Genomic DNA, 72,089 nt, shown 5'->3' on the forward strand with positions numbered 1-72,089 from the left:
GGATCTTAGGTTGATTGGCACCTTGATTGACAGCCAAATTTGACATAATTTCTTCTCTACTGCCCATGCATAAGTTTCTTCCCTGACTACCTTCCAACCCTGCCTCCAGAAAATGCAGACAGCGGAAACAACTGGCGATACTAATGACAGGACAACAGGACACATGTTAAATTTAGGTTAGTCCCTTGGACTATTAAGCATGCTCCAGATTGGGGATTTCCCTTCAGGGTCTCTAATTCCTCTTGTTGTCTACTTTCCTCTTTTGAATGGCAAGGTGGCTCAGTTTTTCCTCACAGGCAGGGTCTTCGGGTAGAACATTGGGTGGGTGTTGAGAGCCCTGGGTGGAGCTGAGAGCCCTAAGATGTGGTCTCTTCCCCATATATCATCTTCTACCTAACATAATGGACTTCAGTGTTAGATGACAATAGCCAATTATATCAATAATTCTAGCCCAGGAATATGGATATCTTGGCATTTTTTAATTGCTTTATTTTTTAAATACATGACAGCAGAATGCATTACAATTCTTATTGCACATATAGAACAGAATTTTTCATATCTTTGTTTGTATATAAACTATGTTCACACCAATTCATGTCTTCATACCTGTACTTTGGATAATGATGTCCATCACATTCCACCATCATTGCTAACCCCCTGCCCCCTCCATTTTCCTCCCACCCCTCTGCCCTATCTAGAGTTAGTCTCCCATGCTCCCTCTCCCTACTCCACCTTATATCACAGAAAACAACCGCCATTTGTTTTTGGGGGGATTGGCTAACTCCACTTAGCATTATCTTCTCCAACACCATCCATTTACCTGCAAATGCCATGATTTTATTCTCTTTTATTGCTGAGTAATATTCCATTGTGTTTATATGCCACATTTTAAAAATCCGTTCATCTACTGAAGGGCATCTAAGTTGGTTCCACAGTTTAGCTATTGTGAATTGTGCTTCTATAAACACTGATGTGGCTGTGTCCCTGTAGTATGTTGTTTTTAAATCCTTTGGATATAGACCGAGGAGAGGGATAGCTGGGTCAAATGGTGGTTCCATTCCAAGTTTTCCAAGGAATCTCCATACTGCTTTCCATATTGGCTGCACCAATTTGCAGTCCCACCAGCAATGTATGAGTGTGCCTTTTTCCCCACATCCTCGCCAACACTTATTGTTGTTTGTCTTCATAATAGCTGCCATTCTGACTGGAGTGAGATGGTGTCTTAGAGTAGTTTTGATTTGCATTTCTCTAATTGTAGAGATGATGAACATTTTTTCATATATTTGTTGAATGATTGAATATCCTCTTCTGAGAATTATCTGTTCATGTCCTTGGCCCATTTATTGATTGGGTTATTTGGTTTTTTGGTGCTTAGCTTTTTGAGTTCTTTATATACTCTAGAGATTAGTTCTCTATCTGATGTGTGATTTGCTCCCAAGATGTAGGCTCTCTATTGACCTCACAGACTGTTTCTTTTGCTGAGAAAATAGATAGCTTTTACCATTGTCTCTAAAATAATTTTGAAAACCTTTTAAAATGCTTTACACACCAATTAATAATTTATGTGCTGGAGATGTAGCCCTGTTGTAGAGTATATGCTTAGCACATACAAAGCCCTGAGTTCAATTTCTAGCATACCCTCCCAAAATAAGTAATAATTATGTACATGATTTTTATAAATACCCCAAACATAATAGAAGTAAAATCAGAGGAAGATTATGGAGAAACTCATTCCAGTATCAATCTTTTTCCCATCTCTTTGCTTTCATGATTAATGGGGTTCGGGAACTCATACTGCTTTTAAGTCTACCAAAGCAAGCCAAAAAGCCAAGAAAACAAGGGTATCAGCTGCCATAAGCCAGAGAAATGCCCCCTACTGGTTATGCCCCTTTCCTGTTTCTAAAAAGAGAAACATGTTGCCATTGTAATGTCCTACTATGTCAAATCTTACTAAAATAAACCAAACTTCAAATCATCCTTTAGAAAGAAAACAAAATCCTCCATATGCAACAACCATGGATAAACCTGAAGGATATTATGCTAGGTGAAATAAGCCAGTCACAAAAGCAAACACCATATGATTTCATTTATATGAGACACTTAAAATAAACTCGTTGAAAAAAAGAGTAAAATAATTGTTGCCAGGAGGTAAAGGAAAGTTTTGCTAATCAATGAGCCAATGAAGTTCTAGAGAACTGTTGTACAATGTGTCTCTGTGGTTAATAATGCATATTGTGCATTTAAAATTTTGTTTAGAGAATATTCCATGTTCTTCCCACAGCAAAAAAAAAAAAAAAAAAAAAAAGGAAGGAAAATAGCACCAGGTTAAATCAAAAAATTAAATTGGGTATGGTGCATGCCTGTAATCTCAGCAGCTAAGGAGGCTAAGGTAGGAGGATCCCAAATTCAAAGCCAGCTTCAGCAACTTAGTAAGACCCTGTCTTTAAATAAGATATAAAAAAAAGGGCTGGGGATGTGGCTCAGTGGTAGAGACCAGACCACTTATTATTAAATGTGACAAAAAGGAGAAATTCATTTAACCTTTATGATCTTCACTACCTTCTATTGTAGGAACAAAAATGACTATAACCTTTCTGTCCAACACATTCAACTACCTCAGTGATTCATTAAATATGTAATGAACACTAAAACAAATCACAAAAGCATCAGGGGAGCTCTCACATACATATTAATCTATAGAAGACCTTCTTTCTGTCTTTTTAGAAAGCTAGCTCCTGGTGCATGGGCCTCTTTATGCTGGTTCATATACATACCCCATCACCTAGAGAGCTCACATAATTATTATTTTTTAAAAAATAATTGTTTTTAATTTGCAAATTCAAACTTCAGAAACTAATGTTAACTTTGGTTTCCAAAGACTGTACACTGTAAAAATGTCTAATGGGAATATGAGATAGACAGAAGGCCTTGTAATCACAGCATAATCAAGGTCAGCCTTCAACCCAACCCCTGCCTTATCTGTTGTTAACAGATTCAAACTTTATTTGCCCTTTGCAGAACATATATTAGCTATATTATACCTTCAGAAAATGAATCCAGTATTTAAGATTATGTCATTTCATTCTCTGTAATCATGCCTTTATCTGAGTATTTAAAGATACCTCAAGTGTCCAGAGTAAACTCTAACTAGGAGGGTCAGCTTCTCCACCTGATTTAAACTGAAATCCCTGCCCTCTCCTGCATTTCTGATCCCCTTAGTCAGTTCTATTTTTTAAGGCATTTTCACCTTCTAATTTACCACCCTTCTTATTTATGATGATGATGGTGATGATTTTCTCACCTTGCTTGCTCTCAACTAGAGTGTAAATGTCACAGAGGTATCAAACCAGCATGTGTGCTCCAGAGTTCATATGTTAGAAACTAATCTCTAAATTCATATTTTGATAGTATTTAGAGATATGGCCCTTAGGAGGTAATTAGGGTTATGTGAGGTCATGAAGGTGGTGGGGCCACCATGATGGAATTGGTGGCTCTATAAAAAGAGGAAAAGAGACCTGAGTTTGCATGCTTCCTCTCTATTTCTACATGATGATGCAGCAAGAAGGCCCTCACCAGATGCAACCCTTCAATCTTGAACTTTGCAGCATCCAGAACAGTAAGAAATAAATTTTCTTTATATATTACCTATTCTGTGGTATTATGTTTCAGCACTGTAAAGTTAACCAAAACAAACATTGTGAGTTTGTGTGTATGTGCTCATGCAAGTGTATATGTTGGGACTTTGTACATAACACACACTCTACCGCCGATTTCCACCTCCCACCCGCTAAGATGGGCATTTGAAAGGACAGAAAATTTTGTTCACATTCAGTAGACATTTATCAAACACCTATTAGGTAATAGGCACTGGTGAGAGAGAGAGAGAGAGAGAGAGAGAGAGAGAGAGAGAGAGAGAGAGAGAGCTAATAAGTTCCATAGCTTGGAGTCTAGTACGGAAGACAAATATGCAAAAAAAAAAAAAAAATCAAAACCCAATAAGTCAGGAGGAGGAATGTGAGATTTATTTGGTGGTGCAGCATTTCAGTGTTGCAAAATGAAAATTTCTAGAGATATTATACGGCAGTGTGAATGTAGTTAACTACTGAAATATGCACTTAAAAGTGATTAGGATAATAAATTTTATGTTGCATGTTTTTGAACCACAGTACAAAACAATAACAACAACAAAACCGTAAGTTGTTAATTCCTAATACAGGAATAAGACTGAAGAGCTTACAAAAAAAAAAAAACAGGATATTTTTCATTTATCAAAATCTTTGGAAGCAGATTATTGCCCAGCTTTTCAACAACAATCTGTCTTTGCTCTATAATTTAACTCTTTGTGCCTGCTCTGGGAACACTAACTTTCCTTAGAATATGATAAACAAATGGTAAATAAGCATCTATTACACTCTGGGACATCCAGAAATCACCTTAGTGGGAAAGAATCAACAGTCTAGGGGGCCAGAACATCAGACTGTGGTATTTAGAAGTCTCAAAAGGCTTAGAGGATTTGAGCCTGTCTTTTTCATTCCCTTTATAAATAGGTCAGTATTCTACCAATGATCCTATTCATTAATAAGAAAATATTTAAGACTCTTCTTAGCTTCCATTTCAACAAGCTAAATAATTTCAATTCCTTTAACCATTCACATAAAATTTACTTTTCTTAGTTATTTTTATTCTTTTCCCTAAACTTCTCAACTTACCCATCCATGTCAAAAAGAAAATTGTTATAATAAATGTCAGAAAAATATACAGTTAATAAATACACTATTTGTGGTCCACTTTTAAGTAATTAGGCTTATAACAGATAATTTGGATTAATCTTATGCCTTACCAATCTTTCCCCATATTTTCCCTTGTATTTATCAGATTTATTTTATTATTGAGAATTTTTTTCTCCAGTTTTTTAGTATCACTTCAACAGTATCTGCGTAGGAAGCCAACTATAACTTGAAGAAGAGCAAGGAATTTCCAAATCAAGTTATCATCAAAGCAGTTTTCAAAAAAAATATATAAATAGGAATTTTTAAAGTATATATGTACCCAATTTGAAATAGTAGATGCCATAAATGAAATAGTAAATACCATAATTTAAACATCTGAGTGTCACATATGTGAAAGCTAAAAAATTCAAACTGATTTTGTAATGGTGATTACTAGCAGCTGGGAAGGGGATAGGGCCAGAGAAACTAGAGGAGTCAGGAGAATGGAGACCATTGCATAGTTACATAGAAGGACTAGCGTTCACAGTGACCTATTATGTGTTTTATGAAGAACTAAAGGAGAGGAGCTCAAAGGCTCTAAACATGAAGCAGAAGATCCATACAAAGTTGATCTGAGTGAAAGGACAATAAAGCAAACATATTTGTGATTTAGAAGCTCAACTAGTATCCAGTAATTTTATGTATTATGTCCTATTCTAAAGGTATTTTTTGGAAGAACCAAATGATTGCCTATACTTATGCTGCATGCTTTTATTTTGTAACCAAATTGTTTTTTTCTGCCTAGCCAAGTAATTCATATTTATAATACAAAATTACAGTATTAAGTATAAATACAAATATTATAATTATTAAATTTCAAATTTTAAAAAGATTGTGAGAAGATAACCATGACTATGTGTGAATGTGCATCAGATAACTTTCCAGTGGTGCCAAAACCTATTTTTCAAAACACCACAAATGTCTGTGGGTAGCAAGGAATTATATACCTTAAACAAAAAGAAAAACAGAAAAAGATGAATAACTACATAATGAGCATGTTTGCTTGTTCCATATTCTTCATTCAGCTCTTAACGCCAGCCATGGGAAAACTTTGGCTCGATTAAATCTGTGTTCTAAGAAATTGTTCCTATTCTATTCTGCCAAACACCATTCACATAAAAATGAAAATTATTTATTTTTAAGAAAATAAAACTCACATTTGGTTGTTTTGTTTATATGCAGATGACATATGCTTGAGTTTTAAGGTGAATATTTTTCAATTACCATTAAGAAAACCTGCAAAATAAATTTCCATCTATTAGGAAGGAGTACGAATTTCAGGAAAATGAAAGGAGGAAATATCGAAATATGGATATCCTTGCTAGTTTTGAATATTCTGTCACTGTCACTGAACTAAGGAAAAGAGAAAAAGAGTTCCATTCAATGATGAGTGCCTTTAGTTCCAGCTACTCAGGACGCTGACGCAGTAGGATCACTGGAGCATATGTAATATTCAAATAGCAAATTGCAGATGGATATATTAAATTCATCTATAGGAATCAATGGTTCTTTTTCAGTAGAGACATTTTGCTAATGAGAAGAAGAAATGACGGAGGAAGGAGTAATAGGATAGAGAATTCCAGGCAACTCTCCTTCCAGAAAACTAATTATTTTCTTCCAGAAGAGGCAGAACCCCACCTATTCCAACTCATTGCAAGCATTATGTGAAAGGTACTGGTGGATGTGACAAGCTGCTGCAGGGTCCAGAGGAGAACAAATGCACATGAAAACGACTGAAACAAAAGTAACCCCTGACCTTGCTGACCCGAGGCTACTGGAGGGAGAAAGATATCAAAAGGAGGCGGAAGAAGGGAATGTGAAGTGAGGGTTGACTCTGTGAGACTGCAGCCTTCACTCAGCTGCAGTCCCATCCAGTAACAGAAGCTGCTGACCAGTGCTGGGCTGGACAGTCATTCTTTGAATGGCTTTGGGTGGTACTTACATAACCTGGCCCATCCTTACCTGTGTTAGCTTTCTGTCACTGTGATGAAGTACCTGAGATAAACAATTTAACCAGAGGAAAGATTTATTTTGGCTCCTGGTTTCAGAGGCTTCAGTCTATGGCCAGTTGACCCTGTCACTTTAGGTCCTTTGGTGAGACAAAGCATTATAGCTGGGAACACATGATGGAGTTGAGGTGCTTACCTCATGGAGGATGGAAAGCAAAAAGAGAGAGAGATTGAAGAAGGGGACACGTTTCCAGGACATGTCCCCCTATTTCCTCCAACTAGGCCCCACCTCCTTAATTTTCTACCACCTTCCAATAGTGCCACCAACTGATGGCCAAGTTTTCAATGCACAAGCCTTTGGTGGTCATTCCTGATCCAAACTCCCAGCCCTCTGCCTTTACTCTTCAATTCATCTAACTGATTCTCTAACACCTCCTAAGAGCTCTCAGCCTTTCAGCCCCACCCCACTCTACCTCAGACATCTGCACATGCTGCTCCCTCTCCCAAGTCCTCCAAGTTGAACTCACCAGTGATCTTCTTTAGGAAGATCTCCCTGTCTCCTCTTCGTCAGTGCCGCCATAGCTTTCCTGGATGAATCAATGGTCAGTCAGTGAACTTCACCATCTTCTAAGCCTCTGACGGTCCAGACCCTTCCTTGCTCATTTCTGAATCCCCAGGTCAGCCAGGTGAATGGCAGAGAATAGCTGCTCAGGATTTATTGAACAGAACAGGATGCATTTTATCTGTGTGCTTAACCTCTTAGCTATAGGATGTTGGGAGTAATAAAGAGATTTTATAAGCCAGATGTGATGGTGTCCCCTCTAATCCCAGTAGCTTGGGAGGCTGAGGCAGAAGGATGGTGAGTTCAAAGCCAGCCTCAGCAACTTAGCCAGGTCCTAAGCAACTCAGTGAGACATTGTCTCTAAATAAAATACAAAAACAGGCTGGGGTGTGGCTTAGTGGATGAGTGATCCCGGGTTCAATCCCTGGTAACAAAAAAAAAAAAAAAGAAAAGAAAAGAAAACAAGAGGTTTTATGATACTCCCAAGACAGACTTGAGAGTCAGTACCCAAAAGGAGAACAGTTTGGGGGAGAAAATAATTCATCAAAATGGAACTCTGAAAGGTCTTAGGATTGAATCTATGAAAAGCCCATATCTCAAGACCCCATGAAGAATTTTTACAATTCTGCTCTCCATTTGGTGTCCCATTGTGAAGCACATGGGAGGCACTTGCAAAATAAACAGATTTAACAATTTCTGTGTATCTGATTCAATATGTAGTTATAGATTTAATTTAAAGCTGTCCATTTTGTGATATGGATTCTATTCTTCGAAAATAGGATTCTCATTGTCATTTTACAATTCAGAGGTTGTTATTTGTTTTAAATAACTTTCAAATACCGTAATGAGCTGCTCAAATCAGATGGCTCAAACTGGATGAGAAATTTGTTCGTTACCAGGATGGTTAACTAAGTAGTGCAAGAAATGTGGTGTGTTTCAGGAATATAAAGGCATTGTGTTAGAGCACATGAATTTCTGCTCTTGGGGCCCAGGATTGGCAGATTTGGACGGAGTCTTGGTGGACACAACGGGCCTCCTTCTTTGAGGTTAGTGAGAAGGAAGGGGTGAAGGAAAGAGAGAAAGGAGGTGGAAGGAACGGAAGAAAATCCATTATACTAGATATTGAGAAACTTAGGTTCCAGGCTCAGCTATGCTGTCCCTTGACCTCTCTGGGCATCAGTTCTCTCAATTTGAAAAATAAAGCAAGTGGCTTAAGTGATTAATGACAGTCCTCTCACCCGGAATTCTAAACTCAATGCGGTTCCGTGCAGTTAACTAAGGAGAGCCACAGGGGCCGCTCCCGCAGACCCTCGGGTCTTGGGCTCCAGCTCCCGCCCAGGCCCAGGCCTAGGCCCAGGCCAAAGCCGTCTCGGCGCGCGCCTCCGAGAGCGCGGGATCGCGCCGCTCGCGTCCCAGGCCACGTGACGAAGCCGCGGGGCCGCTCCCGGGCCGTCATGGCGGCTGCGCGCCAAGAGCCGGGGTCCGGGCCTGATGGGGGCGTCCGCTTCTTCTGCACCGCGGGCCGCGGCCTGGAGCCGTTCCTGATGCAGGAGGTGCGCGCGCGGCTGGCGGCCACGCAGGTGAGTCAGCCTCGCTGTGCGCCAGGAGGGCAGGCGGCCGTACCCGGTCCCGGTCCCCACTCCCCGCCAGCGCAGTCTTAGAAGAGAGCTCGGGTTCCCAGACCCTAGAGTGACCGAGGCTAAGGTCCCTGACCGCGTAACTTGACTGGCCGGTCCTTTAATTACTGCTGGGAGGAACCGGCGGTTGTTTCTTTTCCTAAATACCCAGTCCGCTTCCCGCACCTCCGACCTCTGCCGTGGCTAAAGTTTTTAAAAGAGAGGTGTTGAGCCAAGTTCCTGGATTCTTTCAAAGGAAGTACTACATAGGACCAAGAACTAGATTGAGACCTGTCAGTATCGTTTCTTCCTCCTCTAAATGCAAACATAATCTTCAGGTTCAGCTATTTGAAATTTGCTTGGTGACAATAATTGGTTTTACCTCTTAAAATTATTGTGAGGATCAAACGATATAGGGTATTTAAAGTACACCTTAAACATTCAACAACAATAGCTGGAAAAATAATATGCTCTTGCAGGCCTCATACTTAGCTGTTTTTAACTTCAATGAAATGAACAAGGTTTTAAACACCTTTTTTTTTTTTTTTTTTGGTCTAGAACTGCTGAGCTGGTTCTTGAAACCAGAAGGTAAAGATGAAAAGATGTAATTAGAAAAGGCATCTTGATGGGGTGTATAGGACATTGTGAATAATGTGGTCTTGGAAAAGGAAAGCTTGCAAACCAAGTAGACCACTTCCCTCAGGGAGCTCCTACAGTGTTGGAGGCCCACAAAAGAGTTTCTGCAGTGGAGGTTTAAAGTGTGGGTGGACAGTCACAAAAATGTCATCAGCCCTATTAGACCACCTGCCATTGGTGGCTTGGGTCACAGAATTTAATAAAGTATTGAATGTAGCTAATCTAAAATAGTCACTCTGTAATAATAATTGCTGGCATTTTTCAAGCATTTAATGTGTCAGGCACATGCTCTTAGGTCCTTACCCTCAATTTAATTGCTTAATTTTCATGACCCTAAGAAGTAAGTGTTCCACGTTTAACAGATGAAGAAAATAAAGCTCTGGTAGATTTAATAATCTGTTCAAGTCTTGTGCCAGAAAATGGCAAAGGTGAGATTCATACCCAAGCTGCCTGTGAAATCAAGCATGAGTATATAATCATATTCAACCCAGGCCAATTATGTAGCCATATGTAATCCTGCACTGGTTTGTTTTATTCTAATGTTAACCAGGAATGCTTGGTATGAAAAATAGAAGGCTTGATCCAATCTAGTTACATAGGCTTATTAGGAAAAGACCCTCACTGCTTATTTGTCTTCTTTAGAGACAAAATGAGATGGGGAAGTTAGAAAATTCAATTAGTATAGGGAAAACTTTTTGACAATGAGAGTAGTTAAATGCCAAGATAATTTCCATATTCTGCTCTTGTATGTTTTAGGGACGTGTTAGTCAACTTTGTTGCTGTGGCCAAAATACCTGACACAAAGTAGAAAATTTTTTATTTTGGCTCACAATTTTCAGAAATTTCAGTCCATGGTCCGCCAGCTCCATTGCTTTGGACCTAAGTTGAGACAGAACATTTTGACTGAAGGGCATGATGGAGGAAAGATACTCAGTTCATGGCAGCGAGAAAACTAGTCCAAAATAGTGGAATAGGGACTTGTATCAGAATCTCTCTAGCTTTGTAACCCATATGGTAGCTCAATTGCTGTTGTCCCTTAGTATCTGAGAGAGGATGGGTGCCAGGACCACCCCTGCTCAGACACCAAAATCCACGGTTGCCAAAATTCATTATGTAAAATGGTGTAATATTTGCATCTAACCTACACATATCCCCCGCATGCTTTAAATCATCTCTAGGTTACTTATAACATCTAATGCAATGCTAATGCTCTACAAATACTAATCATACTATATTGTTTAGGGTATCATGATGAGAAGGAATTCTATAGATGTATGTTCAAACATAGGCTTTTATTCCAAATATTTTTCATCTGAGATTAGTTGAATCGGCAGATAGGAAACCTGCATTACAGAGCTCCAACTGTCATGCGAGAAATTGCCCTGTAACATTGGGTATAGGTTATTTCCATAACACCTTGGCAAACAGCATATGTGGGCTTTAGAATCAAAGACATGTATTCATACCTTACATCTTCCTGTAATAGATTTGTATCTTTGCACAATGCCGCAGTCTGGCTGGGCACAATCAGGAGCCACTTGTCAAAAGAAACTAACTTTATTTTTAGAACCACACACGCCAAACAAAATAGCCTCTCAGGAAAACCTTCAGAGCCTCAACTGGTACCACCGGCTTTCCACAAGCCTCTCTCTCCCACACAAGCTTCTCTTGTGTAGCTGGAAGTTTGTTGGGGCCCCTTTGGCTGTGGCTCTCAACAGCACAAATTACTCAAATTGCTAAGCTTGTTTTCTTGGAGGTGAAAAAAGGTGATAGTACCCACTTTTTATTTTTTGTAGTACCTACAGGATTAATTCAGTCATTCAAATGAGGATAGATTGGTAACACAGTGCATGACAAACAGTTAGTGCTCAGTGAATGTTAGGTCCCACAGGAGTTGCACAGGAATACTTAAGACCATTCCTGTAGTGACGAGAGTCTGTCAGAAACTTTGGTTTGCTTTAAGAAAAATTAATATTCAAAACCAGGAATTTATAAAACAAATTAACTCAGAAGTGATTGTTTACTTTTAGAAAGTAATCATTCAATTTTAATCAGTGTTTTTTCAATTTTAGTGAACATAAGAATTACCGAGGGAGCTTGCTGAAAATGCCATATCCCCGGGTGCGCACCTCAAAAGGTTTTCTTTCAGTAGAGCTGCTGATAAGCACAGGTGTTCACATTTGAACATGAAACACTCTCCCTTCCCAGGTGACTCCGCCAACAAACTGCTCAGTGCACAGTAGAAAATTTTCCTGTGTATTCCTTTTAGCTTTGTTTATGGAGAATTTTGTGCAGATATAAAAGTAAATAGAATAGTATAAAGAATTCTACATACTTACCGACCAACTGTGAAAAGATCAACCCATGGTGAATTCTGCCCCATTCACACCTCCTGCCACTCTTTATCCCCATGTTATTTTGAATTAAACTCCAGGAATCATTTCATCTGTAAATATTTATTTATCTTTAAATAATAAGGACTCTTTTAAAATACTATACATAATATAATACAATATAGTATATTGGCTCTAAAAAATGTAAGCCACATTATTATTGTCACAGATAAAAATAATTCCTTATCAAATATCTAGTCAAGTGTTCAAATTGTCTCTTAAATATCACTTTTGTTTTTTAAGTTTGATATTTGAATCAGGATTCAAATACTTTCCATACCTTGGCCAGTATACTTCTAAGCAATTTAATCTACAGATTTACCCCCGTTCCCATCTCTCACTTTTCTCCCCCTTGCAAACTGTGTCTTAAAGAAGTTGGATTGCCAGAGCCAGAAAACTTTTTCCTATAAAGGGCCAGATAGTAATAATCATAGGTTTTATAAATCAGATGTGGCTTCTTTACATGTATTCTTCTTTGTTTTATATTTACATCCTTTTAAAAGTATAAAAGTCATTCTTAGCCTTTAGGCCTAGTTTTCTGACAAGGCTGTGCTGTCCAATAAGGTTGCCACTAACCAAATTTAAATTCAAAATAAATGACTATTTGAATTAAAAATAAAGTTGGATAAGATAAGAATTCACTATTTCAGCTGCATTAATCACACTTTAGGTGCTCAGAAACCACACTGTTGGTGGCTACCGTATTGGACAGCAGGAGTTATATAGTATTTCCATTGCTGCAGAAAGCTATTGGACAGCACTGATAGTTTCCCCAGGTCTAGATTTTGCAATCCCATTTCCGTGGTGTAGTTTAGCATGTTCCTCTCTTTGTCCTTTTTGTATTGCTCTAATAGAATACTACAGACTGAGTATAAAGAAAAGACTCTTTACAGTCCTGGAAGACTGTATTACCTCCCTGTAATATCATATGATTTTACCTAGATCTAAACATTTAATCTTTGGATTAGACTTGAATCCATGAATTTTAAAAGGAAGAAAAAATGCTGATTAATAATATTCTAGCAGATAATAGAGCTGTTATTTAATTTCAGAAATGTTAGGCATAAACCAGTGTTTAGACACTTAGATATAGTTTAATTCCAAGGAGAAAAAAATATATAAATTTTCAAGTAACAAATATTAGGTTGAAATATTCTAAAATTTTACATTTATCTCTACTGTAAGTGAATATGATCAATTCTCAGCAATAAACTGAAGAAAAAGAGAAGTGCTGGCTTTAGCAGTTGATGAAATTATAAGCACCAAAATTCAGTCTCCCTCTTGCTTTAAGATGAAATCCAGTTTTCAAGAAGCGTAAACTGTGTGTCCACAAATATGATTATTTTATTCTCACAGAGACTATCTCATAATTTAGTAAACTACTTCTGATTACATGCTTATTACTCATAAAAACAATGCAGGCTTTATGTTAATTCTTAAAAAGACTAACATTGCTTTTTTTTGGTTCTGAGAATGTATTTGGCAATTTAGTGCATCAACATACACTATCCTTGTGATTTAAAACCCTAAATAAATTAAAGTCTTTCGGTTTTCTTAATCAATACTGAGTCATGTTCTTTTTAGGAGATATTTTTAAAGAAAGCTCACTGTTTAAAATGTTTCCTTTAATTTTCAAATAAGAAAAGATAACATCTTTGTATAGTTAAGGAACCAAAATATCCAGATCACTGACTATGAAGGTCTAGTCCCTGATCTAAGGGTTTGTATTCATTTTCTTGCTTTTAGGACTTAATTCTTAAAACCATACATTTTCAGTAAAATATTTAGTTCAGTTTCCCCAGAATCTTAGCAAGGTCTGTGAAATTGTCTTGGGAGGGCTTTGATATCATATATATTCTTACACTGGGTAACAAATCTTACTTCAAAAAGTTTACTTTTTAAAACTCTCTTTTCAAGGTCTAAGCATTTTGAGGTAAATATTTAGTTTTGGAAAATGTCACCTATGTAATGAGAAAGGAGTTAAATCTTGTTTGGGTTACTTCACCATCCCCCTAAATATTGATTCGTAAACATTCTTCTCATTCTTTGTTTTCTTCCCATAATGTCATCATATGTTCCTCCATCTGCTTTGATCAACTACATTGCTGATACCTAAGCTATTTGAGTTTTAGTTGGTACCAACCTCGGGCTTCCTGGGCAGAGAATCCTCTTTTTTTCTTTTTTTTTTTAATATTTTATTCACATTTTAGTTTTCGGCAGACACAACATCTTTGTATGTGGTGCTGAGGATCGAACCCGGGTCGCACCCATGCCAGAAGAGCGCGCTACTGCTTGAGCCACATCCCCAGCCCCAGAGAATCCTCTTTCATCAACCTGGAATAGTAACTCTAGAAATTGCCATTGCAAATGTTCAATCAGAGCCAAAACAAAACAAATCTTTGGTTTCATGTTCCTATGAATAGTAGCTGCCTAAACACATAGTCTCTTAAGTCTGTTTTGCATTGCTATTACAGAATACCCGATACTGGATAGTATATACATAAAAGAGCTTATTTAGCTCACCATTCTGGTGGATGGAAAGTCCAGCAGCATGGTACCAGTGTCTGACAAGGGTCACCCCTGTCCAAATCACAACATGGCAGAGAAACAGAAAGAGAACCAGCTGCACATAGAAGGAGCAGGTATGCGAGCAAGGAAGCAGGAGAGCAGGGAGGGGCCAAGCTTGCTGTTTTATAATGTCCAGCTTGCAAGACACTCCCCACTCAGCAAGAGCAGCATGAATCGCTTTTGAGGCTGTCATGACCCAGTCTCCTCTCACTAGGCCTTGAAGATTCCACCACCCTTCAGAATCACCACATTACAGACCAAGCTTTCTGCACATGGACCCTTGAAGAACAGGCTCAAACCCTAGCGTGTGGGTACCTTTCTTTTCCTGGTTCCTTAGTTCTCTGAAATAACTTAGAACTCTGTTAGCCCATGGCCACTGCTGAAGGAGAATTCCAACACAGTCCACATCCTTCTTAAACTTAAGAGAGCTGGGTTGGCCCTATTAGGTTTAGGGTTCCACTGGTATTGAGCCCCATTTGCCACATCAGGCTCCTACAAGTCAGAGCTCTTTTCATTTCCTTTCTTCCCTACTTTTACCACATACCCTGTCTTCAAAGCCTGTTTCTGTTTGAAACAGTATATATCTTGCTTCTGTCCATTTTCCAATGTCTCATCATTTCTATCTCAGTTATCTACCTCTCCCTCCAGCATCACATTCTATACTCAGTCCTTTATGTCTCTTCCAAAGTAATTTTTTCTGCCAGCTAATTCAGTGCTGTCACAGTTTTCATCAAAATTCTATATCGGCTGACCATTACCATCCGTGGTACTCAAAATTTGTGACCGTACATCAAGCTGGCCTAGGCCACACCATCTATCCACTCGACAGTATCAGTCAGCATAATGCAATGAAAGTTGCCAAGGCAACTTACAGTTGACCTCAGCCAGGTTTTCTCTCTGCTTCTGCATCTGCTCCTTGTTCTTTTGTTACTAGCCTTCTTCCCAAATCTTGAAGAATTCTTACCCAGTGCTTTAAGTGACATTGGCCTTCAGTGCTACTTATTGTATAGATAGCTTATCAGTGCTTTATAATATTAGACTTGTTCTTTTTTTTTTTTTTTCTAGTTCTTGGGTTATACAGTTTACCTTTTAATTTTCATGCCAGTGTTTTAATCAACTTTTTCATCCCTGTGGCCAAAAGATCTGGCAAGAGCAACTTAGAAAATAGAAAGTTTATTTGGGGCTCATGGTTTCAGAAGTCTCAGTCTGTAAATGGTCAGGTCCATAGCTGTGGACCTGAGGTGAAGCAGAAAATCAGGGTGGAAGGGACATGGTAGAGGAAAGCAGTTCAGGACATGGCACTAAGGAAACACAGCTCCACTCACCAGAGACAAAACAGGCAAGCCCCCAGTGACCTATTCCTCCAGCTACACCCTATCTTCTTATAGTTACTGTCCAGTTAATCCATATCAGTAGTTTAATCTGCTGATTAGATTAAGGCTTTCATAAACCAATCATTTTACCTCTGAAAATGCTTGCATTGTCTCACACATGAGCTTCTGGGGACACCTCATTTTTAAACCATAACAGCCAGTATATGTCTATCATATTATTAATGATAATATCTACTATAATATTATTCAGGATTTATGGCATATGCTTCCTGGTGGACCACAGGCAGGTGTTTTATAAATATCCACTTTAACTTTTCCCCCCCCACTTTTAAATAGTGTTTAAGGTTTATGTATTTACTAAGTATTTTATGTTCTGTTTTTCTAGTAGTATGTGCATGTGTATGTGTTAAAACGTAACATGAAAGGACTATGATCTTGATCACTGACTGTGTAACCTTATAGATAACTACTTAACATGTTATTTAACCTATTCTAAACCTCAGTTTCTGATTTGTAAATTAAGCATGATAAAATCTACCTTAGAGGGGGGTGTTAGAAAGATAAAGGGAAAAAAATATGTATTCAGAGTTCTTAGTGTAATGCTTAACAAATAAAAGATGCTTTGGAAATGGACATTTTTAATTATTAGTCTAGAGGCTATGGTCTTAATTAAGTGGGAAAAGGATAGTTCTTACCACATTAATATCTTTCTGTCTCTAGGTTGAATATATTTCAGGAAAGGTTTTTTTCACCACCTCTTCTGATTTGAATATGCTAAAGAAATTAAAATCTGCAGAAAGATTATTTTTGCTGATTAAAAAGCAGTCTCCATTTACTGTTTCTTCTCCACGTAAAGGTACAGTGTATGCCTATTTGCTTTTTATCCACTTAATACATTGAACTCCAAAGTTTTCTATGTAATAATTAATATGTAACAACTTCACATTCATAAGTCATTCATACAAATGGCATCATTAGTTATGTTTTTTTTTCCTGACATTATCACATAATGATAGTGATATCTATTTTTTTCCTTTTTCCAATCTGTTGTCTGTCTCCTGAGATTTTTATGTCCAAAGTCATATTTTTTTCTTTGGGAATTATGGTCAGGCAACTTCTCTAGATGTAAATTTGGTCATTTGCATTTATCTGCATTTAGAAGCATGTAATAACTCCAAATGTATTATTTTAATAATAAGTTGGTGAAAACTGTCACCTTATAAATTTTAATTGAGTAATAGGACCTTAAATTTATTTCAATAAATTTCTACCCATTTATATTTTATAAATATGCTGTGAAAATAAATTAAGAATCTTGATCAAAGCAGCAAAAAGGGCCAGACACTGCAGGATTAAACACTGCCTTATACTTCATTTTGGTTGCTGATGTGCACAAGAGATCATGTAATTATATATTCTCTAATAAACTACTTCAAGAAGGATACAAATGACAAGAAATCAAGACTGGGCAGGAAAAAATATTTTAAAGTAAATCCCAAGGTATTATCTTGTGGGGTTAATATAATTTCATCCCAGTTTGCCACCTACCTTCATCTTTAGGGAAGTGCAGTAATTACTTTTGGGTCATCTTGATGACCCTTATTCATCAAGAAAAGATTAAATTTTACTGAACATGTTGGCAGTCCTTAAGTTTTGAATGGATCGTGTATATGAAGTTTCACTTATGAAAACTCATTTTAAGATACATGCTAATGTTGTATAACCCCAAGATTTAGCTGCTCCAGTTTCTGAACTCTGTATTTTACAATTTATTCTTTTTTTTTAAACCTTAATTTTTATAGGCAAGATCACCATTATTTAAAAGACTCTAGTCTGTGTATTTATTCATGAGATACATATATTTATTATCATAGGATAAATGAATTTGTTAAAGTAGTACATGGTAATTATATGAGAATTTTAATGCAATATTGATGCTGTGTATATAAGAATTAACTTAATCTGCATAATATTCTTATGACAAATTATATAAGTTCCATATGAAAGTGAAATTTTATTCATGTAACAATTCAATAAACTTATTTTAAAGAAAGTAATGAGATTTGGGAGTAATGAGTGTATAAATGGTCTTTAAAGGGATATGGGTTAAAGTGAGATTTTATTTATTTAGGAAAAATACTTAATGAAATACAAAAACTTATAAATGATGATCCAGGAAGTTGGTTGGATACCATTTCAATTTGGAAAAATCTTCTTGAACTTGATACAAAAAAGGAAACACTTTCTCAAAGGGCTTCTAACCCACTAAAAAGAAAAATGGGAGAAAATGAAATTATTGCTAAGAAATTAAAAGTAGAAGAAATGCAAAAGATTGAAACAACTCATAAGGAATGCCAGCTGGAAAAACAAATAGAAGAAAATGCACTCGAGCAAAGAGATTCTGTCACTGGCCAAGAAACACTTCAAGAAGAAGAATGTCAGAATGATGTAGGGAAAGCAGTTGATGCTCATAACCAGGACGACTTGACTTTCCGGGTTTCTTGTCGCTGTAGTGGAACTATCGGAAAAGCCTTTACTGCACAGGTATGCTTACCTCCTGATGCGGTGGTCCCATTTTCTAAAAGAATGAATTGATCACTCCTGAGATTTACAATGAGAGGCAGCCCTCCCATAGGACAGATAAATAAGCCCAGGATATAATTAGGTTTAATCTTACTTGACTCAATACCTTCAAGATTGCATTTCCCCTTTTAACTTACCCCTAGGTATCTAAAAGGAGTGGCATACCATTCCATGTAATGACCTCCTTTTATTTTATGCCTAAAGGTTTTCTTAAATTCATAGATGTCCTTTGCATTTGGAAACCCTGATGCCATGGTCTTCAGCTTTGTAGGGGCTCTCTTTTATACTTTTTTTTTCTTATTGGGTGGCTACTTTGCACTAGGTACTATAGTGGGATTTTCCTTAGGACCTACAACCACAAATACACAGGAGGACTCCACACTTCAGGGAAGAGTGGACACCACAGTTTCCACAGAACCTTATTGGTTGACCCTTACAGAGTTCAGTGATACAAAGGGCATTGGTCTGAGTTCTTTAGTGAACTTTAGAATCAAATCCTAAAAGTGGGGTTTAATGATACTGTTCTGGTAATTTGTAAACAGGATGATAATATCTGAAATGGTTAATCTTTCATCTTGCTTTTGTTTCGTACAACTTAGAATGACCGTATTCATCAGATCATGATCTTGTGATTTTGTATACATAAAATTGCAAGAATAGATGTTATTCATGTGTAGACATTAATGCTATAGGTATATTGAGGAGTAAGGGAGATAAAATATAGCCTTATTGCCTTGAATAGAAAATGCTTCAGAGTAACATTTTAATATTGGGATCCTAAATTATCATCAGATAATCTGACTTGATTTTTCTATAATACTTGATTTTCTATAAATTTTTGCTTCTCTTTAAATTTCAGATTTTCATTTTTAATATATTCTTTTCTATAACTTGCTACTTTGCAGGAGATAGGAAGAGTAATTGGAATTGCTCTTATGAAGCAGTTTGGATGGAAAACAGATTTGAGGACTCCAAATTTAGAGGTAATGAATATTCTTTTTAATTTATATACATATAACCTATTCTTATCATACTTTTCAGTTGTTAAAATCCATGTCTGTACGGATTCAGTAGTCTAGTTTGTCTTTAACAGTAGAAGAGTGCAAACAGTTTTTCTAGTAGTTTCACTGTGAAAATGCTTTATCCAAATTTAAAAAGAAAAGACACTTAGAAGGAAGGAAGTTGTTTGTTCACAGCTGAAGAATAAAGTACCCATTGCGAGGTTGCAGAGATGCTCTCTTCAGTTTCTATAATACATAACAAGTCTCTGATAAGAAATTCTAGCTGTTGTTTAAAGTCAATAGCAACAAGAAGGCCTGCATAAAATTTAATAGTATTGTTACATGGAGTAGCAGAAATTATTCTTCTCTTTGTTTTGAAAACCATCTCATGAATTTGACAGATAGTTAGTCATTTTCATGATTTATTAATTCATAAATTAATTGCTTGTTATATTGCTCTAAATGGAGTAATAACTAGCCAACTCAAAACACTTTATGGTTTTTTTTTTCAGTTTTATAGTTCTATAGTTTTAGTTTTAGTTGATATTTTTCAATTTTTAAAAAATAACACCTGGTATATGTCCATCTTTTCATGAAAAATATTTTGATGCCCCTGAATAAGGTGTCTTATACCCATCCCGCCTTTTCAGTTCTCTTTCCTTCTTCTTCCCACTTTCCTTTTTTGTCTCCCCATCTTACTGTCAGAATTACTGTTTTCTCATAGCTGAGCTTATAAAAATAGCAAATTTAATTTCTACAAGCCTTAATGAAATCAATAATAGCTATAACTGTAAAAAACAATCATACAAAATAAAAAATTGACAACACTGAAATCACATGTAATAAAATTTGTGACTGAAAATTGACAGGAGAATCAAATCTTAACAAATTTTGTTTGGCAAGTTGATAGAAAAAAATTTTATAATGGAGAAGCTGTTTTTAATATTTGATATGTAAAAAGAAGATCAATCAAAAATATATCATATCTTTGGTATAAATTATAAATAGAAAAGAATTTTAATAAATAATGTTGCTACAGTGAATTCTGTGTAAAAATTGGGAAGTTTAACTGTGATGTTTCAGTTGATCAAAGAATTAAGTTTCTAAAATGAGTCACTTTAGATAATTATTTTTTAGGAAAATATATCAATATTGGAACAATTCTGACTAAACTGCTTATGTTAAAAATAACTTTGAGGGGCCGGAGGGTATAGCTTAGTGATAGAACACTTGTTTGGCATACTGCCCTGAGTTTGGGATGGCAGTACCAGGGATCAAATGTTCTTAAGGTTCAAAGTGGCAGTTAAATATTCCTTAAACCTTATCAGACTACAAAAGTGATATTCTAACTTTTTTAATTCATGTGGGTTACTAGTATCTGAAGCATTTACATTTTCTGCATGGCCTAACAGAAGAAAGGAAATAAAAGAGGCAAAAACTCACCTAGAGATAGTAGATAGAAAGGACACTCTTGCTACCATACATTTGGCCTGAAGAAAGTTTTCTATCACACTGCAGGTATTTGTAGCTCATGATAACCTTGTGTGGGCTCAAGTCTTACTTGAGGTTAGAATTGTGGTATATTTAGGAAGTCTTTTCTAACCCAAAAAGCTGAAAAGTCTAATTCCGTTGTGATAAAATAATCTCTGAGGAAAAAGATCTTGAGTTCTTTGTAACATGATTCTCCATATAATGTATGTACCAAATTGACCTCAGAATTTTTCTATGTAATGTTCTTAAAATTTCGTTTTCCTCTTTTAGAAAAAAAAAGATTATGAAACATTTTTCCAGATATGGCAAATAAGCCTTGGAATTTCATATTAAAATATCTGTTACATAAATTCAAAATAGAAGTTTCATATTGTCAGTAATTTGGTCATGTATTTTCTTGTTCCATATGAACTCCTGTGTTTGCTCTTTCAGATCTTTGTACATCTAAATGACATTTACTTTGTGGTGGGGATTCCTGTGTTCAGGTAACTATTATATTCTAAGCTTCAGGTTTGTCCCTGAAGAGTTTGTGAAATTAAAAACTGTGTGCTTTTTTTTTAATAATATGAAATAATGATAAAACAGAGGAGGCAAAAGGTAAAGCATTTTGAGTTCTTTGCTTAATCCAGGAAAATGTTTTCATGGAGCTTAGTGGATGTGACTTGATCTGACCACTTAGAGCTGTGAAAAATTTTGTCACAATCATCCATTGATTACATGATTAATACTGAAAATTACATCTAATTATTTCTGGTTTTTAAGTGATTTTTTTCAAACCGATGTTTAAGCTAAAATTTTTAGTCTGTTGGCATATTAGAAATATATAGAAAATATAATGTAGTTCTTTAAATTCATATTGAATATTCTCCAGATTTTATTGTCATTATTCTTTTATTGTAACAGGTTATTGCTAGTTTTTAAATTTTTCAGGGGTCTCCCTAGTCATGTAGAGTACTAAATAATAATAAATACCAATGATTTGTTTCTTTTATGAAATACCTAATGAACTCTTCCTGTGTGACAGGTACTTTGTTTAGGTGTTCTGGGGAGAAAGACCTGGTTGAATAAAACCATTGATTTCCAGTTTCTTGGAAGAATGTAAATATTAATAGCAAATATTAATAAAACTTCATTTTATATGCATAACTCCTTATATAAGTGACTTAAATACCCTTTTCCTAGGTGATTTTAGGCAGTAGGATGTTTTAAAGATCTGGAAAATCCTGTGAGAATAATGTATTTACCTTAAGCTCATATTTATGCATCTGAAATCTTAAATCAGGATATATTTTTAAATGTTTAAGATTATTAAGTTTTATGTTAAGATTAAAAACTTTTATTTAAGGGTGAGCTTTAGTATTTGACCAGCACAATGCTCAGAACATTGTAGATATCTAAGAATGGTGAATGGTTGAGTACCTTGCTATGTGCCAGCCGTATGGTAGGCTCTACCAGCATTTCCATCACCAACAAAGATCACATTACATGCTAAGTAAAATTTCTTGGCACCATAAGTCCTGAGAGGTCATCACATGTCAATGCCCTATTCGTTTCTCTTGGACCCCACCTACCCCAATACCTTACAAGTTTTTGCAGATCAAACCTATCCTGCTTTCCTACACCTACACCTAAACCATTTCTAGGGTGCCCTATTGCAGTACCTTTTGTAACTCCAGGCCCTAATCACTGTAAAATATTTATAAAACTGATTGACTTTAATTTCAATACTTTTGCCTATCTTGCATTTTAAGATTTCATAACTGACATGAAGGATGGGAAGACTGAAGAAATGATCACATTTGTCAGAATAATATTGATGATCACCAAAACAAAGATAGGAAGGGTTAACAAAACAAGCAAGATATGAAATGTTTTTAATAGAATTTATAATGTAGTTAAAAATTATTTTAATTAATTAATTTATGTGTGTGCATATATAAACATTTTTTTATTTTTTATTTTTTTGATTTTTCTTAGTTATACATGATGGTAGAATCCATTTTGATAAAATTATACAAGCATGGGATATATCTTACTCTAATTAGGACCCCATTCTTATGGATGGGCATTTTCATATGTGTACATAGGAAAATTATGTTAGATTTATTCTACTGTCTTTTAATTTAAAAAATTTTTAATTATATACAGAAGTGTTAAATACTCTTATGTAACAAACATATATAGCTTTATATAGCATTTAAAGACATTATATTTTATTATTTCAAATTATTTTTATGTTCATAGAAACACTCAAGGAGTCAGGCTTATGGCATTTTAAGTATTAATTGGTGATACACTTAAAAATTTACAGACACAAGGTATGTACCTGAAAATTAAGACTCAGATCTTGAGTGTAGATAAGATTTTAATAGATGCTTTGTGATAAGTCAGTTTTACTAGCTAGTGAAGGAAGAAATGGTCTTGATGATGTGTTGGCTAAAAAGAACAATTTACTGGGTATGAGCAAAAAAGTGACATGAAGACATGAAGAGCAGATAGCATTTGACAAAAGAAGGGACAAGCTGGTGACCCTGAAAACAGAAAAAAAAAAAAGTGAGAAGTGATGAAACAGTATAGAACAGACAGGATATTTGAAGATTACATCAAAATGTATATATTGTTCATAATAGAGCCTTACTTTCTTTAAAGAAAAGAACTATTGGGGTATTAGTTAGCCCCATAGGCCATTAACTGTACATCTAACCTAGTAGTGATGGCATAATGGATAAGAACTATGGACTTGAATTCTCCCTTCTCTTCCATTTAACTGCAAGTTTGGGCAGTTTATCATTTCTCTGTTTTTTATAAAATCAGGAAAATAATATTACCTACTTTATAGCTTTGTGGTTGGAATTGAATGAGATAAATGAGATACTCCATGTGAAAATGCTTGGTACTATTTCTAGGATAAGGAAGTGTTGAATAAATTTCAACTTTTTTTTTTTTTTAAGTCAGCAGCTAGTCAGAGGAGAAGCATTTACTAGAGTGAGATTAATTCACCCCGTTAATTTCCTTTGAAACATCAATTGTGTACCAGACACCCAAAGTTCAAGGAATTTGGTCTAGTGGTAAAACAGACATATGATAAATGATTGCCCAACTAAAAAAGGATTTAGCTAAAGTAGGACATGAGGAAAAGAACATGGAGCAGTGTCACTTAAGCAGAGTCCTGAAGGGAATAAGTAAGGGCTCGTTAGTAGACACAAGAAGGAAAAACTCTTACAGACAAGGAGTAGTGTGTGCAGGGGCACAGAGATGTAAGGAAGCTTGAGTTATGAGGGGATGACATGTAGTCCCAGTACAGATGGGACCGAGTGTACGTACAAGAGAGTGGTCAAAAATTAGACTGAACAATTAAGGAAAAGGCACAAAGTGTCTTGTAAGCCATGTTAAACAACTTGGATTTCATTCTAAAAGCCATAAGAATTTGAAATGCAAGGGTAATGTGATCATATTTGTGATTTTAAATAATTACTAAGGAAATTATATTTTAAAATGGAAAAGAGAGAGGATTTAAACTCTGTCCAGGCAATAAATGATGAAGAACTGAACCAAAGCAAAAATTGGGGGTAACAGAAGGACTGAATTCATGGAAAAGTTAAGGAGTCTTGGGAAAACCTTCATATTTCTGATTTAGGCAACTAGAGGATGTTAGTGTAAGTCACTGAGATACAAAATATAGGGAAAGGAAACTGTATTCAGTGACAAACATCCAAGTAGATATTGCCACCTGAAGTTCAGGTGGCAAGTCTAGACTGAAGATATACATTAGGGTGTCCAATATATGGATAGCAAATGGAATAAGAAAACAGTAACGTATATGCAAGAAAGAGGGAGAGGAGAGTGTGTTCACTTTACAGCTATTGAACATGCACTACTTCACCTCCAGGTAAAAATGCCCAAGCAGGTATTTGAAGATAAAAATCTGGGGCTCAAATCCAGGCTAGAGATGTAGGTAAGAGTATATTTGTCGTGATGTGCAAGAGAATAAAAAAGAAATATATCTATGTGGAAAGGGGGGCAAAAAAACACATTTACTTTGAACTACATAAAAACCAGCTACAATCTGATTTAAAACATCAGTCAGACACTATGAAAGTAGAGCATTGTTTTTATTTGCAAGGAGTTGTGAATACTGTCTTCCCCTGAATAATTTTATTATACTGATTTTAACAGGGACCATTTATTGGAATAATAGCAGATCACTTTCACCTAGCTTTCAGCAAAGTAAAAACATATTCACATTTATGACATTTTAGTAGAGTTAGCTCCACAAAATAAAAGCTGTGTTGGTAAAAATGTATACATAATTGTCAAAAATTTGAAGGTTCCACATAAATCCCTGCTACTTAGAAGTTGGTAATATAAACTTTGTAATACATATACATGAAAATAGTCTTCCAGAAAAGGGAGAGTGAATTTCATCAAAATAGAGGAAAGCTCAGTAGAGTAGAGAGGGGATTGAGAGGGAGGAAGGAGGGTCTGAAAGAGGGAAGAACAGTGGAGTGAAGGTGACTACACTTCCGTTTGCACTACATGGATACCCCACAGTGGATCGCAACATCAGCTATACCCACAAGACACTAATGTTTAAAAAAACTATAAATAAATTGCATAAAATTGGCAGAGTAAAGGGAGAGGAGCAGGGGAGGGAGTGGAGGAAGTGGGGAGTGCTGGGGACTCAATTAGAGCAAATTATATTTCATGCTTTTGTGATTATATCAGAATATATCCTAGTGTTTTATGTAACTAAAAAGAATCAATAAAAAATAAAATAAAATTTAGAGACCAAAAAGATGGTCTTCCATACTGTGTCATTTTTATTTTATTTTATTTTTATTTAATTATTATTTTATTTATTTATTCATGTATTTTTGGTGTAAAATATTTTGTAACAAGACAGTTGCCTGTAGAATTACCAGTAGAACTTACCCTGTAGAAGTGATTAATTGATTGAAATATTTTATAGCCTTTTCACCTGCCAGTTTACATTCTTGATTTCGAATGTATAGATACAGTATTACTTATAATATGAATTAGTGTTTCCTGAAAAAAAAAAAAACTTAATTAAAAAGCAAAGCTCCCATGGGTTTGCCATGCAGAACTTTCTCATTATAGTGGCATACTACTACACTGTTCTATTTGAAAGGGGTATATCATCTTATTTCTAAGCACTAAAGGGCTTGCAGTTAGTATAAACCAGGACAGGATAATTTAAAATCAAAAAAGATGAGGAAATATATCATGGAAGAAATCAATATTTAATAAATTTATATACATGGAATTCTGTTGAAAGTCTTTAAGAAGAGTGGAGAACACTGTGTGTTTGGGTAATGTTATAGAAGAGCCCTCTTAGTAGTTTCAGAATAAGCCTACCCCAGAACAAACCATCACAAATTCTTGAAATCATAACTACTTTAATTTCCAAGATGTTGTTTGCTTATAGCATTAGAAAGTTTGAAATAATATATTTGACAATATCTTAACATTTTATGAAAATTTCTATCAATTCTGGAAACACCAATAGTAACGATGGTGATTAGTAACAATATAGTGATATAGAACAGAGACCAGTAAACTGAATTGGAAGATGTCTGCTTCATCCCTTTATTCAGTAATTTATTTTAGACAGTGGATTGTCATGCTTCATTTCATCTTTTGAGAAAGATGCAAATGAGCAAAAAGCAAACTTACAAAAGGGATTTTTTGGTAGAAAACAGGTTTGAAGGTTAATATCCATTCATCCAACTACACCTACATCAAAAAACTGTGTTCCTCTTGACTCCAGAGAGAAAGGAACGGTCTGTTGTATATGGGAAGATAAGGAAATACTAAATGAGAAAGATTTCCCTCATGTGTGATTAAATTTTTATAAATTAAACGTGAGAGTTTAAATTTCAGTTTCCAAAGAATTTAAGTACCACAGTGGCTGGTTAGACAAAGTGTCCATTAGAGAATTATTTTGAATAAGGTTAAAATTTTTCTAATTTAGATAATTCTTGAGATATGTTAGATGAATGTACTAAAGTGGTTCTAGATACAGACAGATTCATCATTTTTATTTATATCCTGTTCTTTAATATATAGTAATATTTGGTATGTAAACAGCTTCTTTTCTTTGTAGAATCCCCTTAGCCAGCAGAACTTACATCAAGACTGCTGGACTTCGATCCACCATTGCGTGGGCAATGGCATCTCTTGCAGAAATTAAGGTAATGAAAATGTTTTTATTTTTGCTATTAGCACAGTCTCTTCCGTAGTTAACTTATATAGTCTCTTGTTGGTGGACAATAAGAGATTGCTTGCTTTCTTTTTCTCATATTTATTTATTCATTCACTTTGGCTATGAAGAAGCTGAGTGAAAAGTTAATCACATTTTATTATTTCTAATTGTTTGTGTGATAGTCCAAAGGTGTGGTCTGTCTCTACATCTTAAAATTTTTCTCTATAACTAAGATCTTGATCAATTTTTGTAAATGTTCTATGAACATAAAAAAAATTTTCTTTTTCTTTCTTTGTTTTTAGCTATAGATGGACACAATACCTTTATTTTATTTGTTTATTGTTTTTTTTTTGGTGCTGATGATCGAGCCCAATGCCTCACATGTGCTAGGACAGCACTCTACCACTGAGCTATAGCCCCAGCCTGATAATTTTATTTTCTGATTAAGAAATGTTCTCTATGACCTTTACTTACTGTGTTACTATCTGGTCCTTTCTGAAAGAGCTATTTTGAAATCTCATATTATTGTATTTATATTGTTTTTGCATTTTTATTAGTTATTGCATTATTTAGCTTCTATGTGGTTTGGTACATATACATTATTGTTTCATTACAAAATTGTGCCTTTTTATTGTACATAAAATCCTCTTGATCTTGATGAGTAAGTTTAAACTTAACTTTCACTATTCTTTATTAATATTTTTTACTCCTTTCTTTTTGTGTTTGCCTAAAATGTCTTTCCTACTACTTTATTTTCAAGTTTAAGTATTTTTTTACCAACACACAACTGCTTTGATCTTTTCTGTCCCACTCTGATGGTCTCTGTCTTTCAGACTTGACTATATTCTGGGTTTTTTTCCATTCAAAACTTCTTAATTCATCTGGTTACTTTTGTTTGTTTGTTCCATTTTGTTTTGTTTACTGGGGATTGAACTAAAGAGGCACTTAACCACTCAGCCACATCCCCAGCCCCTTTTTTATATATATTATATTATTATTTTGTATATTATTTTTGTATTTTTGTATGTATCTCAGGGTCTCATCAAGAGTTGCTTAGGGCCTCACTAAGTTGCTGAGGCTGGCTTTGAACCCCAAGATCCTCCTGCCTTATCCTCCCAAGCTGCTGTGAGGATGTGCACACCACCATGCCCAGCTATGTTTACTTTTTTTTGTTTGTTTTAACCTGGTGGAGCTGGGGATCGAACCCAGGGTCTTGTGCATAGGAGGCAAGCACTCTACCAACTGCTCTGTATCTCCAGCCCCCTATGTTTACTTTTCGTGTTTGCTGTTTTGAAGTTACCTGCTAATCCATTGTTGTCCCACACTTGGAAATTTTATTGTGCTAGTCTACGAAGTTCCTTTTCCTAGCTCTCTCAGTTAAACACATAGAGCTCTACTGGTACTTTAAAGAAATATATCAACTGGCTTCAGCTGCTAAGACACATGGTTTTTTACTCCCTAGACAGTTGATAAAAATTATCATTTTTACCAACTTCTCCTTCTCCCCCATGGTGAGGTGAGACCTTTAGAGGATTCTTTTCTCTATACTCCTGCCTACAATGAGACCTTTGAAACATTATTACCCCCTTTCTCTACCAACCACAGCAACTAGATTAAATTAAATTATTTATTGTATATAGGAACTTCTCTTAATATTGCCCTTTCTGTTTCAAAATTTCCTAGAACTTAAATATCATAGTCTATGCCTGAGCATTCACAGAGAAGTTCTAACACACAAGGATGTACTGCAGATGTATTGCTCCTTCCTGTTTTTGTTCTCTTTGCCTCTCTCAGTTCCAGGCCTCTGCTCTGGTTTTATTTGTTCCTTGGCTAGTGTTTTCTTGGGTGTTTTCCTCACACATAGTGTTTGACTAAGATACAGCCTGCATTCCTTTCTCCTCAAGTGTCTCCCTCTCATCCTGGTTCACCCATTTCAGCAGGGCCCAGGGTTGTTGAGTTGTGGTGCTTCCCTCCAAGGTCCTTGGGTACTATTTCGTTTTCCATAGATGATCCCGCCATGCCACTATGGTTTTTCTTACCTTTATAGACAATTTGTTCTTTACACATAGAAGCTTATAAGACTTTTCTCTTTAATCTTAGAGTTCAGGAATCTTACCAGAATTTCCTTTTATATGTATCTTTTCTATTCAGCCCAGAGTTGCCTTCTAGAGTCTTACTGCCTGGGTTCTAATTCCAGCTCTGGCACTTACTAGCTGTGAAGTTTAAGGCAAACTTGACCATTCTGTGCTTCAGTCTCTTATTTGCAAGATGAAAATGATATATAGGATCTTTTCAAGACTAAATGAATTAGTATTAATAAAAGCAATTAGAACAGTGCCTGACATATAGAAAATGTATAATTCTTCATTACTGCTATGGCAACAATATGGAGTATATAATTATTTATTATCATTTATTATTTCTCCACCCCAGGTACTCTTTCTGCCATTATTTATTTAATTATTATTGCTTCAGCTATTTAGTGAATTTAACCTTGAACTCTTCTCTTTTTTCCTACTTCTGAAATTCCTGTTATGAATATGTTAAGCTTCTTGACCATCCTCCAAGTCACTTATCCTTTTTTACATGATTTCCATCTCTTTTTATTTTGGCTCCGCTTTTCAAGTTATTCTTGAACATTATAATCCAAGTTATAATAAAAATTACAGAGATATATTCTACTTTAATTCACTTAATAATATTTTTAGTTTAAAAATCATAATATTTTAGCTTTAGAAGAATATGTGTGTCACATTTCACTCTCTTACTTTCTTTTTTTTTTTTTTTTTTTGTACTCATCTTGTCTGTGTTTCCCCCCAGCAAAAATGTGGGGAGAAGTCCTCATACAATTTCTTTTTTTTTTTTTTTAATTTTTTTATTGTTGGCTGTTCAAAACATTACATAGTTCTTGATATATCATATTTCACAATTTGATTCAAGTGGGTTATGAGCTCCCATTTTTACCCCATATACAGATTACAGAATCACATCAGTTACACATCCATTGATTTACATATTGCCATACTAGTGTCTGTTGTATTCTGCTGCCTTTCCTATCCTCTACTATCCCCCCTCCCCTCCCCTCCCCTCTTCTCTCTCTGCTCCCTCTACTGACATTCGTTTGTCCCCCTTATATTATTTTTCCCCTTCCCCTCACTTCCTCTTGTATGTACTTTTGTATAACTCTGAGGGTCTCCTTCCATTTCCATGCATTTTCCCTTCTCTCTCCCTTTCCCTCCCACCTGTCATCCCTGTTTAATGTTAATCTTCTTCTCATGCTCTTCGACCCTACTCTGTTCCTAGTTACTCTCCTTATATCAAAGAAGACATTTGGCATTTGTTTTTTAGGGATTGGCTAGCTTCACTTAGCATAATCTGCTCTAATGCCATCCATTTCCCTGTAAATTCTATGATTTTGTCATTTTTTAATGCAGAGTAATACTCCATTGTGTATAAATGCCACATTTTTTTTATCCATTCATCCATTGAAGGGCATCTAGGTTGGTTCCACAGTCTAGCTATTGTGAATTGTGCTGCTATGAACATCGATGTAGCAGTGTCCCTGTAGCATGCTCTTTTTAGGTCTTTAGGGAATAGACCGAGAAGGGGAATAGCTGGGTCAAATGGTGGCTCCATTCCCAGCTTTCCAAGAAATCTCCATACTGCTTTCCAAATTGGCTGCACCAATTTGCAGTCCCACCAGCAATGTACAAGTGTACCCTTTTCCCCACATCCTCGCCAGCACTTGTTGTTGTTTGACATCATAATGGCTGCCAATCTAACTGGAGTGAGATGGTATCTTAGGGTGGTTTTGATTTGCATTTCTCTGACTGCTAGAGATGGTGAGCATTTTTTCATGTACTTGTTGATTGATTGTATGTCCTCCTCTGAGAAGTGTCTGTTCAGGTCCTTGGCCCATTTGTTGATTGGGTTGTTTGTTCTCTTATTGTCTAATTTTTTGAGTTCTTTGTATACTCTGGATATTAGGGCTCTATCTGAAGTGTGAGGAGTAAAGATTTGTTCCCAGGATGTAGGCTCTCTATTTACCTCTCTTATTGTATCTTTTGCTGAGAAAAAACTTTTTAGTTTGAGTAAGTCCCATTTGTTGATTCTAGTTATTAACTTTTGTGCTATGGGTGTCCTATTGAGGAATTTGGAGCCTGACCCCACAGTATGTAGATCGTAGCCAACTTTTTCTTCTATCAGACGGCGTGTCTCTGATTTGATATCAAGCTCCTTGATCCATTTTGAATTAACTTTTGTGCATGGCGAGAGAAAGTGATTCAGTTTCATTTTGTTGCATATGGATTTCCAGTTTTCCCAGCACCATTTGTTGAAGATGCTATCCTTCCTCCATTGCATGCTTTTAGCCCCTTTATCAAATATAAGGTAGTTGTAGTTTTGTGGATTGGTTTCTGTGTCCTCTATTCTGTACCATTGGTCCACCCGCCTGTTTTGGTACCAGTACCATGCTGTTTTTGTTACTATTGCTCTGTAGTATAGTTTGAAGTCTGGTATCCCTATACCGCCTGATTCACACTTCCTGCTTAGCATTGTTTTTGCTATTCTGGGTCTTTTGTTTTTCCATATGAATTTCATGATTGCTTTCTCTATTTCTACAAGAAATGCCGTTGGGATTTTGATTGGCATTGCATTAAACCTATAGAGAACTTTTGGTAATATCGCCATTTTGATGATGTTAGTTCTGCCTATCCATGAACAGGGTATATTTTTCCATCTTCTAAGATCTTCTTCTATTTCTCTCTTTAGGGTTCTGTAGTTTTCATTGTATAAGTCTTTCACCTCTTTTGTTAGGTTGATTCCCAAGTATTTTATTTTTTTTGAAGATATTGTGAATGGAGTGGTTGTCCTCATTTCCATTTCAGAGGATTTGTCGCTGATATACAGGAATGCCTTTGATTTATGCGTGTTGATTTTATATCCTGCCACTTTGCTGAATTCATTTATTAGCTCTAATAGTTTCTTTGTAGACCCTTTTGGGTCTGCTAGGTATAGAATCATGTCATCTGCAAATAGTGATAATTTAAGTTCTTCTTTTCCTATTTTGATGCCTTTAATTTCTTTCGTCTGTCTAATTGCTCTGGACAGTGTTTTGAGAACTATGTTGAACAGAAGTGGTGAGAGAGGGCATCCCTGTCTTGTTCCAGATTTTAGAGGGAATGCCTTCAATTTTTCTCCATTCAGAATGATGCTAGCCTGAGGCTTAGCATAGATTGGTTTTACAATATTGAGGTATGTTCCTGTTATCCCTAGTTTTTCTAGAGTTTTGAACATAAAGGGATGCTGTACTTTGTCGAATGCTTTTTCAGCATCTATCGAGATGATCATATGATTCTTATTTTTAAGTCTATTGATGTGGTGAATAACATTTATTGATTTCCGTATATTGAACCAGCCTTGCATCCCAGGGATGAATCCTACTTGATCATGGTGCACAATTTTTTTGATAAGTTTTTGTATCCGAGTGGCCAGAATTTTATTGAGGATTTTTGCATCTAGGTTCATTAGAGATATTGGTCTGTAGTTTTCTTTCTTTGAAGTGTCTTTGTCTGGTTTAGGTATCAGGGTGATGTTGGCCTCATAGAATGAATTTGGAAGTTCTCCCTCTTTTTCTATTTCCCGAAGTAGCTTGAAAAGTATTGGTATTAGTTCCTCTTTAAAGGTTTTGTAAAACTCTGCTGTATACCCATCCGGTCCTGGGCTTTTCTTAGTTGGTAGTCTTTTGATGGTTTCTTCTATTTCCTCAATTGATATTGGTCTGTTTAGGTTGTCTATATCCTCCTGACTCAATCTGGGCAGATCATATGACTTAAGAAATTTATCTATGCCTGCACTATCTTCTAATTTATTGGAGTATAAGGATTCAAAATAATTTTTGATTATCTTCTGTATTTCTGAAGTGTCTGTTGTGATATTGCCTCTTTCATCCCGTATGTTAGTAATTTGAGTTCTCTCTCTTCTTCTCTTCGCTAGCATGGCTAAGGGTCTGTCGATTTTGTTTATTTTTTCAAAGAACCAACTTTTAGTTTTGTCAATTTTTTCAATTGTTTCTTTTGTTTCAATTTCATTAATTTCAGCTCTGATTTTAATTATTTCTTGCCTTCTACTTCTTTTGCTGTTGTTTTGCTCTTCTTTTTCTAGGATTTTGAGATGAAGTATGAGATCATTTATTTGTTGGTTTTTTCTTTTTTTAAGGAATGAACTCCAAGCAATGAATTTTCCTCTTAGAACTGCTTTCAGTGTGTCCCATAGATTCCGATATGTTGTGTCTGTGTTTTCATTAATCTCTAAGAATTTTTTAATTTCTTCCTTGATGTCTTCTATAACCCATTGATCATTCAGTAACCTATTGTTCATTCTCCAAGTGATGTATTCTTTTCCCTTCCTTCTTTTATCCTTGATTTTCAGTTCCATTCCATTATGATCAGATAGGATGCATGGTATTATCTCTACTCCTTTATATTGTCTAAGAGTTTCCCTGTGACATAATATATGATCTATTTTTGAGAAGGATCCATGTGCTGCTGAGAAAAAAGTGTAACTGCTTGATGTTGGGTGGTATATTCTATATATGTCAATTAAGTCTAGGTTATTAATTGTGTTACTGAGTTCTATAGTTTCCTTATTCAACTTTTGTTTGGAAGATCTGTCCAGTGGCGATAGAGGTGTGTTGAAGTCTCCCATGATTATTGTATGGTGGTCTATTAGACTCTTGAACTTGAGAAGAGTTTGTTTGATGAACATAGCTGCACCATTGTTTGGGGCATATATATTTATGATTGTTATGTCTTGTTGGTGTATGGTTCCCTTGAGCAGTATGTAGTGTCCCTCTTTATCCCTTTTGATTAACTTTGGCTTGAAATCTATTTTATTTGATATGAGTATGGATACTCCTGCTTGTTTCCGAAGTCCATATGAGTGATATGATTTTTCCCAACCTTTCACCTTCAGCCTATGTATGTCTTTTCCTATCAAATGCGTCTCCTGTAGGCAGCATATTGTTGGGTCTTGTTTTGTGATCCATTCTACTAGCCTGTGTCTCTTGATTGGTGAGTTTAAGCCATTAACATTTAGGGTTATTATTGAGATATGGGTTGTTCTTCCAGCCATATTTGTTTATTTATGTTACTAAACATGGTTTGTTTTCCTCTTTGATTATTTTCCCCCCTTTAGTGTCCTACCTCCCACTGTTGGTTTTCATTGTTATTTTCCATTTCCTCTTCCTGTAATGTTTTGCCAAGGATGTTTTGAAGAGCTGGTTTTCTAGCTGCAAATTCTTTTAACTTTTGTTTATCGTGGAAGGTTTTAATTTCATCTTCCATCCTGAAGCTTAATTTCGCTGGAAACACAATTCTTGGTTGGAACCCATTTTCTTTCAGTGTTTGAAATATGTTATTCCAGGATCTTCTAGCTTTCAGAGTCTGTGTTGAAAGATCAGCTGTTATCCTGATTGGCTTACCCCTAAATGTGATCTGCTTCCTTTCTCTTGTAGCTTTTAAAATTCTCTCCTTATTCTGTATGTTGGGCATCTTCATTATAATGTGTCTAGGTGTGGGTCTCTTATGATTTTGCACATTCGGCGTCCTGTAGGCTTCTAGGATTTGGGGTTCTGTCTCATTCTTCAAGTCTGGGAAGTTTTCTCGTATTATTTCATTGAATAGATTGCTCATTCCTTTGGTTTGAAACTCTGTCCCTTCCTGTATCCCAATGACTCTTAAATTTGGTCTCTTGATGTTATCCCATATTTCTTGGATGTTCTGCTCATGGTTTCTTAACAGTCTTGCTGAGCTGTCTATGTTCTTTTCAAGTTGAAATACTTTATCTTCATTGTCTGATGTTCTGTCTTCTAAGTGTTCTACTCTGCTGGTAGTATTCTCAATTGAGTTTTTAAATTGGCTTATTGCTTCCTGCATTTCTAGGATTTCTGTTTGTTTGTTTTTTATAACCTCTATTTCCCTGTATAGTTGATCTTTTGCTTCTTGGATTTGTTTATGTTAAATTCATTGTTGAAGTGATCTTTCATTGTCTGATTTTGCTGTCTGATGTCTTCCTTGAGACTCCAGATCATCTGAAGCATGTATATCCTGAATTCTTTATCTGACATTCCATCTGCTGCAGCTATTACCTCTTCTAACGTTGAGTTGACCTGCAATGCTTGTGGTCCTTTCTTTCCTTGTCTCTTCATACTGTTCGCGTTCCTTTCTACTTGGTGAAACTGTTGTGCTATTGAATTTTCCCCCTATATATTTATATTGGTCTTGTATAGTTGCAAAGTCTCCCTCGAAGGCGCGGGCGGCGGCTCTGTCCCTCTGCGGGCCGCTAGGCTTGTTCTGTCGGTGGTCACAGTTCTGTCTACTTTGTAGGCGCAGGCAGCGGCACTGCCCCTCTGCAGGCGCCTGTGGCTGTACTGCCAGTGGGTCGCAGGTGCGCCTACCTTGCAGGCGCGGGGGGGGTGCGGCTCTACCCTTCCTCAGGCCACTGGGCCTGTTCTGTCTCTTGGTTGCAGGTCTGGCCTGTTCTAATGGTGGTCACAGTTCCCTCTACCTTGCCGGTGCAGGGGGAGGGGGCGGCTCTGCCTCTCAGCAGGTCACTGCTCCTCTTCTGCCGGTGGGTCGCAGGCCCGCCTACCTTGCAGGAGTGATTGGAAGCTCTGTCCCGCCGCGGGCCACTGGGCCTTTTCTGTCCGTGGTCACCGTTCCACCTACCTGGCAGGCGCGGGGGGTGGGGGGGCAGCTCTGCCCCTCAGCAGGCCGCTGGGCCTGCTCCGTGCGTGGTCACAGTTCCCTCTACTTTGCCGGCACAGTGGGAGGGGGCGGCTCAGCCTCTCAGCAGGCCACTGCTCCTCTTCTGCCGGTGGGTCGCAGGCCCGCCTACCTTGCAGGAGTGATTGGAAGCTCTGTCCCGCCGCGGGCCACTGGGCCTTTTCTGTCCGTGGTCACAGTTCCCCTACCTGGCAGGCGCGGGGGCTGGGGGGCGGCTCTGCCCCTCAGCAGGCCGCTGGGCCTGCTCTGTGCGTGGTTACAGTTCCCTCTACCTTGCCGGTGCAGGGGGAGGGGGCGGCTCTGCCCCTCAGCAGGCCGCTGGGCCTGCTCTGTGCGTGGTCACAGTTCCCTCTACTTTGCCGGAGCAGGGGGAGGGGGCGGCTCAGCCTCTCAGCAGGCTGCTGCTCCTCTTCTGCTGGTGGGTCGCAGGCCCGCCTACCTTGCAGGAGTGATTGGAAGCTCTGTGCCACCGCGGGCCACTGGGCCTTTTCTGTCGGTGGTCACCTGGCAGGCGCGGGGGGGTGGGGGGTGGCTCTGCCCCTCAGCAGGCCGCTGGGCCTGCTCTGTGCGTGGTCACAGTTCCCTCTACTTTGCCGGAGCAGGGGGAGGGGGCGGCTCAGCCTCTCAGCAGGCCGCTGCTCCTCTTCTGCTGGTGGGTCGCAGGCCCGCCTACCTTGCAGGAGTGATTGGAAGCTCTGTCCCGCCGCGGGCCACTGGGCCTTTTCTGTCCGTGGTCACAGTTCCACCTACCTGGCAGGTGCGGGGGGTGGGGGGCGGCTCTGCCCCTCAGCAGGCCGCTGGGCCTGCTCTGTGCGTGGTCACAGTTCCCTCTACCTTGCCGGTGCAGGGGGAGGGGGCGGCTCTGCCTCTCAGCAGGCCGCTGCTCCTCTTCTGCCGGTGGGTCGCAGGCCCGCCTACCTTGCAGGAGTGATTGGAAGCTCTGTCCCGCCGCGGGCCACTGGGCCTTTTCTGTCCGTGGTCACAGTTCCCCTACCTGGCAGGCGCGGGGGCTGGGGGGCGGCCTCTCTTACTTTCTTTATTCAAATCTTATGTGGTTCCTCTAGCTCTATTGCATTAAGAAGGGAACCACAGCCCCTTAGATCTCCTATTATTTTTCTTTGTTGACTTACTAGGGCCAAAGTATGTTTGCTAAAGTATTTTCAGTGGTTGGAATCCTGTAAATGGTATCACTGAGCATCTCTTGGTTCAGTAGATATGGAGTTAGAAGTAGAAGATGTACTTTCAGATTACCATGTTCCCAGAACCCATGCTTTTCTTTATTTGATTTAAATCTTGATCCCAAATTTCATTTAGGGTAAGGAAAGAAGAATGATTACAATTTATTGTTTTCTAAACTGTTAGTGGTTCCAACACTTTATATTTAAATATAAATTTATATAACCACCTACAAATTTGGAATGTTACTTTTATCTTAATACAAACATACATGTTTCAGAAAAATCAAAAACAAATGATCAAAAATATAAAAACATAATGCTTGATAAGAATTTTTCCTTACTGTCAGTTTGTCTTGCTTGTACCAAGAGTTAGAAATGTTCCTCCAAATGTCTCTCCTCACCAACAAAGGAGGTCTGAGAAAGCATGTAAGAAGTAAGAGGAAGCACAACTCAATACCAGCCTGATCCAGTGCCCCCTTGGAGCTTGTACCCAGATCAGTGCCCACCCAGCTCAGTCTTGGGTAGGCCAACGCAACTAAATATTTAATTTCAAAATAGGAATGTCAGGTATTTTTCACATTTCTCATAAGTGTTTCTCCTTTTTATATACCTTAACAAGTAAGGAAAATCAAGTTCTGTAAGTCTTGGTGGTTATTGTGAGCATCAGAAATACCCTGATTTGGGAGTATTCTGTGTCTACAAATGACATGAGTAGAAAAGATATTAACGTAAAATAAAGATACTTAAAGCTATCTTAGGTCAGATTACCTTATTGAACACAGACCTTGGAGGAGGAAGAACACAATGTCTGGCACATTTTAAGATCATAATTCATTCTCATCTTATTAATTTTAAATAAATTGCCATATAAATCATTATTTTGTTAACTTACTCCCCTTCCATATTATATTCTCCTTAGAATTTAGTGCCAGGGAAATGTTTCTCTCTCCTGAAGAATACTTTGCTTCTTTCCATTAGGTACCCTCTGACTCTGACCAATACCTGGCTGGTCCACTGAGGACTCTGCTTCCTCTATAGACACATCAAGTGATGGATGTTTTTTCTCCCACATCTGAGTACCACTAGGCCTGAAGGTGGGGTAGGTGTCCTGCTTGCTCCTTATCTCCCCTTTTGGATAATTGATTCCTCCCTTCTGCCCAGAGTCTCTCAGGGCCCTTGAAGCATATGCCTTTAGAGCATCCCAGTCATGTATAAGATCTCACTCCCTGTCATCTTTTAGAGTATAAACCATATTCCTGTCATAATTTGTGTGTGTGTGGTACTGAAGATCAAACTCAGAGCCTCCTGCATCTAGGCAAATACCCACTCTCCCACAGAGCTACATCCCCAGTCCTGTAATTCTTTATGATCTTCATAGCAAGTCGATAACCTGCCTCTTAGTTTTTTGGTTTCCCTTCCTCTAAGAATCTGCTCTAGGTGGATCTTAGGCCTTATCATACCCATAACAATATCCCTTCCAGATTTCCCAAACTCTTGTTTTTAGCCTGGCATGGTGATATGCATCTGTAATCCCAGCTTCTCAAGAGGCTGAGGCAGGAGGATCACTTGAGCCCAGGAATTCAAGGCCAGCCTGTGCAACATAGTAAGACCTGCTATGATTCTGCTTTTAACACCTTCTCTTTCCTGTTTGCTTCCACTGGTTCCCTAAGGATTTCACCAGGGACCTCCAGTCATTTGACCTACTATTTGTCACTCACCACCTGTCCTCATTCCCTCCTTTACAGCTTATATTCTATGCTCTGTCATTATAGTCATTATATATTATCTTATCCACACTTATAACTCTTCTTTTTTTTTTTTGTCTTTTTTTTTGTTGTTGTTGTTAGAGCATTATGGTTACACATAGTCATTGGGTTCATTCTGACAAAATCATACATACATGAACTTTGATTTACTCCATATTGGTCCCCATTTCCCCCACTTTCTCTCCCCTCCCTCTATTCTCCTCCCTTGACTCTACTGGTCTTTCTTTTGCTCCCCCACACACACTTTTCTACCCCCACACATATTTCCCCTTATTTTGCTCTAGCTTCCACATATGAAAAAAAACATTCAACCCTTGATTTTCTCAGTCAACTTATTTCACTTAGTACGAATTGTGCCACTATAAACATAGATGTGGCTGGATTGCTATAGTAGGCTAATTTTAGTTCTTTTGGATGAATAACAAGAAATTGGATAGCCAAGTTATATGGTGGTTCTATTCCTAGTAACTCTTCCTTCTTATTTAACTTAAATATTAGAATCAGGACAGAACTTCAGCATGTTCTGCTCACCAAATCTACCAGCATATCGTAATCTGTGCCCACACATTCTGCCTTGTTGTCATTATAGGAGTGAACTGTCTGTTTGACTCCAGTACTTGGGTACTGGATTCTGTTTCCTTTTGTGGACTGAGGATGTTTTTTTCTGTACTGGGGCAGTGGCATCAGCATGTACACTTGCTAAATATCTTGCAACTTAAAGGAACAAGAACTGTCTCCCAGACCCACATATTTCTTCAGCTACCACCCCCTTTCTCTGCCTCCTTTTATGTAAGGAAAAAAGTGTGCTGCCTCTGCTTCCTTTCTTCCCATTCTCTTGTGTACACCCACTTCCATCAGGCCTCCTCACCAGTATGCCACTGAACCTGCTCATCTTCTTTTAGAAAGTTACCATTGTCCTTGAAACAGATTTTTTCACTTTGTTTCAGAACCTCCACTCCAGGTTCCCCTCCTACATTCATATACAATGCTTCTCATTATGCAGATCTAGATCTTCATCTTCTAAACATCAGTATTTAAATCTCCAAGACCTAACATATAGTCTTCCCTTTTAACTTCCCTAGATGATCCCATCAGTTCCACTGTGTTAAATACCATTTATAAATGTAGACTGTTTTGTAAAAAGAGCACTCATATAGTCTGTTCCCAAATTAATATCTGTGACTTGAACCCTTAAACTCTAGATTCATACATCCACTGACTAGTTGATGTCTATACTTGAAGGTCTGAGAGGTTTCTCAAAATTAACATGTCTAGAGAAGTTTGCTCTTGTCTCCTCCAAATCTTTTCCTCCCCAATTCTTTTCCCGTCTCGGTAACAGGCAGCTATTCTCCACTGCTCAACTGAAAAAGGTTGAGTCATTCCATACTGTTGTCTTTCTTTAATATTCCACATCTGATTCTTCCTTATGGTACTACCTTTTAAAATATATTCAGAATCCAACTGCTTTTAATCCAGGCCACCATCGTCTCCTGCCTGGACTCCCTAACTAGTTTCTGGTTAGCACTCTTAGCACTCTATGGTCTGTGGTTGGCAGAACAGACAGATGATCCCCTTGAAATATCCTGTCTCCTAATATCATGTGACTCCTTTACTCAGACCCTCTACTAGTTGCTCATCCTTAAAAATAGAACTAGAATCCTTACAGTACCTACTAGATCTGACATGATGTGATCTCCAGAGTGGGGAGTGATGAGTTGTTCCTCCAATTTCCTATTCTCCTCCTAAGTACAGATAAGATTGCTTTCATGGATCCTTGAAACCATGTGTCCATTGACTTTAGCCATTTAAGTGCTAGTGGAAATGATGTGGCACCTTTTGGCACAATTTGTCATGCTTTCCCTCCCTCTGCCATGGTGCTGGCAGTATTCTGAGGGTGACTGCTTTCTCAGCCTAGGTTCCAGAGTGAGGAGCAGAGGCCCTGGGTATCCTAATGCAGGTGTGTAGTATGAGCTAGATGTTGGTTTAGACCTCTGAGGTTTGGGGGTTGTCGTACCTGCAGCATACCCCATCCAGCTCTCCTGGATGGCATCCCCTGGCTACCTCCCTGATGATATCGCCATCTTTTTCCTCTCTCTCATTTTGCTTTGGCCACAGGGGCCTCCCTCCGAATCTTCAAACATGGCAAACACATTCCTGCTTTAAGGTTTTAACTACCTGAAATGCCTATTAAAAGTATAAAAAGGAATCTTTACTCCTGAAATATGGACTCTCCAGGTTGGAAGAAGACTTGTTTTATGGTAGACCTATTATGGTAGATTTAATAATACCTAATTTGTATTTCTGTTTATAGCCTGGTGCATTTGTTTTAGATCCAATGTGCGGACTTGGAACAATACTTTTGGAAGCTGCTAAAGAATGGCCAGTAAGTTGTAAAGTTTGGTGTAAACTAAGTAATGTATTTACTTTAATCAGCATGTGTGATCTCTTGCCAGTTATTTACAAGTAGATTGTTTAGGGATTATTTTTATTATATGAGTACAATTCCCTATTATTAAAATCGATTCTGAAGAGTTGATTAAATTGTTGTGTTACTTCTTTTCTCTGTGACAGGATTCCAATAATTACTCATGGGGATTAGATTATATTAATCCTCAAAGTGTTTAGACATTTGTAATGGTAAAACATTAATAGATTTTAAAATTTTAATAAAAACTTTTAATTTTTAATTTATATAGTATTCTTATAAAAGAACACTATAAATTTTGTTATAACTTGAATTTTTTTAATTATTGATTTAATTTTCACCATTTGAGAAAACACAAGATGTCCTTAACTACTGAAATATCTAACAGTTGTATTTATACTGAAAACATACATGACTTTCTTTCCCCATAGAGTGCGTACTATATGGGTGCTGATGTCAGCGACTCACAGTTACTTGGCGCATGTGACAATCTGAAAGCTGCAGGCCTTAAGGATAAAATTGAGTTGCTTAAAGTCTCTGTTATAGGTAAGATAATAAAAGCAAGATCATTTTTCTATATATAAAGGCTTAATTTCTGTACCTTATAATATATCTATGGGGCTAAAACTCAGATTACTTCCAGAATTGTAACTTTTTAATTTTTCAAAAGGTTTATGATTGAGAAGCAACATTTAAAACATTAGCATTTAAGTAAAAGTATGCCTTTTCAAGTGGTATTTGTTGCATCTCAATTATTCTTATTTCATAATCTGGGACCAGATAATATAGGCATTAGACAGCAGTATAATAGTATAATAGTAATAATTTTAATTTCTTTCAGATAAACTATATGAACTGTTCTGAATTATTTTTCCTTCTTCCTACCTCACATTAGATAGTACCCCTGATATATACAGGAATAAGTAACTACCTGTCACAGTTTGCAAAACTAGTACTTTCAAGAAGCCAGGAAGGCCTGGGGCAAATCTGGACCCTGGACCATTGGTCACCTGTGAGATAGAGAAACAATTGCTGCCTCTTTACTGATATGATATCAGCAGTGACAAACTTGATTGGGAATCAGATCTGTAGAGTCCTGTCAAAATAACGTTTCTCTAATATCCATGGTATTCAGATTATTATAAAGTAACCTCACGTTTCTTATTTCTTCTGTTTCTTTAACACACCTCTCTTTAAAAATGTCATGTTTCATTTCCAGCTAAGGAATTTGAGTTTTCTTGGCACTGGATAGGTATCAAGCCTATAGTCAAGAGGAACAAAATATCATTTAAAATTTTTTGTTAAAATAGAAAAGTAGGAAAGATGAGTATCAACAGAACAAAACATGAGGATAACTTCTGTGTAAAAGCATAATAAAGCAGCCAGGGTCATTGAGATCTCACAGTTGATTGTGGCCAGTGACTGCATTTTAGCCATTCTGCCAATAGTCCAGTAGGACTCTGTGCATAAGACACAAGTTTCCAAAGTAAACTAAGAGACGATCAGACTGAAATCAGCTATCATAGACCCTAATTTCCTTATAAATGTTTCTGAGACCTTTAAGGAAACTGGAATCATTTCATCAGCTGATCCAGAGCAGTGGTTTGGAACCTTTACATTTGCCAGAGCACCCTGTAGGCATGAGGAAAGGAACATAGAGCTGCCTACCAGACCCCCACCACACCCCTTCACTTTTATCTGTTTTCATTTTGGAGGCATTTCCCATGAAGTGTTACTTTAAGGAAAAAAAAAAAAAAAGCAAAGACACTCCACTGTTTTTAAAACAAAAGGAGTTCTCTGTGGCATCAGGTAACCAAACAAATCCTAGTTTTTGAAAGTATCCCTCTAACTCCCATGGTAAGAATAGACTAGTGGAGCAAGGGTGGAAGCAAAGACTGTTGCAGTAGTCCAGTAAGAAAAGATGGTGGCTTGGGCCGAATTGGAGTACCTGAAGGTGATGGAAAAGAGGTCAAGTATTTATCTTTGAAAGTAGATCAAACAGGATTTGTTGTTGGATTGGGCAATGGAGTGTGAGAGCAAGAATGAGAATAACAACTGAAAGCAGCCAGAGGGTGCAGGGAAGCCTGAAGGAAGAACAAGTTAAGAGTTTTGAACCTTTTCAGTTTTACATGATTATCAGATACCGTGTAGAGAAGATGTCAGGTTAGTAGCCCAGCATGCAAATCTGGAGTTGGAGAGTACAGATAACATTTAAATCCATGAGATCATTTAGGGAGTGAGTATAAACAGTGAAAGGAAAGAACTGCGCTCTTGAGCACATTCAGATGCTTTGAGTGCTAGAACTGAGTATCTAGTAGAGGAATAGCCAATGATGTGAGAGGATCCAGGGAAGAGAGAGGGTAACCAGCTGTGGGACCCACTGCCAGTCGGTGAAGTAAACTGAGGCCAAGGGTTGTTTCTGTGGAGCAGCAAGAACATAGGCCTGCCTGGAGTGGGCATGAGAGGTGGGAGAGAAGAACTTAGAGATGGCTAGTTGAATTTCTGTGGGTTTTTTTGTTTTGTTTTGTTTTGTTTTTTTCTGTACTGGGGATTGAACCCAGGACCTCGAGCATGCAAGGCAAATCACAGAGCCCCCATGAGGGCTAGTTTAGATCATTCTCAGGAGCACTTTGGTTGGTAAGGAGAGCAGAGAATGGGGTAGTAACTGAAAGGAAGAATACTGGGAATCAAACAGAGTGTGTTTGTTAGTTTGTTTTCAGTGCTGGGGATCAAACCTATGGCCTTGCACATGCCAGGCAGGTGCTCTGCCACTAAGCTACATCCCCAACCTTAAATGAGAATTTTTTTAGAAGATAGAAATCAGAATTAATTTTAGGTACAATGTGTTTGTATGTCAAAAATCAATGATAAAATAAAGAGGAAGAATATAGCATTGCAGAAGAGAAAAAAAATTGCTCATTTACCATCCTTGAGGCGCCTGAGAAGGGAGGTATCCCAGTGCACAAGTGGTGGTACATGCACTCCTAGGACAAGAGAAGGCAGAGAGGAGGACAGTAGAGTTGTGATGGGTCACACCAAACTAGCAGCAGAGGTTAGTGCACGTTTCCAGAAGCCTTTGTTGATGTGTCACTATTTTTAGTACAGTTTTTAAAACTTTGCAAATTTAGTTTGTTTAAGTGCCTTTCTTTGACTGTTACTGAGTTGAATGTTTTTCATGTAATGTCATTTATAGATTTTTCTTTTGTGAATTACTTGTTTTTAGAATGGCTTTCAGGAAGAAAGACTAAAGCATCTATTGTAAGCTGTTTTATCATCATAGACTTTAATGGTGAATTTCAGTCTGGGGATCTGTAGATCTTACTAAGAGAGCCAGTATTAACTCTTTAATTATCAGCCCTCTGTTTCATATCTCTATGTTAGAGGTGGATATTCTAACTAAATTATTTTTTCTTTAACGGTTCTCATCATAAGTACAATTTAGAATGCTGAGACCCATGAATCCCTTTTTAACACTGACAGATTTCAGGATCTCACACCTATTGACTGTTGTAACTAAGAACATGTGTGAATTCTGGCTTTATTGTTGTTTCTTTTCTGTGTGGCCTTCTGAGAAATCTGAACCTCTCTGTATTCTTTGTATTTACAAGATGACGATAATAATACCTACTTTCTGAGGCTTTGGTGAGCATTTATACATTAATCCATATGGCATAGTGCCTAATACATATTGTGAATTAAAGACCTCTGTATGTGTGGTTATGTCTAAGACATATGGAAATGTGCACTAACCTCTGCTGCTAGTTTGTGACCTTTCTCAAAACTACTGTCCTCCCGTCTGCCTTCTCCAGTCCCAGAGCATGTCTCACCACTTGTGCACTGAGATACTTCCCTTCTCATGTGCCTCAAGTATAGCAAATGAGCAATTTTTCTGTTCTCCTGCAACATTATATTCTTCTTTTTTATTTGATCACTGATTTTGACATACAAACACATTATACCTAAAACACCCATCATTATTTATGTTTCTACACAATCTCATTCTCTCTATTGTGCTTTAATGACTTTATTTTTTTCTACTTTTTAAAGTAATATTCACTTTGTTTTATAACTCTGTACTACTATTAAAAAAAAGAAATTGTGTGTATTTATTCCTGAGTTTTAATCATCATGGCAGTTAAGAATCAAATGAATATTATGTTATAAGTTATCTTAGGAAATGACAGTTAATCACTGTTTGGGTTTTAATCTATGGATATATGTACATTCTCAATATAAGATGAAAGCTGTAACAATCAGATTTGAGCCAGAGAAACACATTTATGATTTAGTTAAAATATGAACAGCATAGGTAGGAGCTGGGCACAGTGGTACATGCCAATAATCCCAGGAGCTCTGAAGGCTGAGGCAGGAGGATTGTGAGTTCAAAACCAGCCTCAGCAAAAGCAAGGTGCTAAGTAACTCAGTGAGACCCTGTCTCTAAATAAAATACAAAATAGGGCTGGGGATGTGGCTCAGTAGTCAAGTGCCCTTGAGTGCAATCCCCCGTACAAAAAAAAAATAAAATAAAATAAGATATGTAGGTAAAAAGGAATGTTTTCAGCATTCCCGATTAGACATTCTACAGGCTGTCACATGTCACATCAGTGGTAGAGTATAAAACAACAAGATTATTGCAACTACTGTACTTTGTTCTCAGGTGGCGTTTATTGCCAGTAGTAGGATGGGCTTTTTCCACCACATCTGTCCATGCACCAGGCATGGTTACATTTTCCTTCATGCTAGTGCATTTTCCTGCTGCTCATCCTGCCCACACTGCCTTGGCCCCTACTCTTTCAGCACAGCATCTCGTGGCCCATGCCGTCTTCTACAAGATTTGTGAAGCTGCCCGACTACCTGATTTGGAGAGTCAGGGAAAGTGGAACCTGATTGTTGGGTTGTCCATGAAGTATGTGTAGGAAATAGGGGAAAGAAGCTCACCACCTAGAGAGTGTCCTGGCAGCAAAGATCTTTTCCTTTGTTGTGCTCTACTGTTATTGTGTGTATTGGATGATCATATGGTATCATTTTATTGTTCAGTAGCACTTCTGTTTTATAATAAACTTTTTTAGCAGCAATAAATTTTTTAAACATGCATTTTAAATTAAAAAGTACTGAGTTTCCATTTCTCAAGAAAGGTAATGATGAACACATAACTTGAGTAAAATGTCTGTTGACATTTACCATCTACTATGAGGGCCCAAATGAAAGAAATCTATGTATGGCAGCATCTAGCATTTACTTCAAAACCTAGCAGTTATTTTAAGGATACTTGGCCAAAGCCAATTATTTATCACATGAAGCTGAAGAAAATGCATTTAAGTATCACTCCATGAAGCATGACTTTTCATTTAGATTAAATGACTATTCTTCTAAATTAATTTTGCTCATATTCAATTCCAAGTTTTCTCATGCGCATAAGCAAAATGAAACTATGGCTATTGATATTTTAGCTCCACTAGAAGACCTTTGCAGACAAATATTGCCAGTTTTGTAGCAACATCTTTGGATGCTTCCAAATAAAATCAAATTAAGCCAATTCCAGTAGTAGTTCAGCTTTTTCCCCCCTAATTCTTGGAAATGTAGATTTTTCCTTGTGAAAAATGAAACATCCTTGTAAATGTTACCATAAATTTAGTTCAGCATTGCATGTGTCTCCACTTATGCATTAATTTGGTAGACCAACACAGGAGAAAAATTCATATCTTGCTAAAACCTACGGAGTAAAGTACCTGAAATTTAACATGGTACCATATAACTCGTAATTACCTCTGGTTTGCAGCCTTCTGTCAATTGATATAGTTTTTAAAATAATCAGCACTTTATTTTTTAAACATACACAGAGTAATTGACTGCAAGCTATTTGCAATGAAGTTTTGCTTGAATGCAAAACTATACTGCAGTGTAGTGATACACTTTCTCTCTGTCATTAGTTGGATTTAAAATTTGAAGCTTTTGAAGAACTACTTTGTAAAGCAGTCCTACGGTAGTGCTATAGGCTTTGCTTAAAAGATAAACAAGTTGCCTAATTTTGTTTTCATTTTGTTCAAAATCCATTGGTGATCTGTAATCAAAGATTTCAGCAAATGGACTAACAGAACTGTTGCTTTTGAATTTTTTTGTGAATTTCAGTTATTAAAAACAAAGTTGGCAACAGGAAGACATTTAAATCTATCTCTAAAAACACCAAGAAAGACATGAACACATTATTTCAAGCTCAGTAATCTTCGAGATTTAATTCTCAAATTCTGTAAATGTACTTTGGATATATTGTGGGAAGAATCTCTTGATGACTTTCATCATTTTAATTAGACATCTGTGTCTTCTAAAATGGAATGGAATGAAATTGAGAAGGCCTTAATTTTGCAGTATCTAAATTTGGCAAAACAAAAGAATAGTAGAGTCAACTTGAATTTTGTGTTGTGGAAATATTTGTCAAAGGCATTCTGGAAGGACTGTGAACTGGAGAACTGAAATCTTTACCTTATCTATATGAAAAAAAAATAGAATTGAGAAGAGTCAAGAGTATCTTCCATTTTGCAAAATTTGCTCTGATCTCTAGAGTTACTTTAGCACATGTAAACAAAGTATTTCCTCAGATAAACATATTGTAATTTAAGAGAAGTTTTTAAACATGAAAGTGAAGCTTTGAAGATCACAGGCATTTTATTAAAAAGGCAACTTAAAGTTCCTATTTTTAAAAACACTGTATTCTTCAGAAAAATACCAGTGACGACATGGGATTAGAGACTAATACATGTACGAAGCTGGTCAGTGTGTGGGTGAATATATACCACAACTATTTTGCCTATTACTATTTTAAAAGTTCATGGATCCTTATTTTTAGGTTCCCCATATTAAACCAATAGTAAGTATTTTGTAAGTATAAACTTTTCTTTCTAGCATCCTCATTCTTGGCAGTGTTCCTGACTGTACTATTGTATGGCAACCAATCCACATGCCACACTATATGGTGCTTATTTAATTATTATAGACTTCTGGATCAAGATGGCAGATTAAAATTTCAGTGAAGGATTTGCATTCTCTTACACTTAATTGAAATGAGAAAAAAGAATAATAAAGATAAAGGAAAAAATCTATCAGCAGCAACTAAAGAAGGGAAAATGATCTAATGCAGTGAACTTAATTTTATTTTGGCCACAATGGAAATAAGCAAAGTTATAGAGCAATTGCCAATAGAATAGTGTTTATTTATAATGTTCTGAGATCCCTATTTATAAGGTTACTGAAGCAGAATGTGATGCAGAAATATTATACATAACTAAAATGTTATTTTTGAGGAGACATTTTCAATATGAAACAGTTCAGGCAACATTTCAGTAGTAGGCTTTTGGCAGGGGGAATTTTTAATAAAATCCAGACATTTAAGAGATGAATCAGCAGAGGAACAGAGATTGAATTAATTTAAATATAGAACTAATTTTAAATAACTATGGGAATTATTGTTATGTGACAGACATCAAAGTAATAAACCTGGACACTGGAAAGAATAACAAACAGCAGAAAGTATAGGAAGGAAAGTAGGAAGAAGAATGTAATCAATTCTATAAAAGCCCTCAAACAACCTAGTCTTTGTTAAGTATATACATAAAAAAGATACCTGGAAGGCCCATAAAACCTTCTGAAAGAAAATACCTGGGTGCCATAATGAGTTTTAGGCAATTTTTACCCACTTTTTTCTCAGAAAAGGGGAAAATGGGGCAGTTCTTTTATTCAAAGCAACTAGTATTTTAAAACTATTTTTTTCATGTTCTTCAATCATCCTGAAGAGATGTTTTAAAAAAAATGATATTTGCTTGTTTTGAGCTATTTCTATTTTAGTCTTATCTCTTTAGTTACAGGCATACTCATAGCCAGTTTAAAGTATTTAATAATTAAAAAGTCTTTACTCTGTATTTAGTCCTACAGGTTAGGTGCTCACAGTTTTAGAAGTTTTTTGAACTCTTTGAAGGATTCTGGCCCACTGGGCTCCACCTGACTGTCATCTCCTATAGACATCAGAGAGGACACTGTAAATAATAATTTAAAAATAGCTAGTATTCATGGAGTGCTCACCATGTGCCAGGCACTGTTCTAAATGTTTTCCCCCATTTATTAACTTCTAAGGTAGGCACTGCCATTCCATTTTACAATGAGGAAACTGAAGCAGTAGCCTCCCAGAGTCCCATAGGTAACTAGTCTCAGAGCCAAACACAGCAGGCTGTCAGCCTGCACTGCACACCACAGCAACGGAAGTTCAGATTATTTCGTCCTTGGATGGAAGATGTCACTGCTTAATTCTGGAACTTTTTAAAAAATTAGTCTTGTCTACCTATGTGAATTTTATTCCTTCTAAAGTTATTTATAAATCAGTTTAGCAAATTATATAATATAGAAAAAATGGAGAACAACCAGAACTAAAAAAAGAAGAAGAAGATTACCAAACCTGGACAAACTGGGCAACTAATAAACTAATTTACGGGTAGGTGCTGTGTGTGTATCAGGCAGAAGAAAGACTTGTAATTAAGCAAAGTTGAATATGTCTTGTATTTCCTCATATGTAAAACATTTGATCACTGTGATTTCCTTCGTTATTTATTGTCTTTAGTCATTTTGCAAAAAGTATAGAAAGGCTGAAATGGATGTGTTCAGTATCAGCACCCTAAAACACAGCACATGAAGTGAAACATACCTTGGGTGGGCTTTGGCTTATGATAGAATGCTTACCTGGGATTTAATTCCTAGAACTGCAAAACAAACAAAAATGGAAAAAAAATAAAAGAATTCCTGCCTAGGTTTAAAAGATACTACTGCCTTTTTTCTAACACTCTGCTTTTCTGCTGCTCTCTCACAAGGTTTAGGATTAGGAGACAGCCAGCAAGTGGTCATTAGATTTTGCCAGATAAGAGGAATTTTTGTTTTGCTTTTAAATTTCCTGCCAACCAAAATTTATATGATATTTAACAAAGATTATTTAAACTTTATTGCATTTCTATAGGATTAGGTTGCATTTTTGCATTGAAATTTGAGAACCCTTCTACCTTATGCATACTTGATTGACTTGATGGGTGGGAAAGGGGAAGACACACACAGGAAACCTGGGTGCGAAGGTTGGGTATATTGCCTTATAGAAATGTAATGCTGAGAAGAAAATGTTAAGAGAAGCAGGAAATTTCAATTTAATGATCAGATACCGTATTTAGTTTTGTTTAGCGATGATATTCATGGTGTTGATTTTTGATCTTATAGCTTTTTCTCTAATCTTAGGGCTTTTATAGATATTTTTAACTTTTTAAGTTCCCCCTGAAAAATATAATGATAGTTGTGGATTCTCTCTTAGAAACTGAAACCTATCTTACAAAAATTTATATATAATAATGAAAGGGAAATAGAATATAATGTTGTAAAAACATTTTCTAGACAACATATTTCTTCCTGAATCCCACAACTGTCTGTGCATGTAATATGTCTAGAAAATTGAGTTTTTCTGGTTAATTTAAAATTCCACTAAACTTACATCATTTTATAACATTTGAAAACCCATTTTTTCAAAGGACAAAATACAGTAAATAACTATTAATCTTTAGATATTTAGAAAGCATTTTAAGATCATGTGGTTACCTCGAAGCAATATTACCAACCCTAAATTTTATTCAACATGCAAAACTAATTGTGTACTTCAGTTTTCTCATTATCTACATTACAATATTTGACCTTACTATAATAGGATTCTCTGATTTCTGTATTTCAGAATTGCCACTGCCTTCAGACAGTGTCGATATTATTATTTCTGACATTCCATTTGGAAAAAAGTTTAAATTAGGAAAAGACATCAAAAGCATTCTACAGGAAATGGAAAGGTGAGTTGTTGAATTTATTTTCATAATTTTTTAGCTTCTGGGCATTAAACCAAAATATATCATTGCTCTTAACATCTGATTGCATTATTTTTCCCAGATTTTTATGGTTTAATTTCTTAAGATTTCAAGTCAGAAGTTTATAATTGAAATAAATGTTATTCCATATCATCTTGTACTGTAAATTTTATTCAGAAAAAAATTTTTTTTCTATTTCATTCACTGGGCTACATAATTTACATATATGTTTCTAATCCTCACAAAAACCAACACTGTACAGATGAGAAACTGAATCCCAGAAAGTTGAACTTCCTCATGATCACAATTGATGCTAAAACAACTTAAAGGAATCCTGTCACAAGAAACAGGGAACAAGGCCAGCATTGGCTGTGAAATGAAAGTGCAGCACAGGACATTGTTCATCTCAGGGCTTCTAATTTGACATCAGGGAATATAATTTAATAGAGGGGTTCAAATAGTGAGACCTAGATATGTATTTTTCTCATTATTTAAGTTGGTAAAGGAGTGAACCTAGAATGCTACAGGAATGAATAGACACCAAAAAAGATCAATTCATGTTAAGTTGTTTCATATGCGCTTTTATTTGATATACTAGGTTAACATAAATGTCGTAATCTACCATGTGAATAATGTGTCACATATTCTTAAAAAATGCACACATATTGGAGAAACTTCAGTGTCAAGGATGACAGTACACAAAATTAAAGCTTGACTCAAAGTCTAAGCCCAAGTCAGAGCCATCTCACTGTGTCTTGTAAGTTGGGTGCTTCACACTTCTTTTTGAATTGTCTTATTTCTAAGCCACTTCCCCTCCTGCCCAGTTACCTAACTTTTAGGGACCTTTCTTTCTGAGCACCAACTCTTAATTCAGACATCTCCTGAAACCCATATACTCCCTGCTTCCTAGTATCACATTCCCCTACAGTTTCACATTGCATATTTTGCATTTTAAAATCATTGCAGAACTTTTTTTTTTTTTTAATATTTATGCCCCACTTTCCCAGCTACCCTCTACCAAGGCTCTAATTTAACTGATCTGAAGTAGGACCTGGATGTCAGTACTTCTTTCTTTCTTTTTTTTAAAATTTATTTATATATGACAGTGGAATGCATTACAATTCTTATTACACATATAGAGCACAATTTTTCATATCTCTGGTTGTATACATAGTATATTCACACCAATTTGTGTCTTCATACCTGTACTTTGGATAATAATGATCATCACATTCCACCATCATTAATTACCCCATGACCCTTCCCTTCCCCTCCAACCCCTCTGCCCTATCTAGAGTTTGTCTATTCCTCCCATGCTCCCTCTCCCTATCCCACTATGAATCAGCCTCCTTATATTAAAGAAAACATTCGGCATTTGGTTTTTTGGGATTAGCTAACTTCACTTAGCATTATCTTCTCTAACTCCATTGGATGTGAGTACTTCTTAAAAACTCCTAGTATAATTGTTGTGCAAGCAGGATTAATAACTAAACCTTTGAGCCTAATAAGGTAATTCACCATTTATATCATTAACCGATTCACAGTGAGATATTAATATGTGATCAGTGACATGCATTTAACCTGGACCTTTTCAGAACAAAGATGACTCAACCTAATTCAAAATCTAGTGCTGCCTATTTTATGTATCTCCACAAGTCAGGAGTGAACGGGTAGGAATTTGAATAGACAGTCCTTTCAGCACTAGTAAATTATACCAGCCTGACATTATCTAGGCTGGTTTTTTATTTTATTCCAAGTAATTGAAAGTGAAATGATAGATTTGACTACCCTTTTACCATGGCAGTAAATTTTAATATTTACCTGAGAATCCAAAAGATGAATAGTCAAATTTCCTGCATAATTAGAGCACCTCCATAGGACCAGTTCAAAGTGTGTGCATTTGAATATAAGGGACTTTTCCATCTCCTGTACCCAGGCTTCCTTACCACCTGCCCCAACCTCTGTGATCTGACTTTCAACTTCTTGTGGTTTGAGGTTTGATACAGAAAAGACAGGATGCTAGGGTTAAGAGAACAGGCTTTGGAGCCAGGCTGCCTGGGTTCTAGTATTGGCTCTAACTCCTCATAGTTCTTCAGTCATAGGCATACTGCCTGACTTCACACCTTGTGCATAATCTTTAAATCTTAACACCTACCTTGCAGCCTTGTTCAGAGGATTCAGTAGATTTAAAGCTTTTAGAACAATGCTGGGCACCTAGAAAATGCTCAGTATCCGTTAGCTCTTGCCTGATTTTTTTAGTGTAAACTACTTCAGATCCTTTGGGAAGGAAGTGGTGATACATATAAAAATTTAAGTACACATAACCTCTTCCAGTGATTTACTGATGATTTAGGCCTTATATAAGAATTGAAAGAGATGGGGAGTTTTATTAATAAAAAGAAGAAAAAATTACAAGAGGTCAGTAAACCTGTTCATAATAAGCAGTGGAAATAGCTGATCCTATATATAGTATCGTGCATGCATCAGAATTAAAGTTTGTCAGACAAATGATTACTCTATTGACTTGAATTAGGCACTCTCAGCTCAATTATTTCCTCTTTTAATTCATTTAAATATCACCCATTTCATGAATACAGAGCATTTTGAGGAATTTAGGGAAGTTTAATATGGGTTTGCTTTCTAAATATAGCCATGTAAAATATATGAGCAAAATTAGAAATTCAGCTTGCTCAGCTTGAAGGTGGAGGCAGTCCTATGTGACAAAAAGACATGAGATGATCAGGGAAGAAGCAAAATTTCAGTGAATTTAGAAGTTGAGAGAGAATAAAAAGAGACCACAGATGTTTGGTGAATGTTTGAGTGAATACTGAAGGAAAGGTGTTTTCAAGGACTGTGAGTAGAGCAGACCGCCTGGAGCAGAGGACTTAGTACGTGGGTAAGACCTACTATATTTCATGGTCAAATAATTTAGAATTATTCATGTCATCTACTCTGGTCTTGCAGGTCTCTCTTTTATCTTGTTTGATACAGAGTGTTCCTAACTTATGAACCACAAAATTTCTTTTCAAGAAATAATCAAATACCCCATATGCTAGTGTTCAAAGGGATACAGTTTGGGAAATATTGCTTTGTAATTTTTTAATAGCTTTCTTAGTGAGAAATTATATGTAAATGAAAATATGCCTACAAAATGTTAAATTTCCATGTGAGTTTTACTTTCTTATTGCCTCCATTATTTAAAAAAAAATTATAGTAAATAAGTTGGTGATAGGCATCTTGCCTTGTACTTCGGTATAAATAGATACTTGTTAAGTAGAATCATTGTTAATTTACTGTATCTTGCTTTTTTCCCACTCAGCAGTATGTCATGAATCTCCTTTATGATCAGTTGTATTGTACATTATAATTTCCAATAATTGCCACAGTATTATATGTGTTACCATTATGTAACCAATACTTATGGATGTAGGTAATCCTCAATTTTTTTATTTTAATAAAGAACAATGCCTTGAACATTTTTACAGTTTTTCAAACTTACTATATGATCAAGTTGCTTAAAACCAGTATCTTAGTTTCTTCATGTTTAAAATTACAATGCTAACCAGCCATACATAAAAGGACAAATCAGAGTGTTAAATAATATGTAATACAAAATATTTTAAATGGTGCCTAGTACATGATAAGTGCTCAATAAATATTTGCTATCATCACATTATCAATATTATTCTACTACTGCTGTTATATCTTCTTAGAATAATTTCTTAGAAGTGAAATAGATGGATAAAGGTTATGTACATTTTTTTATTTTTGATACATTATTGATAGTTACTGTTCCAAAACATTTCCCTCTTTAAGAGTACTCATTTTCTCATAATCTCAATTGTTTATTTTCATCTTTGTTAATATAGTGGGTAGAAGGGTTATATCTCATGTATTATTTTAATTGTAATGTATGTGTTTAGAGACATTTGTATATTTTCTTGCTTGTGTCCCATGGTATACAACTGCATCTGTCTTCATCCCACCTCCTTGTCTCAGGAGAAGTCTCTCTTCTGGCCAGGGTATCCTGCTCATTCCCTCCTCCTCAAGGATAGCACTCTGCCCACTTCTCATTCCTACCTTCAGCTTAATTTTCTCCTCATTTTTTTCCCAGAGAATCGGCCATTTTTCCCCATATACTTTGTGAGTATTTACACAGTTCATCACTGCACGAGGTCCTGAGGATAGATACAGGCATCGACTAGGACAGAACAGGCCCCAGACCACCTTGTATGGGAAGATGGATTGTTAATGAGTTGACACACAGGGTCATTCCAGATCATAAGTCAAATAAAATAGGATATTTTGCTGGAGAGTAAGAGAAGAGTAGTAGCTACCAGAGACAGGTAGAAAGTCAGAAAGATTGCTCCATAGAGGTGACATTTGAACTCTGGGACTTTAATGAGAAAGCACGCAAGGGATGAGAGTTAAATGTACAGCAAACAGCAGAACCAGCAGTGCCAAGGCGAGCAGCAGGCTGGTAAGGTCGAGCAGCTGAAGGAAGGTCACTGCGGAGGGAGGCAGGCAGGCAGCAGCCGTAGGTGAGGTCAGTTGTGGAGGGAGATTGAACTGACTGAAGGGCCATAGAGCAGCTGGAGAGTTAGCAAGCATTCGCATCTGTCTTCTGTGTGGAAACTGGGAAGGAGAGTGGGAGGGTACTAAGAATGGAAATAAGGCCTGTCTATCAGGAGATTGTTACTAAGTCCAGACAGAATATGAATATGCAGATGAACATGTGAAACAGTGTGGAGACAGAATTATCTGGGTTTCCTGATGGAATCGATGAAAGAAAGCTCCCTTCGCGCTTCAGTCTTTCCCTGTGACCCTTGGTCCTCTAGCTTCCTTACCTGTATAACTAAATTTCTTGAACAGTCCATACTTGATATCTCTGCTTCCTCACCTCCCATCCTCACTCAACCCCAGCAGACCCATGTCTATCTGCTCCTGTCCTCATCTAGGCTTGCTGTCCCCGGGTTGTCTGATGACATCTTATAATCCTGGTCCTTGTTAGTCCTGTAGCATTTGACACTGTGAGACCACCCACTTCTTGAAACTACGTCTTGGGCTTCCAGGACATCACAGTTGTCCAGATTGTTCTCTTATGGTATCTGTTCATTGTGCTCCTCTCCTCTGTCCTTCCTCAGACCTCCTATGTCTTCCTTAGTCTTTTTTTTCTCACTCTGTTGCCACCCAGATGACCCCCTCCACCCTATGGCTTTGTCTGCCTTTCACTAATGAAAGCTCTTGTCCCTCTACCTCAAGCCTGGTCTTTCTCGGTGCTTCTAAACTGAGTACCCTGCTATCTGGGAATCTGCACTGTGCGTTCCTCAGGCACTTTCCAAACTGAACTCTGCTCTTCCTACTCTTCCTCCTCTTAACCTCTGTTTTCCCCATAAGGCTGGTGGCTTTCAGTGACCCTCCACCTCATGCCTTCCTGCGTCTCACCTCTTCTGCCTCCAGCCACCTCCCTAGCTCCAGCCTACGACTTCCTGGATCAGTCCTGCTTGTCCTTCAACTCACCACACAGACATCTTACTACTGGGGAATTTTCCCCTCACCTGTGCCTGGATTGGGACCCACCTCGTGTGTTTCCAGGGCCTTTACATGTGCCTTCATGGTGGCCTTTATCACCCCCTGCACTCCTCACGTGCCTCTCCCCCAGTGCTCAGTAAATCTACACCTTGTCATGGTTCCACCTGAGGCTGTAAATGAATCCTCCTCAAAGGGCCATAGTCACGGTCTGCCCCGCTTTGTCTGAACTTCCCTTTGCCATCTCTTTGTTCATGTCCTAACTCCTCCCTGGTGACTTTCTCCTGCCATCATCCTCCTGCCTACTCAAATATGCTGATTCTGTAGACTCTGTCACTTGCCTTTTTCTCTGTACAATCATTTATTAGAATGTGACTACAAATTACTTTGAGGCTTGCCTTTTAAGTAGAGTAAAAATAGATAATTAAAGCAGATTTGTACTAGAGATTCAATAATTACTATAATGAATATGTATTATGGAAGATACTACCTAATTACCAAAAATCCTTGTATTTAAATAGAGAAAATTAAATTTCAAATTAAAAACAACTATTTTAAATAAAGCAGGATTGTTTGTTGTCTAAAAAGAAAGAAGTACTCATCCTAATTACCCCATTCTTTGTCACAGAGTGCTGCATGTTGGTGGAACCATTGTCTTGTTGCTTAATGAAGATCACCACAGGCTCCTTAAAGACTGCAGAGAGGGCAATAGCCCTCTCAACTCCAAGGGCAGCCACACCCATGAACCTGAAATTAAGAAATGCTTGAATCCTGAAGAAAACACTGGCACATCAGAGATGGTTCCATCTTCACATGAAACCAGTAACAACGCGTGCTTAAACAAAATGTCACCTTTTGGCTCTTTGGTGCCAGTGGAATACTACAAAGTTAGCTTAGGAAAAACAGAAGCATTCATATGCAAGTATAAGAAGTCACACAGTTCTGGACTGTAATGGGTTTGGGCTTGCTGCTAGCGAGCCAGGTGGAATCCTGTTTGTCCTGAGACTTTTTTTTTTTTTTTTTTTGGCACTGGGGATTGTACCCAGGACTGTCCCACCACTGAGCTACATTCTCAGCGCTTGCTATTTTTTAAATTGTGACACAGGAGACGGGAACTTACTCAGTTACATAGGCTGGCCTCGAACTTTGATCCTCCTGCCTCAGCCTCCTGAGTAGCTGCATACTATCTTAGACCACCACACTTGCTCTGAGATTCTTTATAGCACCCACAATTTCAAGTAAATAATCCCCTGAAGACAGGAGCTATGGTGAATTGGCACCCTCTCATTAAGAATTTCTGCTTTATGCTCCAAAGCATTCTACATTCTTGACAAAGAACAGTTATTGAATATTTTGGAAAAAAACTCATGTTCTAAGGTCTGTCAATATGAAAATCCTGTTCTGCCATGCACAGTTTATGAGCAGAGACTTCTCTTCCAAATAAATATTTCTAAGGGTTCACATGAATCCTTCAGTCAACACAAGGTTGAGAAATTTTAACTATCAGGTTGTAGAAACATAGAAACCTTTATGTGTAACTTCTTTTGATATTAAACTTGATTTTTTTTGAACCTGTAATTTTCTTCTCCATTGGAATGAAAATAATTTTTATTTGCAGTACATTTTATACAGCTCGTGATAAAAAATATCAGTGAAAATAATAACAACATGAATTAAGTCAGTAGCCTCCAACGTGATAGAAAATGAAGTTTACTTTTTCTTTCTGAACAACATTAATAAATTGCCCCCTTATATGTCTTGTGTTGATTCTGTGAGAAGAAGAAATAGGAAGTGGATGAAAATATAGCTCTGATTTTTTTTTCAACATCCTGATATAGTGGCTCAACTTTTTGTCTGACTTAATACCATTCAAACAACCTGTGTTTGGGAGATTTCCTACTATGTGAAGCCCCAAAATTTGCTTTCCAACCAGGGCATGGTCTGTCTTCCAGGCCAGTGTCAAGCTACATTACACGTGCAAGCTGTGGCATTTGTGCCTGTGAGCAGCAGAAAAGTAGTCACCAGAACATTCCTGTCCTGAAGCTTGCCTCTCTGGCCTTCCTAGAAGTTCTGAGAGCTACCAGCTACCTCAACTACATTCCTTTTTTGTTAAAATCGTGTAGATTTGTCTGTTAGCAACCAGAACTGTAACATAGAGATACTCTGAGGGGTTTCAAGCAACATGCCCCCAGACAGGTGATTCTGTTAGTAGTTATCTGGCTTGCTTAGGGTTAAGGAAGACTTAAGCTAGTATTCTAGAAAGTGTGTGGCATGTGATGATGGTAGAACAATTCATTATTCCTATGCTTATTCCACTGCCAAGAGAAGCATCAATAACCTGAGAAACATAAGCAGGATTGAGGGTGAACTATCTACTTTTAACAGAATTTGACAACTAGAAGAAAAAGATCAAGATTCCCGTAGTCCTTATTCCTTGGATTAATGCAATGGCCTCAGCTATGGGCGACTTTGCCCCAGGGAACATCTGACCATTTTGGCTGCTACATCTTGGAAGAAAGAGGGTTGGAATCTAATGAACTAAGGAAAACCAAGGACACTATTAAACATCCTACAGTGCACAGGACAGTCCTTCACAACAATGAATTAATTGGTTCAGAATGTTAGCAGTGATCAAGTTTTGAAACAGTGGCTTTGTTCATGATAGAACATGCCAGGAATATATATGTGTGTGTGTGTGTGTGTGTGTATTTTAGTTCTATGTGGTGCTGGGGATTGAACCCAGGGCCTCACAAATGCTAGGCAAATGCTCTACTACTGAGCTACAACCCCAGCCCAAGGAATTTCTTAATGATTATTCCAGAGAACCTCTATTTCTGGTAGCCATTGGACTGAGCTGAAAAAATGAACTCAAGACTTTGATCCTGTGAGATGCTGAATTATCCGCTGAATTCACAGCCTAGTAGGTCTCTAAGGTGAAAATTCGTACTTGATTAGGAAAGGGGGGATCCTGAGAATTGGGATGGAGACACAGGTGACTCAAATAACTCATAGCCCAGGGAGCCTCCTGAGCCAGAAGCAGCAGCTCTTCTCCTTTCCTGATGAGGCTCTCCTGGAAGGTGCTCATAGCCTAGATTCTCTTGCACAGGGAAACCAGTTTTTTTCATGTGCTTCATGTCTCATTGCTTCTAGAACTTAAAATCAGAGCCCAGGAGGCTTGGGGCCTGTGGAGGAAAAAGGCTTGCATATCAGAATTCCAAACACTTCTAATTGATAAGGCAAAATCCTAGCAAATATGAGAGGATCCATATGTCACTCGAGAAAAAGCTGGTTGTAATTTTAGATCAAATTGAATTTGTTGATACAGGGGCACTTAGCAAAGGTCCTGGCCAAGCAGCTGGGAGGGGCTCCAACAGTTTGACAACCAGTCAACCTGGATTCATTGGTTGCCAACATCATCTGGAGCTGAATCCCAGAACTTTGGGATGTACAAAGAAATTCCAAGAGGTCATCATATTGGATTGGGCTGATGATACTTCCCCACTCTGTGTACCCCAAAGCCCTTCATCACAGCACTGAGGGGAAAAAATGCATTGGGGGTGGAGGGAAGCTCTGTAGTAGATGCTGTGGGCTGGGGATCAGGTAGGACATGGCTACTGCAATGGGGCTCCTGTTTTCTCTGGGGGTAGATGGGATACCTCGGTGAGAGTCTAAAAAACAGCATGTAAAGGCCAGAGACAAAAGAATTATGGAGACAGTAACGCCAAAGTGGTGTCTAAACTAGAGCAGTTTTCATCTGCAAGGTTTTGGGCTAATCAGGTACCATATCCCTAGATGCCACTAAGGTCCAAGTAGATAAAGTCTATTAAACTCCTACTTCTTGTGCATAACCCACACACACACACCCAAAAAAAAAAAAGGTCTAACAAGGAAGGTCTGACTTAAGCCACAGTAAAGTCATAGCCCATAACCCAATTCCCAGACCTGAGTCTTCATATCCAACAGCCCTTTGAATGAACAGCAAGATAGATACCATTGAGGGAAGAAGCCCTCTTAGCCTTCATCAAAATAGAACTACAGCTACTTAACAAGATAACAAGCAGCTCGCTAAGGAAAGGGACTACCTAGATCTTTCAGGTGCTGGCTCACTGCCCCACACCAGCCCTAATCCCTGGAACCCAAGTGCCACTGGGGAGGGCGGTGCTCAGGCAGCAAACGAATTTTTGACCCAGTAAATTCCACCACTCATGCAATAAATTCTGCATACTCATGGAGCGCCAACCACTGTTCTAGGCACTTAGGATCAGTGAGCCCAACAAAGATCCCTCCCTTCATAAGACCCAAGAAGAGAGAAAACAATAGACATTATTTATTTGACAGGTTACAAGGTGATAACAACAGTGGGAGAGGAAAATGAGGTAAAGTGGTGGGGGAGTAAGGAGGATGGAGACAAAAGTATTTTCCAATTTTAAATAGGTCAGGCCTCCTTGAGAATATGAGGAATGTGAGGATTGAGCAAATATTTAAAGGAGACGGAGAGTCAGGCACAGTGGCACACGCCTGTAATCCTAGTGGCTTGGGAGGCTGAGGCAGGAGGATCTCAAGTTCAAAGCCAACCTCAGCAATTTCGCAAGGCCCTAAGCAATGTAGCAAGACTCTGATCAAAAATAAAAAGGGCTGCGGAGGTGGCTTAGCGGCTAAGCAACCCTGGGTTCACTCCCTAGTACCAAAATAAAGGAGACGGAGGAATGTTCTAGGAAGAAGAAATAGCCAGTGCAAAGATCTGAGGCAGGGGAATGCCTGATGTATTTTAAGAAGAGCAAAGAAAAGCAAATGTGACTGGAGGAGAGCTAGTGATGGGGGAATGAGATCTGGTGAGCGAGAGAGTGGGTGGCAGGTGGGCGTGGTAGGTTAGGGTTAGATGAGGCCTGAGGACTACTGTAAAGATGGGCTTTTACTCAAAACCACTAAAGGAGTTTGGAACAGGTGAGAGAATCTAACATCCATTTAGGAATCAACATAACTCCTGTATTACAATCGATTATAAGAAGGAAAAGGTGGAAACAGAGAAATCGGCTGGGAGGGCTTTTTTTACAGTAATTGAAGGAAGATAAAGTGATACCCGCAGGATGGCAGCAGCAGAGGAGGCAAAAGGTGCCTGGATTCTGGATGTTTTTTTGCAAGTGGAACCAGCAGGATCTGCTGATATGTTTGATGTGGGGATGGAGAGGAGACAGAAATGGCTAAGAATTGGGAGCAAGCACCTGGAACAACAGAGTTCCCATCAACTGAGAGCAGAACGGCTTCTGGTGCCATTGGGGAGGGGTTTGCAGAGTGGGTGGGGGCTATCAGAAGTTCAGTTTTAGACTTGCTAGTCTAGACAGTCTAATTTTGACTTGTCTAGTCAAGACAGTCTAAACTAGCAAATCCAGTTTAGACTTGCTTGCTAGACAGCTTTAGACTTGCTAATTTTAAAATGCACATTAAACAAAGTGGAGATGTCACGTAGGCAATTGAATATGTGAGTCTGCAGTTTAAGAAGAAAGGTCTACTCTGGAGACATATATTAGGGAAATGTCAGTATTTAGAAAGCGTGAAACTGGAGGGAATACTCTAGGGGGTTAGAGAAGAGAAGGAATCTTCAAGGGCAACCAAGATGGAGCAGCCAGTGAGCTAGGACAAGAACCAAAACTGTGCCGGCCTGGAAGCTTGCAAACAATGGGTATGGAAGAGGGGTGGGCAACATTACAAATGCTGCTGACCCACCAAGTAAGAAAAGGAGTGGAAATTAACCATTGCATTTACCAATGAGGAGGTCACTGGTGGCTTTGAAAATGAGAGTTTTGTTGAGAGCAGTGAACCAAACCAGATGGCAACAGGCTCAAGAGAACATAGGAGAAGAGCTAGAGGTAGAAAGCATTAGACAACACTTACCACTGATTTTTTGGAAAAGAAGAGCAAAGAAATGGGAAATGGGAGTAGTAGATTGGTAGAGAAGTGGAATCAAGAGAATGATTTTTTTTTTTAATTGAGGGAAGGATGGTGGAGAGAATGTTCCAGGAGAGAAAAAAGTTGATGAAATTAGAAAAATTGCTGAAAATGGGAAAATGCTGGAGCAAGGTCTTTGAATAAGAGTATGGAATGTAGTCCACTAGTGGAAGAATTAGCTTTAGATAGGAGCATGAATAATTTATCCATGGTTATGGGTGGAAAGGCAGCAAACAGACATTTCTGCTAAAATATGATAGATGTGCTCCTAAAAAGGTTTTCATTCTCAAGTTCATGCTCTAAGCAATTATGGGGGGGAAATGGGTTGGGCAGACCATCCCAAATCTATACAACTTTGCAACCTGAGTACTAACACCATCTTAGTAAACATAAAAGCACAAAGCCAGGGGCTGGGGTTGTGGCTCAGTGGTAGAGCACTCGCCTCGCACCTGCAAGACCCTGGGTCCAATCCTCAGCACCACATAAAAAAAAAATAAGAAGTGAAATAAAGGTGTTGTGTCCAACTACAACTAAAAAATAAATATAAAAAAAGCACAAACCCAGGCACAGTGGTGCATACCTGTAATCCCAGCTATTCAGGAAGCAGGGGCAGGATGGAGGCCAGCCTTAGCAATATAAAAAAGAGAGAGAGGGAGAGACAGAGAGAGAGAAGAGAGAGAGAGAAGGAAAATATTAGCACAGTTTAAAAACATCATATTCCTAGTAAATAAGTGCATCAGTAAATAAAGAACTTTACCTTTTCAGGGAAAAGGCAAAGACACTGTAATAGAATTGGGCATAAAGAAAGATAAACTGCTGAATTATTCCAAAAGCATTTCTGAGGCACAATCTGTGGCAAAAATGAACCAAGAAGAGCATGCCATGTGGGCACCTTATTCTGCATCTTTCTCATTCTTCTGGTTCCATTGGTGTCCTTCTATTCTGCTGCTCTTATCTGGTGACACCAAACATGAATATGGTAAGGGAAAAAGTCACTTAGACACCAACCCAATTTCCACTTTGAAGTGACATCATCTCCCTACTTAGCAATAATATTTGAGCTAGTGCCATTACAGAACATGCATTGTAGGAGAACAGACTGTAAGTGGGAACAGATGCTGGACAGTGGGCGGATATGGCAGTGGGAGACTGTAGAATTTCTTTTCTGATTACCTCAGTTTTCTCAGTGAAAAAACGAATGGTAAGTTCCTGAGACCATAGTTGAAATAGCTTCCCCTCAGCCATCTGACCCATGAAATAAGGCTGTCAATTAATGAAAGGGCCAATGTCACATTCCTTAGGTTTCCCCTTCCTGCCAAAATAACTCAACAGAAGCAATACCATATCATTGTAGGAGTTGCAGACATTAGTGCCACCAATAAGTAAGGCACAGATACTTGATGGAACTCTGTGACATCTGAAGGCAGTCCATGTCACCTTTAAGTTTGCTACTCAGACTCATTCACTGTTAATGGAGGCCTGGGCAAAGCAAGGGCTCTCCAGCTGGTCCAGGTCCCACCAGAAGCAGCTCTACATTATTGCCCATATGACCTGGGAGACCTAGCGACACTCAGAGCATCTGTGACAGACCTGCATATTGCATGGAGCCTGTGGCCAATCGTGATAGGAGAAGAACAGCTGCAGCCTTTTAGCTTTTGGAACAAAGCCAAGCTTTCTTATGCAAGTAATTATTCTCCTTTTGGAAATAACCCTTAATTTGCCACTGGGACTTGACTTCAGGACACTAAGTGACCACGTGACCTAATTTGCTATCTTAAACGAAGAGTGCTTGCACCCACCAATCCCAAAGTGCTGTGGGCACAGGACAGCAGTATGTGCTCATCAGATGGAAGTGGTCTACATGGGCACTGAGCTCCAACTTGCTGACTGGACTCAAGGGCTTGAGGGGCAGTCAGTCAGTGCTTTACCCTGACGACTCTCGCTGACCTCACTGCTACTCCTCCCTCACAGCAATGATCTCATGAGAAATCCCCAATGAGCAGTTTGATAAGGGGGAAGATGTCAAATCTGGTTTACAGATGAATGCAAGCAAGTTTTGTTGGTCCCTGCTGGAATCTAATCACTGAGGAATGTCGGACTCTCTCAGCATGAGGGACAGTGGGGGAAAGGAAGTCCTCCCAGGGAGCAGAACTGGAAGTAGTCCACTATGTACCCTGCCTAGAAGGCAAGATGGCCTGAGAGGCACATCTTCAGCATGGCATAGGGGGTAGCTAAGTTTGGATGGATGCTCGAGGACGTGAAAGAAGGTCTTGGAAAAAGGAATGTAGATGGGCATCTCAGAACAAGCCCCACTATGGAAAAAAAATTTATGTATTCTTTAAAGATAAACTTGACATATTTTGACATATTATATGTACATGCAGTATTACTTATTCTAATTGGGATCCCATTCTTGTGGTCGTACATGATGTGGAGTTACACTGGTCGTGTATTCATATGTGAACCCAGGAAAGTTATGTCCAATTCATTCTACTGTCTTAGGGAAGAAAATTTGTGTCCCACTGGAATGTTCAGAAGAGGCCCCTCCTGTACAGGAGGTTCTATGTAGTAGAAGGTTGCCTGCCCTTTTCCCTGCTAAGTTTTCCCTTTCCCCAGCCATCCTGGTACTTGCTCAGTAGCCTCCCAGACAGCTGGCCATGGTTGGAGAGATGGAAATGATTCACCAGACTAGCAGGCCTTCTTACCAAGGCTGATGTGACTACTAGCACTACTGACTACTTTTTAGCAATTGTGACCAACCCTGAGACTTGTTGTAAAACTACACGCAGGAGTGGGATTACACTGGAGACCCTTCCCTTGGAGAGAAGGCAATAATTTGTCCTCACTGGAATAACCATTTGCTCTGGATTTGAATTCTCTCAACATTTTCCATGGACTTACCAAATTGATTTATTCACTTATCATTTATTTCCATCCAATAATACTTCTCACCAAAAAGATCCGTTTAAAGTAATGTGAGGGAAATAATAGGCACTCCTAGGATTTCTTGTCATGTATCCTCTCACTTGAAACAGAAGGCCTGTGGCACAGGGGATGACCTATTGAACTCAGTGTCCTTCAGAGAGTGGGATGCCTCCCTACCCGACGCTGTGTGCACCACAAACCAGGGACCAACAGATGGTGCTGTTTCTCCCATTTGCAACTCATCACTGAAGTTCTCTGGGTTAGAGGTCACAAAGGCCTCTTTGGGAATCTTCAGGACATATTTCACACCTTCCCTTGGTCTCCACATCATCTCATAGAAAGATCAGTGGCATTACAACAAATAACCACTCAAACACCACCATCATCACCACCCCAGCCACCTCCATCCCATGGGTCTCCGTCCTTATAGGTCAACCACTGGAAAGGAGCCTTTTCAGTGGGGGAAATGCATCCCCTGGTGTCAGACAGTCTGGATTTGGTCTTCCAGCTTTTTATAGGAATGATCCTGACAGCCAGTTTCCATACACCTGAGAAACTGGGGGGACCTATTGACCGTGAAAACCCACAATATGTTACAGTCCTCCTTGCTAGGTAGAAGGGAGAAACAGAAAGATAACACTGGTTCTGTGGGAATCTGAGTTTGAATGCAGCCATCACCTCTTTCTGGGAGAACAGGTAGGTACCCCCAAGTTCTCAGCTGCTCATTGTCCATGTAACTCTTGTGAGCCCCACGGTCATTCACGGATAACCGTGCTCTTTACAAAATGGTTCCCCAAAGAGAAATTTTTCTGCCAGCAGACACAGCTATGAAACCATTGAATTAAGAGGTATTGATTATTTGGAATTCTTGATCCCACTGGACAAAAAGGCACAAAGGAGGTTAATAGTGTGGGTTGATGTGTTTGTTCTTCCTACTCAGGGACAAGTATGTCTAGAACCCAGGAGTTAACCTAGGTTCTCACCAAAACCACTAAGACTAAGATTTCTTTGCAGATAATTTATTTTGGGAAGTGGGGAACTAGAAGGAGTAAAATAGGGAGAGAAAGAAATTTATCTAAGAATGTCCTATTGGTCTGTGAGAACTGCAATCTGATCCTGTAGACCCTTTTGAAGAGCTATATAGAATGCTCCCCAGAACTGTCCACCCCCAGGGCCAAAGAAGAAGTATCCCCCAGGCCCATCGGTTGAGTAGGATGACTTTCAATTCCCTCCTACTTTTAGGATTTTTGTCTCCACAATTTAATCCATAATTTACAGAAGGTCAAATGAAACTAAAGGAAGAATGAAACCCCTCAGAAATCATGTTCTTGAAGTGGCTGTATTACCCTTGTCAAAAGAAAGAATGAGCGGGCTCTTGTTTGCATGAAGTATAATTGCATTAGGTTCCATGGAAATACTGGGTGTTCAGAGGAAGTTCAAATGTGAAGTAAGAATGGATGTTGATGATGGGCATCCAAGATTGCCATAGAATAGTAAATTATGATATTTTCAGGCTACCTAGCATATTTTAACACTTTTCCAACATTTGGGGAATTTTCCAGCTTTTGAGTCCCACCTCTCCAAGGCAGAAACCAGAACACTAGTTTTCCAACCTCTGTTCTAGGTAGAACGTAGGCCAGACACTGACAGGTGATCATCTGATTCTGACAGGAACTGTTTTGAGGAAACAGGCACGATCGAACCTACTCTGTGGAAGCGTGGCAGCAGATGCGTCTGGCCTCAAAGGTCAGCAGGGGCAGAGGGTGGTGTTCAGGGCGCAGCATCAAGGTGCAAGGGGCAGGGCGGGCAGCAGAGGCATCATTCATCCCTGTTGCATGGTTTGGATGGTGTTCTCAGTTGTATAGATCCCTAGACTAATTTTCTGGCCCATCCTAATGTAGTTTTTAATAAATTTCCTTTCTGCTGAACTGCCTCGAGTAGATTCTGTTGATTGCAACTGAGGTTACTAGAACATTTGCTATCCTGCCATATGTATGCTATATGTAGCTCATTCTCAGTTGAGTGTCTTCTTAGTTTTTGCATGTTTCCCTGGCTTTATTTTCCAGGTGTAAGTTCTATCATTTTTTATTTCTCTTCCCCTAAGTCACTTTTAATGTCTTGGGGCTCTCAAAGATTTTAAAAATGATGTCTTTCATTATGTGCCTTAGCCTCATTTGCATCTTTAAGAGAAGAGGAAAAAAAAAACATATGTGGGTGGACATCTTTGTGTGTCTGACCAAGATGCAGCAAATGGCAGGTAGAAAAACGTGTTTCTTCACTGACTTGAGTGACAGTGGTGTTGATCACAAGGGGGCAGCGGTTCTGATGATCTCTGTGTAGTTGAATAATTAAATCATGATTTCAGTTTCTGCTAAAATATCTTATATACCCAAATGCACACAACTATAGATCTTTTGGAAATTTTCCCAAAATTTAAGGATATTTTCTAATTGGAGTATTTTATAGTCTTTTTTTTTTCTTTCCAGAATAAGGCTCAAGGTGTGGCACTAAAAAAAATAAATAAATAAAAAATAATTCAACTGACTGTTGTTGGAAGCAAACAAATAAATAAATGCCTGTAGATCTGAGAACAGAATCAAAGGGACACTCAGAAGCCATGCAAGAGACAGCTATTAGAGAGACACTAAATTCCTTTGCAGCCTAGAAAACTGCATCTCATTAGAAATTCAAAATAAACCAGGGTTCAAGAGGAACTGCTCACTTAGATGTTGGATAAATATGGTTGTTCAGGGAAATTTGCAAGAAAGCCTTTGGACTCCATGGGAGAGATGCAAAGTCTAAACAGAGAAATTCCTGCGAATTAGGAATTCTCAAAAGAATATTTTCATGCATGCTTATATTTTCCTACAGTTCCCCTTGGAACTCCATATCCGTTCAATCATTCATTTGTTCCTTCATTCAGGCATGTATGAGTACTAGCTTTGCATTGGACTCGGGGAAAGCACCTGGAGTGCTGCTATGACAGTTCTCTGAAAGGGAAGCTGGGCAGAGGGTGGGAGGGCAGCAGCCAGATGTCATGGTTTAGGAAAGAAGGAAATAATCCTGACCTTTGGAAATAGAGGGCTGAAGCTGCTCTCTGAAAAAAAAACCTTGATGGAGGGAGTCTGGGAAAACCTCTGAGAGAAGATGAAAGAAACAACTGAAAACATGCCTGAGTACATGAAGAGCTCAGCTTTTTCTTTTAGTTAAATTCCGTGAATTTATGATGTTCAAGAGCATCGGGAGATCTGCAGTGTAATCTTGCCACAATTGTTTACTGTTGTGGGTCTTCATGGGGTTCCTTCTGCAGGAACTGCCTCGCGGATGGGCTCAGAAGAGCAGTTAGGCAGGCCCTGCCCTCCTGCCCCCCTTGCTCACAGGTCATTTCTACCCTTTGGGGTCACTGTTCTAGCTACGCTTTTGTGTGATTCCTGCCCTTGACATCTTCATGTGGTTTGAAATAGATTTTGCCCGTGGAAGAGAAGTTTTATTGACCATATGTTTTGCCAGGGAGTCCACATGTCCAGGACTGGCCTCTGGGCATTAATATTAGAAAAATTGGTTCACCAGACCAGGGGATTTTGTCTTGGTTTTTACACAAGTCAGATGATGTCACTCTTCTGCTCAAAACCTTCCAAGAACTTTCCATTTTACTCAGAATAAAGCCCACAGACTTGATCTGGCCCCAGAAGCCCCCTGTTTCATTCTCTTTTTCTAACCCTGGAGTCATGCAAAGCTCTTTCCCTAACCCTGGAGTCATGCAAAGCTCCTTCCCATCTGAGGCCTCCATATTGGCTGCTCCCTCTCCTGGACTGTTTGCCCAGAGGCCTGTACTGACTCAAGTGTCTGCTTGTTAGAGAGGCCATCCCTCACCTGCCTATCTAACTGGCCACCACCTGGTCCTTCACATCTGATTCTCCTAGCACCTCCCTTTCTCTCTGTAGCACATATCACCACCACACATTACTTGAGACAAGCTGGTTCATTGGCTTTTGGCCATTTCAATAGCAACTTCCTGAGGGCCTCAGCTTTATCTGATCTGTCCCTTGTTTACCTCCCAAACTTAAGTCAGTCTCTGGCACACACTCTGCAGTCAATATAGATTTGATAAACAAATGACCCCATGAATGAGTGAGCAAGGGAACAGCGCTGGTCACTCCTCCTATGACCACACATGTCTTTGTTGTGTTGAGATGTCCCTCTTTTCACTGAGGTCCCAGAACCAATTTGCTACTGCGGGGCCTTCTCTTAAAGAGACCACAGACAATAGTAAATGGAGCTTCCAAATAACACAAGAATATAAACCTGAAAAACAGAGACTGGGAGGCAGCCAGTCTACTCCTTGAGTTCAGAGGACCAGCTTCTCTGTGGTGCAGCACTCACTTACTTATTCCCTTGTTGCTTCAGCATGTGATTTTGAGCATTTGTTCTCCACCCCACTGCCCCCATGGTCATCTGCCAATAAAGTGAACAGAGCCAGAAAGGTCTGGCTTGCTAAACCAACTTCCCCTCACTTTGATCAAATCCACACATCCCAATGTCTCGAAGGCAAAAAGAAAAAATTTTCTTCCCTTGAAAGATTTCTCTTTTCCTCTGTGACATTGGAATGTATGGAATCATGCAGCACAGAGCCAGCTGCTCAGTCATTACTAGGGAAAAACTTGACATTTTCTGTGGCACCTTCATGATTATGTAGGCGTATCACAGACCCACAGACTGATTGCTTTAAAAAAATAATGAAATTGTGCTAAATTTCATCTTAACCCATTGCATTCTTACTCATCTTGCTCCTCACAGTAACTGGGTTTTTCTTTTGTGCTTTTGGACAGGCTTGTGAACAGAGGACCATTCACGTGTCCCCTCTATGTGGCCCCACGTGTTCCTCCCTGTGGCTCAACCCCATTCTCTTCCTCACCTCCACTTCATTTCTCCTGAAAACCATTCCCCACTTGTGAGCACTCTGTAAACTGTGACTTTATTTGGAGAATGCTTTATTTAAGAACTGGCTCATCCTTTGAGTCAATACTGCATTAATCACTTGTGTTATCTCCTCAGATTACCTTTCACAGTTGGTTTAGTTTCAATTCCCGAGTCCATTTTATTTGAGAAACTTGTTGGCATGATAGCGATTTACTGTAGTCACAGCAGAGGCATATAAAGCAGAGGCCGATGTTCCATCGACGTGTTCGCAGGAATACAGATACTCGGTCAGATATATCCACCTCAAAATCTAGCTAGCTCCTCTGCCAGGGACCGACTGGGAATGTGGGGGTTAATGCTCAGGGTCTCAGGTTCCTCTCCTGTCAATGGGGATGACCATCACTGCCCCCTTGGGCTTCCCAGGCTGTCTGAGGTTTTGTTTTAGGGGGTTTTGTTTGTTCATTTTTTTTCCCTACATCATCACACAGCAACCATTCTCTTGAAGAGAAGATACAAAACGAAATGCTCTCCTTGATATGGAGAAAAAAAAAAACTAACTTGGATGGTATTCTTGAATTGACTCCACATCAGATGGCTTTGTTTTATTGTTTGTATAATTTAATATGCTATGTTTTTAAATTAGTTCCCATTCAAGTTGGATAAAGAATATAAGTGCATAGAGGTGTTCAGAGTGTTTTTCAGGTTTCTTCAATGTGCCAGTATTGCCAACATCCCTGGACAGTACATTGGTTCATGGATGCCTCCTGGAAGGGCCCACAGAGAGATGGTCAGGGACCACACAAAGAAACAGCCAGGAAGCAAGAACTGTAATTCCTAACTCTCAGGGTGGCTAACCTACCTCTAACCATGAGGCTTTATAGACTCCTTTTTGGAGTAATTGCTTTCATTTAATAACGTTTTTAAAAAGCCATCAGGGATACTTTCACAGGGCAAAGTAAGGAGGACATACCAACTCAAATATTAACCTTTGAGCAGGCCTGGTGACATGGGAATTTCTCATAATATGCTGTGGAGTGGGAAGTGCCAAGAAGGTAATTAAAATTGCTGTCATACCTTTAGGCTTCTGCAGACTACAGGGTCTCTTGAAGGTCAGTCATGTAAGGAGAAATCCTGTGATTATGAAAACAGGTCTGGCATTCTTTACAGATTTACAAAGGGCAAGGTGTGCTCTGGTTTAGAAATACAGAAGCTTGATTAAAAACTATAGAGCAGTAACTTCCAAGGAGAATGGTCTAACATGGGGGTGGGGGATGTGAGCCTATCTAGAGGTATACAACTTTGAGAACAGGCCCAGATATGATTCAAGATGCACTATTATTGTGTATTGGTGGGTGCACTGGGTCTTGGGTAGTTAATCAGAATGCTATGTAGGAAGGGGTAAACACTTTGGAGGAAGCAGGCTGGATACCGGATTCTGCTCTGCCCCCTGGAAGTTTAAGGAATGTTGTTTGGCCTCTATGCGACTTCCTTTCTCCATTCATTAAGTAGGGGCAGAAATAACAAGATGCCTGAAATCATCGCTGAGGGGCGCCGAGTCCTCTCCTCATTCATGAACTCACTCTCATTAATGCCAAGAGACCCACCAAGAGAGGACTTCGA

The 72,089-nt window shown here is 38.2% G+C and overlaps 1 protein-coding gene across 4 annotated transcripts; it reads left to right on the plus strand.

The window, feature by feature from the left end:
- The first annotated feature begins 8,717 nt into the window (after positions 1-8,717).
- Thumpd2 (THUMP domain containing 2) lies at positions 8,718-58,432 on the plus strand. Of its 4 annotated transcripts, none has more exons than XM_046425382.2 (10): positions 8,718-8,860; positions 16,548-16,683; positions 17,959-18,371; positions 19,316-19,393; positions 21,335-21,387; positions 27,027-27,114; positions 41,164-41,235; positions 41,709-41,823; positions 51,026-51,134; positions 57,307-58,432. In XM_046425382.2, the coding sequence occupies exons 1-10, from the start codon at positions 8,735-8,737 to the stop codon at positions 57,629-57,631; spliced, it is 1,515 nt and encodes a 504-aa protein (XP_046281338.1). In that variant the 5' UTR covers positions 8,718-8,734; the 3' UTR covers positions 57,632-58,432. The 4 variants fall into 4 exon arrangements, with proteins under 4 accessions (XP_046281338.1, XP_046281360.1, XP_046281354.1 ...); XM_058573620.1 differs by lacking the exon at positions 8,718-8,860 and adding an exon at positions 14,281-14,800; XM_046425398.2 differs by lacking the exon at positions 16,548-16,683 and having other exon boundaries at positions 8,739-8,860.
- Positions 58,433-72,089: the final 13,657 nt, after the last annotated feature.

Source organism: Marmota monax, unplaced genomic scaffold (assembly GCF_021218885.2).
Source record: "Marmota monax isolate L192 unplaced genomic scaffold, Marmota_monax_Labrador192_F-V1.1 WCK01_AAM20220418_F8-fsc00015, whole genome shotgun sequence".
Classification (NCBI taxonomy): domain Eukaryota; kingdom Metazoa; phylum Chordata; class Mammalia; order Rodentia; family Sciuridae; genus Marmota; species Marmota monax.

Excerpts from the sequence above, each read along its gene's own strand:
- Thumpd2 (XM_046425382.2), top strand. The coding sequence starts at position 8,735 with ATGGCGGCTGCGCGCCAAGAGCCGGGGTCCGGGCCTGATGGGGGCGTC. Across the intron at positions 8,861-16,547 it reads CGCGGCTGGCGGCCACGCAG|GTTGAATATATTTCAGGAAA; the intron begins GTGAGTCAGCCT and ends TTCTGTCTCTAG. Across the intron at positions 16,684-17,958 it reads TGTTTCTTCTCCACGTAAAG|GAAAAATACTTAATGAAATA; the intron begins GTACAGTGTATG and ends TTATTTATTTAG.